The sequence below is a fragment of the Pistacia vera genome, unplaced genomic scaffold, assembly GCF_008641045.1.
Source record: "Pistacia vera cultivar Batoury unplaced genomic scaffold, PisVer_v2 Contig704, whole genome shotgun sequence".
In the NCBI taxonomy this organism is placed as follows: Eukaryota; Viridiplantae; Streptophyta; class Magnoliopsida; order Sapindales; family Anacardiaceae; genus Pistacia; species Pistacia vera.
In genome coordinates, this window is record NW_022196562.1 from 208566 (window position 1) to 269513 (window position 60948).

General features: G+C 37.1%; 5 protein-coding genes across 6 annotated transcripts; 2 read left to right on the forward strand and 3 right to left on the reverse strand.

Moving 5' to 3' along the window:
* The first annotated feature begins 16840 nt into the window (after positions 1-16840).
* LOC116114229 (protein SLOW GREEN 1, chloroplastic-like) lies at positions 16841-17918 on the forward strand. Its single transcript, XM_031400381.1, has one exon. It carries the CDS (start codon positions 16887-16889, stop codon positions 17655-17657), a length of 771 nt encoding a protein of 256 aa, XP_031256241.1. The 5' UTR covers positions 16841-16886; the 3' UTR covers positions 17658-17918.
* A 116-nt stretch (positions 17919-18034) lies between these two features.
* LOC116114227 lies at positions 18035-56066 on the reverse strand. Its single transcript, XM_031400380.1, has 4 exons — positions 56039-56066; positions 18990-21637; positions 18757-18899; positions 18035-18577 (listed from the first exon to the last, which is right to left on the reverse strand). The coding sequence occupies exons 2-4, from the start codon at positions 21330-21332 to the stop codon at positions 18202-18204; spliced, it is 2862 nt and encodes a 953-aa protein (XP_031256240.1). The 5' UTR covers positions 21333-21637; positions 56039-56066; the 3' UTR covers positions 18035-18201.
* LOC116114230 lies at positions 29991-31451 on the forward strand. Of its 2 annotated transcripts, none has more exons than XM_031400382.1 (3): positions 29991-30694; positions 30780-30871; positions 30950-31451. In XM_031400382.1, the coding sequence occupies exons 1-3, from the start codon at positions 30514-30516 to the stop codon at positions 31061-31063; spliced, it is 387 nt and encodes a 128-aa protein (XP_031256242.1). In that variant the 5' UTR covers positions 29991-30513; the 3' UTR covers positions 31064-31451. The 2 variants fall into 2 exon arrangements, with proteins under 2 accessions (XP_031256242.1, XP_031256243.1); XM_031400383.1 differs by having other exon boundaries at positions 29992-30694; positions 30780-30863.
* On the reverse strand, positions 31465-32135 carry LOC116114231. Its single transcript, XM_031400385.1, has 2 exons — positions 32071-32135; positions 31465-31886 (listed from the first exon to the last, which is right to left on the reverse strand). The coding sequence occupies exons 1-2, from the start codon at positions 32130-32132 to the stop codon at positions 31595-31597; spliced, it is 354 nt and encodes a 117-aa protein (XP_031256245.1). The 5' UTR covers positions 32133-32135; the 3' UTR covers positions 31465-31594.
* A 708-nt stretch (positions 56067-56774) lies between the features above and the next one.
* LOC116114221 (TPR and ankyrin repeat-containing protein 1-like) lies at positions 56775-59992 on the reverse strand. The gene is made up of 5 exons (XM_031400375.1): positions 59897-59992; positions 59445-59797; positions 58803-59339; positions 57508-58708; positions 56775-57032 (listed from the first exon to the last, which is right to left on the reverse strand). The coding sequence occupies exons 1-5, from the start codon at positions 59990-59992 to the stop codon at positions 56775-56777; spliced, it is 2445 nt and encodes an 814-aa protein (XP_031256235.1).
* Between the last annotated feature and the right edge of the window lie 956 nt (positions 59993-60948).

A 60948-nucleotide genomic window follows, 5' to 3' on the forward strand; every position in this document is an offset into this window, starting at 1 on the left:
ATGAATGTGAAATGCTCAGCTAGGAAAAAGGTACCGGAATGGAGAGATGAAGATGAAATAAATATTGTTAGCAGTAGTGCAAAAACCAAATGTATTCCAGAGTATACAGGTCAAATAAAAGGTTTCACATTTAAGCATGCAATAATGTAGACAACTTGATGATTGGAGGAAAAAAAAAAAAGACCTGATGCCCTGCGATTTCCACTCCTCTGGTGTACTCGCAACTTGCATTGATTTGCACAGGATCATCCACGTGTTTGACTTCAAGAAACTCTCTTCCAATATCAAACATAGGTTTGGAGACATCCTCTCTATCCTCCCAGATCCATAACCTTTGCTTGTACGAGTGATGGGCACATACAGTTGCTTCGTTCACACACAAGATGTTGTGTTTAGCTTCTTGAAGCTAGGGAAGGACCTAGAACGTGGAGTCAGCAAATTTTGCTCCTCCATATACTCGTAAATCACTCTCCATTGATTCTTAAGATGTGATGAACCAAAAAAGTGTATAACAGTACATCCTACAAAGAATAAATACAAGCATTAACGAAAAAAAAGTTAGATTACTAGAAATTACTGAAGAATAGAATGAGTAAGGCTTGGATAAATGAAGTGAAAACTTCAAACCAATCATTAGCAGTATTTGCAATCATCCCCTCCTCATAAATTTTGAGGGAGTTTGTATCTAGATAGAAGTTCAATCTTATATTTCACTAGGAATAGTTGCTAGAAGTCGCAATCTTATATTATACCTGCGTATGCCTATCTTACATTGACCACGCTGAAGATGAAATGAAATGACATTAAGGGAAATAGTCTGAAACTAACAGTTAAGTTTTAACTAGATCACAAATATGACCATTCAGTAATAATCAAAATGGATTAGAAGAGTACTTCAGGGCATAGCATGAAGAATGGTATTAAAAGCAAAACTCTTTGTTTATTACTCCAAATAAAGACTTTTCAAAAAAAAAAAAAAAAATGAATCACCTGAAATCAAGGCCCTTGCTCTCTCTTGGTCAAACAAGACTTGATTCCACAATGTCGAAATAACCTTCCGACACATACTCTCGTACTAATATCCACGCTCCGCTCCAAAACCACTACGTCACCACCAACATTTCACTCTTTCCAAATTTTTATGATTGCATTTCATTGTTCCCAGATTCAAGCAAAATTGGAGATTCCCCATATATCATAGTAGTCCAGGGTTTAAAACATCAACATAGGGCGGAAAGAAACGTAAAGAAGATCAATGATGCTGGACTAATTAGTACACCTGCATGGGTACGGTTTTGGCTCAATTAATAATTTTTGAGTTATTTGTCCTTTCGTTCTCTGCCATCATGTTCATTGCTTCTTGATTCCAGTACAAAACTTTTTGTAGAACAGAGATCGTATATCTTCAAACTTGAAGTCAATTCCCCTGGCATGTTTGTGCTGTATCACCAGAAAAACAAAACCCTCTTCCACATTTTTGCAATATATTTGACAAGCAATTTGACTCATTGTAAGATCCTGCACCTCGTCAACATAAACAAAATGAATTTGATCTCCCCATATTTTCCTTTTTTAAGTCGATGATGAAGATCAATTACTAGATCAGCAATATCAAAATCACCATTTCCATCTTCACTCTCTATAGTTTTGAAATATCTCATAATATCTGTCTTCTTTTGCCTACTTAAGTAGAAACTCACCCTCTATAATTGACTAGTCTTCTTGACTCAGTTTACCGTCACCAACCTCTATGGATCGCACCTCCTTTATGTGAATATAATCTCAGTGAAGACTCTTGAAGAATCAAGCTTCTTTGTCAGTTGTTCATTAAAATGTGCCAGTAAATCTACTAACCTGTCGTAACTAACTTCCTTTGTCCTCATAATTGTGATAAGGAATCTGTCTTAAACTCTGCACTTGGGACATCAGAATGTTTCCTTATGTCATGAATCTCTCAAAATATGAATTGCCCATTGTTCCATCCAGCACATCAAAAACTTATGAAATGTTAAAGAAGAGGTATGACTTAGGTGGAATGTCTACAAAAGAATTTGGGATACTTTTGAATTGCCTCATCATCAATATCATCAATATCAAAACTGTCTTCTGCTAGAAACTTCTCACCCAGGGCGGAGCTGCATGCATTACAATATTATCATTAGCTATTAAACTCAGCCACCAATAAATCCAAAGAACATATTTTATAATTAAGAAGCGATTTTGCAAATACATGAAAACCTAAAAATGACATAGCTCACTTTTATAGTATAAGCAACCGGAGATTAAACTCGGCTGCTTCAACAGCCCTATTTCAATTTAAGCTTATGAGCTAAATACAGCTCCTTCCCATTCATAAAACTCTGAATATAAAATCTCTCAGAGATGCACCAAGACAAAAGAAGATGAACAAAAACGTGTGCCAAATGTTAAATATTTTTTGTTTTCAATCAAATTGAGGAGATGACTTGCTTTGAAATGAAAATCAACATTAAATGAACAAGAAAAAAAAGACTGCAAGAGCTATTCTTATGGAAAACCCACAAACCTTTTCAAGTGGAAATGTGTTGCTTTACAGCAAAACACAGTTTAGGACGACTGTCACAAAAAGTGGGCGCAAGATATCTGGTTTACTCTCTCCAAGACCCTTCTCAACCACATTTTTCTGGTAGTATGCAGATGCTTTGATAATCAACTCCATAGAATCCTTCAGTTGCCAGTGATGTTGTTGTTCTTTCTGAATAAAATTTCATGGTCAACCAGTAGTTTTCCCTGTACCTGACGAAACAAGTAAAAGTGCTTCTAGAAAAAGAATCATCTCCAACTGTTCATCTTTGACTTCAAATGGAAGATCCAATCTCTCACATCACGATCGGAAAGCAGGGGATCACTACACCAGATGAAAAAAAGAGTAAATTTCATCAGCAACAAACTATCAACCTTCGAATTCTCAACATAACTCATACTCTCTGAAGCGCATCCCTTAATTCACTTCCACTCTTATGCGGTCAGCAGATTCTTGAAACGAACAATTTCTGAAGAAACTGCCCAAGTCTTAGGACTCCAAATTCCTAGTCAAACAAATAATTAATACAGCTAAAGAAATGTTTGTCAGTCAGTATAGAGGAATATATTTCTTCAACAGAATTGAAAAGGAGTAGACATACCCTTCAATATATTCCTTGCAAGCTGTGTGTAATCATCGGTGTAGTTAACAAATATCATCCAAACGTTTTACACAATTTTGGAACATCCTCCAAAGGCATATATCCCACACTTTCAGAACTTGTGTAATTCGATTCCTTTACTACGTCAATTGTGCAAATTGTATAGAGACCTCAACTTGAATTGCTTATAATATGAAGAGCTTTCACAAAAGAATCTATGTTCCTCTCTAGGCCGCCAGCCACTTGAAAGTTTCAGTAGAAGGTTGATAACTGACTTTTGTCGCGGTCTGATGTCATTTTTTTAAAAGATTCAAGAAATTACACTAAAAACAACCTGAGAAATAGTAGAAAAGATCACTGACAAATATCAGCACTAATCGTGGAGGAAATGATTGCAAAGCAAGTAAAGCTGTGGAACCTATACCTCACTTTTGATTTCTGAAAAGAATACTATCAGCATTCAACATTCATCCAATCATCAAGCTCTTTTTTGGCTCTAATATATAGCTTTAGCCATATCCTTATCTTCATCAGCTAAAGAAACCGCCGGTCTTAGCATCCAGATTAAGATTTCCCAAACAGATTCATCATGAGTTAGGTTCCTCATTCCCCAAAATCCATAAACAGTCCTATACCATGGATAGTAGTTATTCACCATCGTTAGTAAAACGAACAACACAATGAACAACATTTAATATATACCTGCCCTTGTAGGGCAAGTTGATTCTCTGTGGCTTGGACAGACAATGGATCCACTTCTGTTACTCTCTCTACAGTGAAATTTAATAATGTCCTCCTCTCCTCTTGAAACCCATCAATTGAATTCACTTTGACAGTAAAGCCGTCACTGCCTCATCACTTGCCTCCAAGTTTTTCTGAATTGCTACTACTTGAGCACTGTACGGTGAGACTATGCCAATGCTCAGCTTCTGTTTTGAGCCATTCCATTCTGCATATTATAGTTAATAAAAGGAGATTCAATAGAAACAGTTTTGGCATTTGGTCATTTGAAACACTTCATTTCATTGTGTTGATTCATATTTGAGTTTTCAAAACTCTTCCTCAATCATATTTAACAAGCAATAATATAACAAATTAGTACATGCAGTGAAATCAGGAATAGTTGAAAAAAGAAGAACAGTATTTACCACATTAGCCATTACAGGAATCATAACTTTTTGATTTCCATTGCAGAATTGAAATAAAAGGCCATATCATATAAACTTTAGTCACAAAATGACATGTTCCTAAAGAGCAATTTTGTACAGAACAATATTTATCAATTAGATGTCTTCCTTATCAATAAATTACATTATTAGAAGTTATATACGAACTTCCCATCAGACATCATGTGAGCTAGCAAACAAAAAAATGAATAAATAGGCTATTATAATATTACAGGAACAGTTCTAAGCACACCATCAAAGTCCATAAAATGTAGACAATATGAACCAGTATTGCTTCTCCAAATGGAAACATTGAAATTAATGAATCATGTGCTATGGAATAAGCTGTGAGATGACAAAAGATCAATTAATTTTTTAGATGGTAATATAAATATTGTAGACTCCAACACATATACACCTTGTACAGATGTCCGCAATATTTTCATACACCTGCTACCCTCAACCATATTTCTCCGGCTATGGCTGATGAACTCTTCTCTCCCATCAAATGTATGATGAAGAAATGGACCAAACATTGGTGATCCTGGCAAAAAGACTTTTCATAGCTTTCTTTTAACATCTGGGGAATCTAAAATCTGGTTGTCATAGAATTGAATTTTGGGAAGTTGCTGATTGAGGGGTGCATTCGATACTGTATATTGACAGTGTTTAGAGTAACCCAATGAGCTCACCTCTCAAATAAACTCTCCCAAACCAGCTTCATCAGAAACTGAACACAAAAACAAACAAATTCAGGAAACTAAAAGAGAAAGCAATATGCCAACAACATGAAAATCACTAGTATTGTGAGACAAACGTCACATACATTCCTTTCAACCATTGCTGGCAATTGGCACTCATCCCCAATGAGAATAGTTTTTAAGCCCGGATGTTCAGCGGTATTGTCAACTCACTTTCTTTAGGTTGTGCTGCTTCATCAACGACGCAGATGTTCAGTGGTTCCTTGGCCACTGAATGCAGCTTATATGAACAAGCTGGTGCAAAATATTACTGAAGCTGTTTTGAAACAGAAATCTTTAATGATCACGTTCATAGCAACTTGGAGCTCAAGTTTGCTAAAGGAATCCTGAAGAATTCTTAACACATTGGACTCACTCCTCCTCTTGTTGCAACAAGTCTATTTTTATGCCCAGAAAAGAAACAATCTTCATCCTGAAGGTGAAAAGATCTTGTAGCTCCTCAGAAACTATACTGTCTTGAAACAATAAAGTTTCAAAGAATCAGTAAAGTGATGCAGAGCTGACCATCTTTTGAAAAAATATAATTATCAAAATACTTTGTTGGTTATGAGTACAAGAGAATAAAATAGACATCCTAAGACGAGTGACGAGACTTAATCTTCTCAAAAAATCACCTAAATTCAAGGAAATATACTTGGTGCTATCAGTCTTATTCTCATTTTCATCCTCTGGGATTTTTATGACTGATAGAAAAGACCACATTCTACCCACCCTTTCCAAGTCAGAAATGGTTTCGGGTTTCGCATCAGCCAAAACCAAAATATCCCCCGGCAAAGTTTTATAAGGCTCTTTACCACTGTTACTGAATCTGTTCCTCCAGTAATCAACCTTAACGTTATATATCTCTGCTCCATGTGGCTTGGACTCATCAAAAGCGACCACTTCAGCATAAGGTGCTCCTGAAATAGTCTCCATTCTTGAAAACAGTTGTGCTCGTGTTTCTTCCAACAAAGGATAAACAAATGACCCAAAATACTGTTTGACTGACTCAAATGATTCAGGAATTTTTTTCACCTAAAAGAAATAAAACATTACTCAATTTAGCAATAGAATATCAAATAAACTATTTTCAGTCAGTATGGACTTGATTATAAGACGAAAGCACTTGAAGGTAAAGAGAAGCCTCATCTGAAATTTGTTATTCAGTCAGACCATCAATTGAAATAAGATGGAAAAGACCTAAAAATACTTCTATTGTAAACTTGCAGTGCCCTGCTAATTGAGGAATAACCCAAAAGATTAGACAGGGTTAAAACTAATAGCTTTGTCAATTAAGGTAAATAAATATAAGTGATGACTTATTAACCAACTATTATAGCTTCTGCTTTAAGCTAGGAAACACAAGCACAAGCCATAGTTACAAACCTTAATTAAACACATAAGACATGCTTACATATATAATTTTGTCATCTTCAATTCTATCCACTTGATCCCTTTTTTTTCCGTTTACAATAAAATGCTAATAAGAAAATAATTAGCTTCATTCGTTGATTTTTTTTCCTATAGAAACTTTGGTAACAGGTAATCTTCTTCAACCTCTTCCAAAATTGAAATAAGCAAACCAGTATTACCCTCTCTAGCTACTCCATTTGACGGCATGTTAAGTTGTCTCTTAACGCAAAAATCTAGGCAACAGGTAAGGAATTTTAACCGATGCTAGCAGTTAATAACTTCACTAACAATATATGTAGCTACACTCATTAATTACAAGTGTCACAAATGCTAGTCCATTTTCATAGACAACTGAACATTACAGATAATTACAAGGGAAACCCAGAAGCTGAACATAACAATTAAGATACCAAACAAATATAAACATTAAACAATAACTAGATACCCATTTTCCATTTTCATCAAACAAAAAGTTACGTACACATATTAGCATTTAAATAAATAAAATGACAAATTTTTAACTGGCTTACCCTTAGAATCTACGGGCAAATATAAAATATGACTTGTTTAAGAAAATGAAGAAGAAAAAGGAAAGCAAACCTTATGACTGAAAAGATTTTTATTAGAAATGTCATCAAGAGACCAAGAAAAGAGAGTATGAGTGAAACCATAGTCATAATTGGGAACTCCTCTCTTCTTGCTGCTGCTAAAACCTTCACCTTCCATCATCATATTCATTAATTCTTCTTCTGAGAATTCCACATGCAGTTAAATTTGAAGTAACCTTAATAAACGGAGGCAACTAGCTTACTTCAGTAGGAAGAAACTCCGATGCAAATGTAAATGCAATGAAGGAAACAAAGAATCTGTAGTATTTCCACTTCAAAAGAAACTAGCACATACAACTTTGCTTTTTCTTTGGGATACCTACTTTAAAATACTTTTTAAAGCAAATTAAAGAGACCAAAAGTCTCCTTGTTAGAATTCCAGAGAGAAAAGCAAAGAATGAAATTTGATGAAATATGGAATGTTGCTAGAATTATGGCTTGATTACAAACAATCTTCTTCACCAAATCAAGGCTACAATCCTGGAAATCAATTACCCATGATTTCTCTAATTACATTATTGTGTTATTATTTTTACAGTTACATTTCTTGTATAAATACAGCATTGTACAAACACTGTGAACACAATTGAATACAATATATAGATAAGTATTTCTGCATTTCTTTCTTTTTCTACTAGGATTCATATTTCTAATCCTAATAGGACTTCTCTAATTTAATTCATTATCGTATTTTAACTCTAAATGAAATCCTAAACCAATTCTTCTTTCCTAATAAAACTTAAGTAAAAGGAAAACAAATATTTTCAATTACAAATTCCTAAACTAAAAATTTTCCTGAAACTTAAATTCTTTTTTCTTCTTGTTTGCCTTTTTCTTCTTGCTTGTCTTTTCTTCATCAATTACCAAAAAGTGCTCACATTCGAACAATTCAATTAATCTGCTTCCACTTCTCAAGTCAATCTAGCCACTCCCTTTTTTTTGTCCCTGCAAACATACAGAATACTCGTTAGTATTGTTTTCTCTATACCCAATCTGGCCATCTTTTTTTTTTTTTTTTTTTTTTGTCCTAGCAGCACATGAATACTTGGTTAGCATTATATTATATTTTTTTCAAAATGGAAATCAACCCAATAAACATATCACAACCCAAGGTCGACACCCAAATTCACAAGCCCTCATGATTCAACTGTCAACCCAACAACCAGAAATGAAGCTCCAAAATACTAGAAGCTTTGTAATATGCTGGTCCGTTCATTGGATCAGCAACTGCTTATCAGCAGAAGTGGTAGCGGAGCTTCCACTGACTAAGATGGCTGCCAAAATCTGCGCAAATATAAAGGAGATGTACAGGAAGCTCAATCTGGCTAAAACTTTAACTCTTCGAAAAAAGCTTTCAAATCTCAAACAAGCTAACAACACTGTCACCACATCTTTCAATTGGCTCTCTGCCGTTTAGAACGAACTCGACACGGCTGAAGAAACCCTTGATGGGTCATCAAAGACTCTCCTTTAGTACTAGAGGATTCGCAATCGTGACCGCTTATCCCAAGTTTTGCTTAGCCTCAGTAAAGCTTTTTTGGCCTTTAGGACCCTGATTTTGGCCACGTCTTCACCACCCATCCTTCGTCGCACTTTTCAACTCGCCATTCAGGACGAGGGCCAACGGAAAAATCTCTACTTAAGATTCAAGGCCGACTGAAGCCGTGGCCTTTACTGGGTTGAGAAAGAATGGAATGGGCAAAGAAGAAAATGAGCGACTAGGGAATAAAAAAGGTGCAAATTTATATGAGAAATTGAATGGCTCAGATCTTTCGCTCCAATTTGACAACCAGAAGTTGATCGCCGTTCTCAACACATCTAACGGCCATCAAGATGCCACATCACGCACCTGGTCAAACAGGTCAAACAGGTGGTCAACCAAGTCAACCAGTGGGTCAAACTGGTCAACTAGGTCAGGAAATTCAAAATCAAGCAAAGGATGGTTATTTTGCGAGTATTGCAAACAGTAGAATCATAATCGGGATAATCGCTAGAAATTACTTGGGCATCCCAAAGAAAAATCTGAAAATCCAACAGTGTATCAAGTTGACACCCTTCCTTCTGGAAACCAGCAAACAACAACCATGATCAACACAGAACAATACAATCAACTTCTCCACATGTTGAACAACGTCCTAGCCGCCCCTACAACATTATATGTAGGTACATCTTTTTGCCTAAACTTTATCACAACTGATATATGGATTATTGATTCAGGGGTTAGTGATCACATTATTTACAACCCAAAATTCTTTTCCAAAATTTACACTAAATCATTCACTTATGTGTGTATGCCAAACGGAAAAATTGCCCCAGCCACTCATATAGGAATTGTCCAACTAAGTAAAACTTTAGTTCTTAAGAATGTTTTATACGTTCCTACGTTTCAATTCAACCTCATTTCTGTGTCCAAAATATGCACCAATAACATTGCATATTAAAATTCTTGTCTAATACATGTGAATTTCAATACCTTCGCTTGGGAAACCGATGGGCTTGGGTAAACTCAATAGAGTTATGTATTATTGGGCAGCTGATGAGTCCTCTAATAAATGTCATAGCTCATTTCCTTGTATTACAAATAATAAAATCTCTAGTTGTAATACAAACATTAATAAAACATTTTTTATTAATTCTTCATCAAATGTTAGGTCCTAATGCATCCATTCCCCAACCTAAATGCCCAATATGCCCTCTTGCTAAGCAATCCCACATCACTTTTCCAAATAGCACTTCCACTACATCTCATCCATTTGCCTTAATCCACCTTGATATCTGGGGTCCATACCACACTCCTAATCATGATGGGGCCAGATTTTTCCTCATTGTAGTCAATGATTTCTCTCATGGGAATGCTTTTTTCTTATGCACTCAAAAGACCAAACACTTACCCACATTAGGAACATTTTGTTCATGGTCAACACTCAATTTCACTCATCAGTCCGACGTGTTAGAACTGCTAATGCTAAAGATTTCTTTAACCATAACTGTTCTTCTCTTTTTATGTCCCTTGGCATTCTTCATGAAAGTTCATGCACATATACTCCACAACAAAATAGGGTTGTTGAATGCAAACATCAACACCTGCTAGAAGTAGCCCATGCCCTCAAACACTAAGTCCGCATCCTTGGTACCATTTGGGGCGAATGTATGATCATAGCCACTTACCTTATCAATCGCATGCCAACTCGAGTACTGCATGGTAAGACGCCTTATGAAGTTTTGTTTGGCAAGCCACTAGCAATTGATCATCTCCATGCTTTTGGGTGTCTTTGCTACTCTATAATTATTGGGCCGCATGACAAATTTAGGTCCTAGGCGACTCGTTGTATCTTTATGGGCTATCCCATGCTCCAGAAGGGTTATTGTTTATATGATCCTGCCGCAAAATGGTTTCTTATCTCCATAGATGTTGTCTTTCATGAAGACACTTTTCCATTCACCACCAATGATGAAGTCTCAAGTTCCTTTCCTATGCGCTTCTTAGAAGATAATCTATGCTGATCTATCCANCACCTTATCAATCGCATGCCAACTCGAGTACTGCATGGTAAGACGCCCTATGAAGTTTTGTTTGGCAAGCCACTAGCAATTGATCATCTCCATGCTTTTGGGTGTCTTTGCTACTCTATAATTATTGGGCCGCCTGACAAATTTAGGTCCTAGGCGACTCGTTGTATCTTTATGGGCTATCCCATGCTCCAGAAGGGTTATTGTTTATATGATCCTGCCGCAAAATGGTTTCTTATCTCCATAGATGTTGTCTTTCATGAAGACACTTTTCCATTCACCACCAATGATGAAGTCTCAAGTTCCTTTCCTATGCGCTTCTTAGAAGATAATCTATGCTGATCTATCCACTAGTCTTGACCCTAATGATTCTTCACCAGAGTCACTTGCTAGTGACACCTCCACGTCATCTCCTCCAAAATCTCTTACGCTTGCACCACCACAACGACGATCTAACCGATAAACTCGTCCTCTTATCTAGACAGTTGATTATGTCTATTCCACCATATCAAACTATTTGGGTACACCTTAGCCCACATTAAATTATGTTACTTATGACAATTTCTCTCCTGCCCACAGAATATGTGTCAATCAGATTTTTGTTGACTGAGAGCCTACATGTTATTCCGACATAGTCCAACATGCTCATTGGTGTCAGGCTATGACTAATGAGCTCACTGCCCTAACTCAAAATAGTACATGGGAACTAATGCAATGACATCCTCATCGGAAACCCATTGGATGCAAATGGGTGTACAAAATCAAACATCATTCAGACAAATCAATCAAACGATATAAAGCTCGATTGGTCGCCAAAAGGTTCACTCAACGCGAATGACTTGACTACCAAGAAACTTTTTCTCCTATTGCCAAGCATGTTATCGTACAAGCATTTCTAATAACTATTGTTCATGATTGGTCCTTATATTAAATGGACGTCTTTTTACATGGTGATCTCCACAAAGAAATTTATATGGATCTTTCTCCAAGACTTTGCCGACAGAAGGAGAACTCAGTATGTCATCTACCAAAGTCCCTTTCTAATCTAAAACAGGCATCTCTACAATGGAACAAGAAATTCACATAAGCACTCATAGGCATAGGCTTTTGCCAATCTAAACATGATTATGCACTATTTTCCTGGCGAAAAGGTAACACTTTTGTTGTACTCATCATTTATGTCGATAATATTCTAATCACAAGAAATGATGAAAAGGTTATCAGTAAGTTAAAGGAACACCTCAACAAGCACTTTTGCATAAAAGACTTGGGAATTGAAATTGCAAGATCTCCAACCGGAATATCTCTTAGCCAACAAAAGTATGTTCTTGAACTCATAATAGATTTTGGGTTGTTAGCATGCAGACCAAATGCCATCCTTGTCAAGCAAAACAATAAACTCACTACTCAGAAATATGATAGTGGAATGCCACCATCAAAGATAAATCCACCATTGGAAAATCCTTCACATTATCCAAGGCTAGTGGGTTGCCTTATCTTTCTCACCATGACACATCTTGACATTAGTTATGCAGTGCACATTCTTAGCCAATTCATACGCAGACCAAAGCAATAATCTCAGATGAATGCAGCAATGAAAGTGATTAAGTATTTGAAAGGTTGTCTTGGCCTAGGACTCCCCTTGCCTCGGGATGAGCATCCAAACATCACAACATACTATGACTCGGTTTGGGCTACATGTCCAATGACAAGGAAATCTCTTACTGGTTTTTGCATCAAACTTAGGGAGCCCTTATATCCTAGAAAACAAAGAAACAATGAATAGTGTCACTATCATCAACAAAAGCTTAGTATATAGCCATGGCCAAAACTACATGTGAAATCACCTGGATTATTGGGCTATTAGGAGATCTAGAGATATAAGTAAGAAAGTTGGTTCAATTATTTTGTGACAACAAAGCTACAAATGACATTGTGGCAAATCTAGTATTCCAGGAAAGAATGAAACACATAGAGATTGACTACCATTTCATTAGAGGAAAAATCCAAGAAGGGATAATCAAGACCATGCACATTCGCACTACAAAACAACCGGGAGACACCTTCACAAAACCATTATGCAGCAGACAACACACATATTTGCTTCACAAACTTGGGGTCTATGACATATACAAACCATAAGCTTGAATGGGAGTGATGAAATATGGAATGCTGCTAGAATTACAGCTTGATTACAAACAATCTTCTTCACAAAATCAAGGCTACAATCCTAGCAATCAATCACCCATGATTTCTATAATTACATTATTGTGTTACTATTTTTACAATTACATTTCTTGTATAAACATAGCATTGTACAAACATTGTAAACACAATTGAATACAATACACAGAAAAGTATTTCTGCATTTCTTTTTTCTCAGCATACTTTGGCAACATGATCTGCTTCTCTTGCCTTCCACTTCAAACTCTAACAGTATATTCAAGTGTGTATTTTCAATGTACAGAGCTCTCTATTATCACTTTTAATTTATGCTAGATCAATACTATGATAATGGTTGGAAAGAAGAAAAAGCTTGATTCAAGTAATGACTGAAATCAAGGTTTGCTTGATTCAAGCGATTTGAACAGCAACACACCCCCCCCCCCCCCCCCCCCCCCAAAAAAAAAAAAAAAACAAAGCTCAAACGTGGGTAATGTAGACTCCAGCTTGAGATTGGAAACTAACTTAGTGAATCGTCCTAGATGATGAGTTGATGTAAGTAGCTGGAATAAGACAAAATAGTTGATTTCGGCACAAATTCAGCGTTGATGAGAAAGTCAAATGATGATGTGGCAAGTCAACAATGACATGACAAAGGTTAGCAATGGTGTGGCAAGTCAACGATGACGTGGAAAAAGACAACAATGGCGTGGCCAGTCAATGTGATGACATGGCAAAACTAACAAGGCAAGTCGTGTACAGACGTGTGTGAGGTGTGGCAAAGACAAAGGACCGTAATGGCAAAGGCAGAGGTCCTAGATGGCGTAAAATAGTAACCCAAGATAGTAGTAAGCGTTATCCTGATATGATTTAATATGCACTAGGAAAATTCCTAGGATACTAGAGGGGTAACAAATGGTCTCACTTAAAATCCACACTCCTTAGACTATTATCACCTTGGTGATAGAATTTTCCTAGACATACATATAACCATAGAAATAACACTAATTGTCCTAAACCTAGGCTTTCATACCATGTTAGAATTCTAGAGAGAAAGGCAAAGAATTCTAGAAAGAAAGGCAAAGCATGAAATTGTATATTCAAGTATGTATTTTCAATGTACAAGAGCTCTCTATTTATACTTTTCAATTTATGTTAGAATCATGCTAAAGCATCATGATAGTAGTTGGAATCAAGCTTTGCTTGATTCAAGCCGTTTGAGCAATGGCCAAAATCAAGCAAAAAGCTTGATTTTGGCTAACATCCTAATGACATGTTCATTTAATCGATTTCCATTCACTCGTTTGGTCTCTCAAGGAAAAACAGTCTTTGCTTTATGCATGGCTCTTCATATAAAATATTATGTACTCCCCTTCTCAAACAAGCTGTCATTACAGTACGCGTACGACAAATATCTAAGGGTCTATTTGTTTTTTTAGCCTAGAAAAACGTGAAATTCACATTCGTATATGAATATGGCAAACTTTATTTTGAGAAACGTGGAAAAATGCTGGGAGAAATTATAATTAGAAAACAACTATTGAGTTATTTAAGACAAGATCAAAAAAATAAGTGATACTCTAACAAGATTTAATCTTATATTTTAGATAAAAATGTCACACGTATTTTTATTTTTCATGTTTTCAAATATTGTTTTCAGACAAATATGAAAACAAGTTTTGATTTATTAAAAAAGAAGAAGAAGAAGGAAAGAAAAGGGTTGTTCAGACTCGACCTACACTAAAAGTGTGGATAATCATCTTCTTGTTGACTTGATCCAAGTCTTCTTAGCCACTTTCCAAGTCTTTGTATTAGTTACTAAGAAAAATCAATTGACTCCCCTAATGTTTAATTTCAAAAATAAATTTTAAACCCAACTGAAATAATGTATTATAATTACAACATTACCCTCACACACACACACACACACACACACACACACACACACACACACACACACACATGCAGACATGCATACATATCCACTATATGTATATAACCTTCTTTCCTCGAGTACAGGATCACTACTAACCTAAAATAGAAGCAAATCTAATCAAGCCACAACGCGGTGACCATAAAATGAAGAGATGGTAAAGACTAGAGAGAGCAAAGCTAGATTTGATATTAGTTGTAGAATTGTAGGACTAATTAGTGCTATTATAAAACATTGTCCTGTTGCAGGCAGAGTAAAGCTAGATTCGATTGTCATTTTTGCATAGTTTACTCTGTTTCCTGTAATTTTTTTTTTTTTTTTTTTAGGTAACGAGGTATTTGGCCATAATTGCTAGTCAAGCCCACCTAATCCTCGAGGTTACAAAACACCCACATTACCCTTACCTATATGTAAGGGTAACGTTGGGGTATTTTTATGGACATATATATAAATTTATCATTTTTAAAAACTGTTAGAGCCGATGGAAAATAACTTTTAAGCGCAAGTTAGGAATTTTAAAAACTGTTATTAAAAACTTTTCAAAACTGTTACAGTAGTTTACCCTCAAAACCACTACGGTGGTTTACCCTCATAATTGCTACCATAAAACTCCCAAATAGACCCTAAAGATTTATATCTAACAGAAGATTAACAAGATTTTTCCTAAAAGAACAGATCTAAAAGTAAAATAATTACAAGACTAAAGAACCTATAAGATAATTCAGATATAACTCTTATATAAAACAAGATTTATATCATGTCATGGTCAATGGCAAAGTAAAGAGTAAATGCAATATATCATATCATAATGATTAACATTATCACCCTCAGCTCAACTTCATTCAATTTCAGTTGAAGGTTTGTTGAGATCCAAAGAGTAAATGACATGTTCCCACCCAAAGATTAGCGAAAATCCAAGATCCCACCCCTAGTTTCATCTATCCCATATTCTCATTCTTAAATTAATATTGTTAGTGATTTTAGGGTTCTAAAACAATATGGAGAGTGTTATTACCAAAATACCCTTACAAATAAATTAGTAAATTATTTTAATCCCAAATAGATTTGGATTTCTCCGATAGTCGCAAGGGAGGGGAAAATTGGGAGAAAATGCTCAGATCCAACCAAAATGGAAGCGGATGAGGCTGGGAGATGGATGGGTTTTGTTGGGCATGAGTGGGGGAAGGTAGTGGTGGTGACAGTGATGTCAAACAGCGTCGGAATCCAGTTAGATCTTGATTTTTTCGATAGCCACGAGGGAAGGAAAATCGCGAATAAAAGGCTCAGATCCGGCCAAAATGGAGGCGGACGAGGTTGGGCGATAGATAGATTTTGTTGCGGATGAGTGGGGGAAGCTAGTGGTGGTGATGATGATGTCAAACGTTGGGCGATAGATAGATTTTGTTGCGGATGAGTGGGGGAAGCTAGTGGTGGTGATGATGATGTCAAACGACGCCAGAATCTAGCTGGATCTAGGTTTTTTCAGTAGCCACGAGGAAGAGGAAAATCGTAGAGAAAAGGCTCAGATCCAGCCAAAATGGAGGCAGACAAGGTTGGGGGATGGTTCGGTTCTATCGAGGATGCATGGGGGAAGCTAGTAGTGGTGGCGATGATGTCAAACGACGTCGGGATCTGGCCAGATCTAGATTTTTCCGACACTAATGAGGAAGGACAAAATTGCGGAGAAAAGACTCAGATTTGGCCAAAATGGAGGCGAACGAGGCTAGGGGATGGATGGGTTTTTTCGAGGATGAGTGGGGGAAGCTAGTGGTGGTGGTGATGTCCAACAGCAACGAAATTCGACCAGATCTAATTTTTTATGACTGTGCAAGGGAGAGGTGCTTGTGAAAGAAATTTGAGATGTAAAGAGTTATGTTTCAATTTTTATTTTTATTTAAGATTTAATGCAGTTCAAATTATCATTTTACTCTTTGAACATTTGATCAAATGATTTTCCGTTAATTTAAGGGTGGGAATCTCAAATAAATGAAACTAGGGAGGGAAACTGGGAATTTTGCCAATCTTTGGGTGGAAACAGTTGTTTGCTCAATCCCAATTGGCTCCTCAAGCACCTAGTCTCGTAACAATTAAGATGTATAAAAAAGTTGTGATAAAATACTTGGCATAAACCTATCCATTTCATTTTGTTGTTGTACAAAACCCTAAACCTCTCTTCTCTATTTCAAACCATGTCTTCCTCACTTTTAACTTCATCTTCTTCAACATTCTCTGTTCCCAATCTCAACAACAACAACAAAACTCCCTCTTTAAACCCATCATCATCATCTGTATCACTTTCGCTCACTAACCACACCCCATTAACTCAAACCCTCAAGTCCTTCGCCAAAACCCTCATATTAGTGGGCACCACTCTCTCAATCACCTCCAATTTCCCGGCCAAAGCTCAATCTCCTCCCGTCACTCTCACTGAAAACTTTACATTAGAAGAAGAAGATACCTTTGAACAAGGCATTGAATCTCTCAAATCCCTTCTGCAACAAAAGCTTGAAAACGGCCAAGACCAAGAATCTCTCACCATACTTCAACGCTTAGTGGCGGCGCAGCCTGAAGTGAGTGATTGGAAATTCTTGATGGCAAGATTGTTAGGTGAAATGGGTCGGACTCAAGAAGCCCGCAATGTGTTCGAAGAAATTCTTGTGAGAAATCCCTTGTCGTTTGAGGCGTTGTTCGAGAACGCTTTGTTAATGGACCGATGTGGAGAAGGAGAAGCCGTTATTAAAAGATTGCAAGAGGCTTTGGATTTGGCTGAAGAGGAAAACAAAGTGAAAGAAGCTAGAGATGTGAGGTTGATAATGGCGCAAATTCAGTTCTTGCAAAAGAATGTAGAGGAGGCTTTGAAGAGCTATGAAGAATTGGAGAAAGAGGATCCTAGTGATTTCAGGCCTTACTTTTGTAAGGGAATGATATATAGTTTGCTTGATAGAAATGCCGAGGCTTAAGAGCAATTTGCAAAGTATAGACAACTTTCACCGAAGAAATTTGAGGTGGAGGGTTATTTGAGGACCCCTTTGTCGAGGATGAAGGTTTTTGGAGCTAATCAAGAAAATGATGGTAATTGATTTATTGTTTTGAGTTCTTTTTTAATAAAAAATTTGTTGTTAAGTTTTGTAGTTTTATTTGAAACTTGTCAAACATGATATAGCCCGAGCTCGAACAGCCCAAAGCTCCATTTGGCTCAGCTCTTTTACACCCCAAGATATAGGAGAAATAAAGAACAATAAAACTAAGTTATATTAGATGTTTCCTTGTCCTCATGAGACTAAACCTTATTGTTTTAATAATATTGCCATTTAGAATCGAAGGGTCTATGTGTATCATTTACCTAAATAAGCCGTTTGATGTAGAACTAAGGCTAGCATTATCATGAAATATTTAAAACACGAAATTATTTGTTCTTACAACCAGAAGACTCACAAACTTGGGCATTTCAATGACACTACAACTTGTAGTAGATGATAATCAATTTCGAAATAGATTTGGTCACTAACGTTTCCCCTTACCTTTTCCCTTGTTCTTTTTCTTAGGCTTTCTTTTTCCCTTGTTTTCAATTTTCTGATCCTGACAACTGGCTTGGGTTTGGTATTGGGATTGGGAACCAGAAGCTATAGGAATTGCCAAACCCTCCATCTTACCGTCAATGTTTTCCTCATCACATTTTCCTTCTGATGCCACACCCTTGCCCACGCCCACGCCCACGCCCACGCCCAGACCCATGCCCATCTCTATTGCCTTACCTTTAACATTCCTACTCTGCTGCAAGAATAGCTGATTCAAGTGAGGCTCCACTGTTTGCCTTGTTGACTGCAACCTCTTGCAAACTTCTCTAATTGTTGAAATGTTGTTCTTTACTTGCTGACCACTGAAATTAATTTTTTTTTTTTTTTTTAATTATTCAGTGTTTAAAAGGGTCTACAATAATCTAAGTAAATACAAATGCAAATTACCATGCAACAACTTTGAGTTATAACCAGCAATTTGAAAGCAGATGCCAAATTTAGGATGATATTGTAAAAACTAGAGCACCATTTATAAACTGACCTTTCATCTAATCCAGCATAAATTTGCTTCAATTCTTTAAGCATGCTGACTGCTTCATCCATTTGGCTTTTTAAAGGGTTCTTCTGAACGTTTCCACATTCCATTGCAGCAGTTAAAAGGCGAATACATTTGTCTACATCCAACTGTAAAATCACAAAATTATAAATCCAACGGTCATCTTATTACATACTTCACCCTGCATTCAACCCATGTGAAAAAAGAAATGGAATTACCTTGACCCTTGGGGCATTCAACAAAATGCTCTTTTGATCTCCTGCATTTTCTATCAAATCTAACGCTTCCAGTGTTCTTGAGAAAACTTGAGGGTCCATGAGCAGTTTATCCTCATTTATGGTCTGGGTAATTGAATCCTTATCTGGAAGGATAGCAGAATTTGAAGACGGAAGAGTTGAACTCTTTCCTTGGCCACGACAGTCTGACAAAGAGATATTCTTGTGCAAATTAGTAGCTTCCAGTTTAGCTCCAGAATGGCCTTGAGAAGCTTCAGACGTCGGAAACATGACACCTAATATGTCCTTACATTTGCTGGCTTTCATGTCAACAAAAACTGCATCTTGACACCTGAATCTTGAACAATTTCCCCCCAAACTCACAATTACAAGTGGATTCCTGATCCTTTTAAATGCTTCGGCAATCACATCAACATTCTGATAATTAGGCCTCCATCTTCTGCGAAGGGAATCACAAAATTCCCAAGGCAGTTTGTTGGAAATATAGTTCCTGCCAAGCAAGTCAAAGAGCAAATTTGCACAGCGCAAATTTACGTACTTCCCAAAATTCAAATGAAGCAAACACACTATTACAACCAATCTTAAAACAACGAATGAATGATAATGTTTCACACTTGTATGAGAGTTTCTGATCCATTCCATTGTGTCCTTCTCATGGTAAAGGAACTGCGAAACAATGTGGACAACAAAGTCAAGTACATGTCTCAGGAATTGTTGCCCATCAGGCTTTAAGCTTGAAGTTGGGTTGGTGTTCTCCTCGTCGTAGATAAGCCAATCCACAAAAGATGACTGTGTGGTTAAGATATACCCATGGCCCTGGATGCTAGACAACATAATCAAAAACCGCTCAATAAGATACAGAAAATTAGAAGGTGATATGTATCCTTTCCGCCAGTTGGCATCATAAGTATGTTTCAGAGCTCCAAAGAACTTCCAAACAAGTTCAATGTTATTGCATGATCCGATATTCCCAGAGGCGCTCTCTACAAATTCCTTCCATGGTGTTTTCTCAATAAAACTTTTTGCAACATTCTCAAATACCTCATTATTCGGCTTACCAGACCCAAGAATCATAACTACCACACTTCCAATCTGCCCATAAGATAACTGACTTCTCCAGTCAATAGTTTGAAAAATAACTTCTTCAATTATATTCCTACAAATCTCAGTTTGTCTCATAGAAATCAAGTTCCCTTTCAGTGATTCTCGCCAGTCTGGAGGAAATATGAAGTCAAAGAATTCCTTCTTTGATAGTTCAACAAAATTTTGTAGTGCCCTAGTATCATAATGCTGGTGATGCAGATATTTAGAATTCAAAAGAGATTTAGAAACTTCATACATGTAAGTAGAATTTCTGATTTTGCAGAACACAGATGATGAATTCTGAAATGACTGCTTACGGAAGGCACATAGATTTTCCAACACCTTCATACCAACAAAAAGTAACTCTGAACTCCAATAACTCCGAGCAGCAGAGACAAGTTTGCTGACATCAATTGAAACCAACTTCTCGCTCATTTGAGCACATCTTTTGTCCACCTTTCTAATCCAGTCTGCATCTGGGTTCAGCAAAAGATACTTGGTACCAAGATTGCTATATTGCTTCCATACACTAAGGTAGTTCAAGCAGAAGTCACCATAACTTCTGCAGTTGTTAACATCTTGTGTTTGCAAATGCTCAAGATACTCAAGTATCTTCACAATCATATTCTTCCAGTAATTCCAGTAGTAGACAAGGGTCTCAACAGAAACCTGGTTTCTATGAATTATGTCTTCTGAATATGCTACGAGATCAGAAACTAATTCGTCTTCCCAACCATATTTAGAGCTACTTAAATGAAGATGGAAATCCAAAATCTTTCGTACAGATAATATTTCACCTCTAATACTCTGATGTTTCTTTGAAGCATTTAATTGATGACTCAGCATAAATAGGTTGCACTGCTCATTTGATAAAATGTCAGCTTCATTTCGAACAAATTCAGAAAATTGGTTCGAGTCATTCTCCGCCCATGACTTGGCCTTTCCCAAAAGCTCCTCCTTTTGTCCAAACTGCTTCAAAGGCCAGCCATTGCTACCAGGTGACCATAAAGAGTTGGAAAACACGTAATCAAGTATAAATGCAGATGCTTCTTTGAAATTCCCAGCTTTCTGTAGCAAATCAGCTGCACGGAGAATATCTCCTCTCATTTTTGCAATATTTGCAGCATCCACGAAGTTTCCCGACTCTTCCTCCAGCAATAGAAGTTCATCATAGCAATTCAACGACTTCAAAAATTCACGTCTCAAATCCACTGAATGAAAAGCTTTCACAAATTTCATCATAGATTTGCTATCTTTGAGCTCATGATGATGAAAAGCACACCTCTCCAGAAAGTCTTGTTCAATTGTGTTTATTTCTTCACTTCTTTGGACAATACCAACATCTGTACTGGCATGTTGTTTCCAGTAGTGGATGTATTGCAATCCAACATCAAAAAGCTTTCCTTTGGAGCAAACAGTCAAACATTCTGGCAAAAAATTGCCCTTGGCATACACCTCTGCTGCAAGCTCATAGCGTCCTGCAAGACAAAAACATTCCCCAGCCCTTTCCAGCTCTGGTTCCTCACATTTTTCCAAATAAATCCTACCTGCAGGAACAAGAAATGGAAGTCTTAACGTCAAATTTAGTAATCTCAATCTGGAACAATATATAATATCCAGCACTTTTCGCCATTAACTACTATAACAAGGGCAAGAAGTTCCTGGAGAAAAAAAAAAAAGTTTAGTGAGGAAGAGTATTATTGCAATAGGTCACACGCTGAAAAACTGAAAATAGTTATCCAGTCACTTTTGGAGCTCTCATCTTGGTGCAGAAATGGAACTTGCGATAAAGAAAGCTGCTAAACTCAGTTTCACACTAAACCTTCTGATAAGACTGCAACAATACAGTAGATTGCATACCAAAACCTTCTTATAAAACAATAACTGCATCTGGAGAACATCTAAAAGAAATCTATGGTCTGTTCTCAACAGTAAGTTTGCTTAACATATCAATTCTGTAGTCAAAAAAATCAGCAACAAACATCAGATAGAAGAAACTTCTGAGATGATATCTAATTTTCACAGTAACATAAGTAAGTAAGAAGTATCCATAACACTGCAGCACATAAAGACAGCAAGTTATATTCCATCAAATATCAATATCAATTCATACCTGCTCTTTTACTCTCCCAGCTATAAAAACATTGGCAGCAGAATGGCCTTGTGTATGGTTTCAAATTTTATAGCAGCTTGCCTAGTTTATATTAGCCTTCTCAGGGTTCAAACTGCGGATGCGGTCACATCAGCCTTAAGGGCAGTAGCTTTACACCTTTCTTCCCAGTAAAAATCTTAGTCTTTCGAAGCATATAGTTGCCATTCATAGTTACGAAATGAAATAGCTGGAAGTAACAAATAATTGCCAAAAGAGAAAAGAATATTTAGTATCACCAAGAAAAGGTAAGTGGTTCCTAACTCGTACCACTCCTACCACAAACAAAATATGAATCAAATGGCTCTGACTGAGATTTTTCGAGCAGCGTATAGAGCAGTCTAAATATGAATGTGAAATGGCTCAGCTAGGAAAAGGGTACCGGAATTGGAGAGATGAAGATGAAAAAATAGGTAGTGCAAAACAAAATGTATTCCAGAATATACAGGTCAAATAAAAGGTTTCCAATTTAAAGCATGGCATAAAGTAGAACAACGATGATAGTTGGGAAAAAAAAAAAAAAGACCTTGATGCCCTGCGATTTCCACTCCTCTGGTGTACTCGCAACTTGCATTGCATGTGCCAAGAATCATCCAGCTGTTGACTTCAACAAGAACTTCTTCTTCCAATAGTCAAACATAGGTTTGGAGACATCCTCTCTATCCTCCCAGATCCTAACCTTTGCCTTGTACGAGTGATGGCGACATACAGTTGCTTCAGTTCAGCACACAGATGTGTTTAGCTTCATTGAAGCTGGGAAGGACCTAGGTGACGTGGAGTCAAGCAAATTTTGCTCCTCCATATACTCGTAAATCACTCTCCATTGATTCTTAAGATGTGATGAACCAAAAAAGTTGTATAACAGTACATCCTACAAAGAAATAATACAAGCCATTAACGAAAAAAAAGTAGATTCATAGAATTACTGAAGAATAGAATGAGTAAGGACTTGGATAAAAGTGAAACTTCCAACCAATCAATTTAGCAGTATTTAGCAATCAATCCTCCTCATAATTTGGAGGGGATTTGATTCTAGATAGAAGTTCAATCTTATTTACTAGGAATAGTTGCTAGAGTGCAATCTTATATTATTACCTGCATGATTCTACATTGCCACGCTGAAGATGAAATAAATGACAAATTAAGGAAATAGTCTGAAATTTAAGTTTTAACTAGATCACAAATATGACCATTTCAGTAATAAGATCAAAATTTAGAAGAGTACTTAGGGCATAGCATGAAGAATGGTATAAAAAGCAAAACTCTTTGTTTATTACTCCAATAATAAGACTTTTCAAAAAAAAGAATCACCTGAAATTCAAGGCCTTGCTCTCTACTATGGTCAAAACAAGAGCTTGATTCCCAACAAGTCAGAAATAACCTTCCGAGCACAATCATCTCGTACTAATATCACCTGCTCCGCTCCAAAACCAACTACGCCCCAACATTTCACTCTTTCCAAAAATTTTTGATTGCATTTTCATTGTTCCCAGATTCAAGCAAAATTGGAGATTCCCCATATATCATAGTAGCTCAGGGTTTAAAACATCACATAGGGAGAAGAAACGGTAAAGAAGATCAATGATGCTCTGAGCTAACTTAGTACACCTGCATGGGTACGGAAGTTTTGGCTCAAATTAAGAATTTTTGAGAGTTGCCTTTCGTTCTCTGCCATCATGTTCATTGCTTCTTGATTCCAGTACAAACTTTTGTAGAACAGAGATCGTTATCTTCAAATTGAAGTCAATCCCTGGCAATGTTTTGTGCTGTATCACCAGAAAAACAAACAAACCCTCTTCCACATTTTTGCAGATATATTTGAACAGAGCCAATTTGACTCATTGAAGATCCTGCACCTCGACATAAACAAAATGAATTTGCTCTCATTTTTCCTTTTTTAAGTCGATGATGAAGATCATTACTAATCAGCAATATCAAATCACCATTTTCCATCTAATCTCCTCATAGTTTTGAAATATCTCATATATCATCTCTCTTTTGCCTACTTAAAGTAAACTCACTCTGATAATGGACATACTCTTCGACTCAGTTTACCGTCACCAACCTCCATGGATCGCAGGCCTCCTTTTATGTGAGATATAATTCAGTGAAGACTCTTGAAGAATCAAGCTTCTTGTTCAGTTGTTCATTAAAATGTGGCCAGTAAAATACTAAACCTGTCATACTAACTTCCTTTGTCCTCATAATTGTGTATAAGGAATCTGATCTTAAACTCTGACTTTGGACCAGCAATTTTCCTTATGTCAGGAATCTCTCAAATATGAATTGCCCATTGTTCCATCCAGCATCATCAAGAACTATGAAATGTTAAAACAAGAGGTATGATTAGGTGGAATGTCTACAAAAGAATTTGGGATATCTTTGAATTGCGCTGCATCATCAATATCATCAATATCAAGAAACTGCTTCTGCTAGAAACTTCTCACCCAGGCGGAGCTGCATGCATTACAAGTATATCATTAGCAACACTAAAGAAATAAAAAAAAGCAGAGCTATTCTTATGAAACAAACGCCACAAACCTTTCAATGAGGAAATGTGTTGCTTACAGCAAAACACAGTTTAGGACTGACTGTCAACAAAACGTGCGCTAAGATATTCGTTTCTCTCCCAAGGCCCTTCTCACTCATTTTCTGGGTAGTATGCAGATGCATGATAATCAACTACATAGAATCCTTTAGTTGCCATGTGATGTAGTTTTCTTCTGAAATATTTCATGGTCAACACAGTAGTTTTCCTGTAACCTGACCGACCAAGTATAGTGCTTCTGTTTCTTTTTTGGAAAAGAATCATCTCAAACTGTTCTCTGTTACTTCAAAAGGAAGATCAATCTCTTCCATCACGGTCGAAAGAGGTGGTTCACTACACCGATGATAAAGAGTAGAATTTCATCAACAACAAACTATCAATCAACTTGAATTCTCAACATAACCATACTCTGAAGCAACTCCCCTTAAGTCACTTCCACTCTTACTTCAGCAAGATTCTTTGAACGAACAATTTCTAAAGAGCTGCCCAACTTGGAACTTCAAATTCCTAGTCGAAACAAAATAATAAACAACTAAATGAAATGTTTGCAGTCATATAAGAGGAACAATATATTTCTTCAACAGAATTGAAAAGAGTAGACATACCCTTCAATTTTTCTCTTTGCAACGGTTGATGTAATCATCAGTGTTAACAAATATATATCCAAACGTTTTACCAATTTTGAACATCCTCCAAAGGCAATATATCCCAACTTTCAGAACTTGTGTAATTCGATTCCTTTACTAGTCAATTGTGCAAATTGTATAGAGACCTTCAACTTTGAATTGCTTAATAATTTGAAGAGCTTTCACAAATAGAATCTATGTTCTCCTTGGCGCCAGCCACTTGAAAGTTTCAGTAGAAGGTTATAACTGATCTTTGTCGCGGTCTGAGTCTTTTTTTAAAGATTTCAGAAATTATCACTAAAAAAAACTGAGAATAAGTAGAAATGATCACTGACAAATATGCACTAACATGGAAGGAAAACTGTTGGCAAAGCAAGTAAAGCTTGGAAACCATATATACCTTCCACTTTTGATTTCTGAAAAGATACTACAGTCATCACAATTCATCCAACTCATCAAGCTCTTTTTGGCCTCTAATATAGCTTTAGCCATATCCTTATCTTCATCAGCATTAAAGAAACAACGCCGGTCTTAGCATCGATTAAGATTTTCAAACAAATTCACAGTTAGAGGTTCTTTCATTCCCCAAAATCCATAAACAGTGCCTAACACGGGAAGTAGTTATTCACCATCGTTAGTAAAACGAACCAAACACAATGACAACATTACATATATACCTAGCCCTTGTAAGGCGACGTTGATTCTCTGTGGCGGACAAGAATCCAATGGATCCACTCTGTTACTTCTCACAGTGGAAATTATAATAAGTCCCTCTCCTCCTTGAAACCCATCAATTGATTCACTTTGACAGTAAAGCCGTCACTGTCCATACTTGCCTCCAAGTTTTTCTTGAATTGCTCACTTGAGCACTGTAAGGTGAGACTATGCCAATGCTCAGCTTCTGTTTTGAGCCATTCCAATCTGCATATTAGATAATATATAAAGGAGATTCAATGAAAGTTTTGGCATTTGTCAATTTGAAACACTTCATTCATTATATAGATTCATTATAGTTTTCAAACTTTTCTTCATATATTTTACAAGCAAAATAATACAAATTAGTACATGCAGAGAAATAGGTAATAGTTGAAAAGATAGGACTATTTCCACATTAGCCATTGACAGGAAATCAGCACTTTTTGATTTCCATTTGCAAGGAATTAGAATGGTCTACCTTATCAATAAATTTCATTCTATACGTTTATAAGATACTTCCATCAGAATAAAATTAGGCTAATTAATATACAGGTAACGTTGCTAACAACACAATCATACGTCCATAAAAGAGACAATATGAAACAGTTGGTGTTTCTCAAATGGAAATATGGAAATTAAATGAATCATGTGCATATGAATAAGCTGTGAGATGACAAAGAAAATCAATTATTTGATGGTAATATAAAGTGAGAAACACATACATTTGTACAGGTTCGCAATATTTTCATCAAACTGCTACCTCAACCATATTTCTCCGCATGGCTGATGAACTCTCTCCCATCAAATATGATGAAAGATATGGACCAAACATTGGTGATCCTGGCAAAAAGACTTTTTCATAGCTTTTTCTTTAACATCTGGGAATCTAAAATCTGGTTGTCATAGAAATATGAATTTGGGAAGTGCTGAGGGGTGCATTCGATACTGATATTGAGCAGGTGTTTAGAGTACCCAATGAGCTACACTCTCAATAATCTCCCGAAACCAGCTTCATCAGAAACCTGAACAAACAAACAACAAATTAGGAAAACTAAAAAGAGAAGCAAATGCCAAACATGAAATCTAGATTTGTTGAAACAACATCAACATACATTGCTTCAACATTGCTGGCAATGGCACTCATCCCCAATGAGAATAGTATGTTTTAAGCCCGGGAGTTGCAGCGGTATGTCAACTCACTTTCTTTTAGTTGTGCGCTTCATCAAGACCAGAATGTTCAGTGGTTCCATGGCCACTGAATGCAGCTTAAAGAACTAGAAGCAGTGCAGAATATTACTGAAGCTGTTTTGAAACAGAAATCTTTTAATGATTAGTTCATCTACACTTGGAAGCTCAAGTTGCTAAAGGAATCCGAAGAATTCTTAAAACAGTGTGACATTCACTCCTCCTCTTGTGCAACAAGTATTTTTATGCCCAGAAAAGAAAAATCTTCAGCTACTGAATGTGAAAAAAGTCTTTAGTCCTCAGAAACTATACGTCTTGAAACAATAAAGTTTCAAAAGAATCAAGTAAGTGATCAGGCTACCATTTTTGAAATTATTTTCCAAAATGAAACTTTTGGGTATATGAGTACAGAGGATAAATAGTCCCTAGACGGAGTGACAGTATAGTAATCTTTTCTCTCACTATTCAAGAAATGACTTGAACTCCTTTCACTTCATCTTCATTACTTTTCTCTTTTCTTTATCAATTCATTTTCCAAGAAATGTGATATGAAACACAATCTTCAAGTAAATCGATCTGGAAGAAAGAATGCCTCCACCAGTTTGCTACCAAAACACTTGAAAGCCTTTTACACGAAATCCAATATATTTCTTGATTTCTTCACCAACTTTGAGTCTCTCTTACTCCCAAAACAAGAATATCTCCAAAGGAAAAACAGAGTGCCTTCCCATAGTTGTCTGTTTTTAAAGTTTCTTTCAGCAGCTTTAGAACACGGAGGCCACTTCTTAATTGCAACATTTGTTGGGGCACAAGTAGGTTCTGCATTTGTCCTTAACATGTAAAGAGAAGCATACTAACAGCCTTAGTTTTTCCTGTCCAGGGGGACCCCATATCAGTTGCACAGACGATCTGTGATCACAATGCACCTATCAAGCAGGCAAGAACTGCCTTCATTGAGAATCATTCATTATCGATCTGAGACCAAATTTCTCATTCCAGATGCCCCATTCTGCTCAGAACAGACTTGGCAAGTTTCCTCCACTGTCATTAACATGCAGTTCAATCAAAAACACCCAATTTATGTCAGCAAGCAAAAAAGTAAATCACCTTAGAAACTTACCACAGAATTAGTGCATAGAATTCTTGATAATCTTCAAATTTCGAGCATATGCAATGATTTCCATATTTTATGTTAGGAGTTATATTTACCAGAAAATTACAAAAATGATTCTCCCTCATCATCACTTGGATGTTCTTGACGCCTGACTTTAAAATAGGTAGAATGCTATCAGTCTATTCTCATTTCATTTCATCCTTGGTTGGTTTTAGGACTGATAGAAAAGACCACATTCTACCCACCCTTCCAAGTCGGAAATAGTTCAGTTCGCATCCGCCAAAATCAAAATATCCCACGACAAAGTTTTATAAGGCTCTTTACCAATGTTACTGAATCTGTTCCTCCAGTAATCAACCTTAACGTCATATATCTCTGCTCCATGTGGCTTGGACTCAACAGAACCGACCACTTGAGCATAAGGTGCTCTTGAAATAGTCTCCATCCCTGAAAACAGTTGTGCTCGTGTTTCTTCCAACAAAGGATAAACAAATGACCCAAAATATTGTTCAACTGACTCAAATGATTGAGGAATTTTTTTCACCTGAAAAAAATAAAACAATTACTCAATTTAGTAATAGAATATCAAATAAATTATTTTCAGTCAGTAAAATGAAAACACTTGAAGGTAAAGAGAAGCCCCATCTAAAATTTGATAGCATGTTCAGGTGTCTCTTTACACAAAAAATCTAGGCAAACAGGCAAGGGATTTTAACCAATGCTAGCAACTGATAACGTTATTAATATATATATACACCCGTTAATTACAAGTGTCACAAACACTACTCCATTTTCACAGACAACCGAACGTTACAGATAATTAGAAGGGAAACCCCGAAGCTGAGCATAACAATTAAAATACCAAACAAATATAAACATTAAACAATAGCTAGATACCCATTTGCCATTTTCATTAAACAAAAGGTACGTATATTAAGCATAAATAAATAAAAATGACAAAAATTTTAACTGGCTTACCCATAGAATCTACAGGTAAATATAAAATAAGACTGGTTTTAAAAAAATGAAGAAGAAAAAAAGAAAGCAAACCTTATGACTGAAAAGATTTTGATTAGAAATGTCATCAAGAGACCAAGAAAAGAGAGTTTGAGTGAAACCATAGTCATAATTTGGAACTCCTCTCTTCTTCCTGCTGCTATAACCTTCACCTTCCATCATCATATTCATTAATTCTTCTTCTGAAAATTCCACTGTTAAATTTGAAGTTCCCTTAATGAAGACAAGCAACTAGCTTACTTCAGTAGGAAGAAATGCAAAGGCATTGAAGGAAACAAGTTAAAAGCAACTGGCTTACTTCAGTAGGAAGAAATGCAAAGGCATTGAAGAAAACAAGGACATTTAACTTTGCTTTTTCATTGGGAGCACCTTTTTAAAAGTAGATTAGAGAGACCAAAAGTTAATTTGACATAATTAACTCGATTTTGACATGTTCATATTCCAACAATGAAAATATTAAAAGTTAAAAATTGTTTAAAATAATTGTTCATTTATTTATCTATTTATATTTTACTAAATTAACAATTTTCATTTTAAATCAAGGTTTTTTTACATGAATGGAATGAAACTATTGACATGTTTTAGACAATCTCGTCAAGATGAACAAAATAAGTGATACTTTAACAAGATTTTATCAATTGTATAGGTGATAATGTTTTCAAAAACAAATTTGAACCCAACTGATTTTAGTACTAGCAATGTCACCCTAATACTCTAATTTATAGTTTCCGTCCGATCGTCGGCCGTGAATTAGAGCTTTTTCGAGGCTTATTTTTTTGTAGTTTTGTATTGTTTGTTGCTATTGGAGTGTTGTGTTGTGTTTTTTGAACTGACTGTGGGTGTTCTTCTGGGTTTCCATCATCCCCGAGCCATTTGCAGCTCTCCTCCTCTCGGTCGCACGCCAGGTGCTCGAGGAAAAGGCCCATACAGCGCGCACTCACGCTGCCCCTGCGCGCACGCCTCAGCGCGCCCACCTGCAGCCGCCACTTTGCTATAATTTGTCTGTATTTCTTACCTCTATCTGAGAAACCCTTTAAAGAAAAGATGGCTGAGGTGCTTTTAGCAGGAGGAGGAAGTGATAAAAGGTGATGTTGGCGATTGATGAGAGTGAGCACAGTCACTATGCACTCATGTGGGTTCTTGACAATCTCAAGGATTCGATCAACAAGGGTCAGTTTATTATCTTCATGGCGCAGCAGCCACCCAATTATAACTACTCTTTCGCTTCATCTCTTGGTTCTGCTCGCATGTACTGCCCTACTGCAGCCAGTTAAGTCTTCCTACTTAATCACCTGTTTAGATCACTGTTTGTTCTTATAATTAGATGAGTGATTTTGTGCTGTGTATGTGACAGATTTGGATTTTGTGAACTCTACTCAAAAGAATCATAGGAAGCTGGCATTGGCTTACTTGGAGAAAGCTAGGGACATTTGTGCTAGTAAAGTGGTATGGCTATTTCTTCTGTTAATTCATTTGTTATTGTTGTTTTAGTGTGTGCAGAATTAAGTTTACATTAATTTGCAGGTAACAGCAGAGTTGGTCACAGAGGTAGGGGATACTAAAGCTGCTATATGTACTGCAGTTCAAAAACTCAATATCAATCTGCTAAAGAACGTAGAGGAGGGGCAAACAAAGTGAAAGAAGCTAGAGATGTGAGGTTGATAATGGCGCAAATTCAGTTCATGCAAAAGAATGTAGAGGAGGCCTTGAAGAGTTATGAAGAATTGGAGAAAGAGGATCCTAGTGATTTCAGGCCTTACTCTTGTAAGGGAATGATATATAGTTTGCTTGATGGAAATGTCAGAGGCTAAAGAGCAATAGATAACTTTCACCCAAGAAATTTGAGGTGGAGGGTTATTCACTTATTTGAGGACTAATCAAGAAGATGGTAATTGATTTGTTGTTTTGAGTTTTTGAAAATTACTCTTGAATCAGAGATCAAATCAGCCCTTAATTCAAATAGTAAATGTAAAACTAAGGCTAGCATTATCATGAGATATTAAAAACATGAAATTATTTGTTCTTACAACCAAAGACTCACAAACTTAGCCATTTCAATTTGACACTACAACATGTAGTAGATGGTAATCAATTTCAGAAATAGGAATTCTGAGATTTGGTTACTAATGTTTCCCCTTTCTTTTTCTTAGGCGTTCTTTTTCCCATCCCCTAGTTTTCAATTTCCTGATCCTGACAATTGGCTTGGGTTTGGGATTGGGAACCAGAAGCTATAGGAACTGCCAAACCCTCCATCTTACTGTCAATGTTTCCCTCATCACATTTTCCTTCTGATGCCACACCCTCGCCCATGCCCACGCCCGTCTCTGTTGCCTTGCCTTTAACACTCCTACTCTGCTGCAAGAATAGCTGATTCAAGTGAGGCTCCACTGTTTGCCTTGTTGACTGCAACCTCTTGCAAACTTCTCTAATTGTTGAAATGTTGTTCTTCACTTGCTGACCACTGAAATCAATTATTTTCAAAAAAAAATTATCAAGTGTTTAAATGGCACTACATTAATCTAACCACCAAGTAAATAAAAATGCAAATTACCATGCAACAACTTCGAGTCATAACCAGCAATTGGAAAACAGTTGACAAATTTAGGATGATATTGTAAAAATTAAGGCGCCATATTTAAACTGACCTTTCATCTAATCCAGCATAAAGTTGCTTCAATTCTTTAAGCATGCTGACTGCTTCATCCATCTGGCTTTTTCAAAGGGTTCTTCTGAACGTTTTCACATTCCATTGCCGCAGTTAAAAGACGAATACATTTGTCTACATCCAACTGTAAAATCACAAAATAATAAAACCAACGCTCATCTTATTACTTACTCCATCTGCATTCAACTGATGTGAAAAAAGAAATGGCACTACCTTAACTCTTGGGGCATTCAACAAAATGCTCTTTTGATCTTCTGCATTTCCTATCAAAACTAACGCTTCATGTGTTTCTGAGAAAACTCCAGGGTCCATGAACAGTTTATGCTCATTTATGGTCCGGGTGATTGAATCCTTATTTGGAAGGATAGCAGAATTTGAAGACGGAAGAATTGAACTCAATCCTTGGCCACGACAGTCTGACGAAGAGATAATCTTGTGCAAATTAGTAGCTTCCAGTTTAGCTCCAGAATGGCCTTGAGAAGCTTTAGACTCACCCATAGAATCTACAGGTAAATATAAAATAAGACTGGTTTTAGAAAATGAAGAAGAAAAAAAGGAAAGCAAACCTTATGACTGAAAAGATTTTGATTAGAAATTGTTGAACGGTGATACCATGCTGGAAATGATGAAGTCAACGCACGGTGGGAGTTGCAAGATTTTGGCGCCACGGTTTGAAATGCTACTGTGCATGAAGAAGTTGTTTTTGGTCACTGTTTAAGAAATATTTCAGTGATCTGTTTAGGTGAATTAGGTTGATAAAATGATGTATTTTGATATGTTTGTACGTGCATTAGTTGGAGTGTTTGGTTTAAATTTTAAATTTGCAGCTTTAGGTGGAACAGTTGCGGTGCTTTGTATAAATCTACCCCTGTTTTTTGATGAAAACAGAGCAAATTTCAGTTCAGATTTTTCTCTCTCACAACAGCTCTCTCTCACGTCAGTTTTTGGTCCTCTTTTCTTAGTATACTCTAGCTCTAAAAACCAACAAGTGGTATCAGAGCTGTTGTGATCTTTCAGGACCTGGAAAAACAAAAACCTCTTTAACAAACTCAACACCATATGTAATCATCTTCATGGCACAACTCAAGCTTCACTTTCTCCACCCATCTTCATGGAGATCATTCCATGTATGGGCTGTCAAGAAGACTTATTTAAGAGGCCATGGGTTGTGGCAATACGTGGAGAGGAGAAGCAAGTTCCTCATTTGGGAGCAACCCCACACTGAACCAAATCAGGATTCATGAAGAGGAGATGTCTAAGCACCAAGGCCCTATCTTACGTACACTCAGCAGTGACAGACCAAGTCTTCCACCAGGATTTGGCGTGTGAAACTCCTAAAGAGGCTTGGGATAAGCTTAATGAGGAGTTTGGGGGCAGCAATACAAGGCAACATGTAGATTCAAACCTGAGAAGAGATTTGAGATGCTTAAGATCGAGAGGCTGAGTCTGTGAAGGAGTATTGGATAGGCTGATGAATGTGGTTAACAAGATTAAGCTACTTGGTGAAGAGTTGACTACAAGAGGATAATAGAAGGTTTGGTCAGTTTACCTAGAGATTTTGAGGCAAAATCTCTTCACTTGAAGACTCCAAAGACATGTCCCAGATCAGCTCAGCAGAACTTTGCATGCTCTTCAAGCACAAGAGTATAGGGATGGTTGCTGAGGCAGGAAGACTCAAGTGAAGGAGCCATGATAGCAAGCCAAAACAAGGTTGTTGGAGAGTAGGAAAAGAGTGAAGTTAACACGAAAGAAAAAAATGCGGTACTGAGAACCTTTCCTCCTTGTCCTCACTGCAAGAAAGAACCACCCTGAAAATAGATGTTGGTTCAGGCCTGGCATACAATGCAGTTCTTTGTAAGCAGTTTGGACATGTAAAAGGGTGTGCAAGAACAAAGGAGGGCAGCAGGAGCATCAATCCCAGGCAGTAGAGAATCACACACAACTCAAGAATTTGAGCAGTTTTTTATGGCTTCAGGATGCGTGGCTGATTTTTGATCAAGAGGTGTGGTCAATTGACAGTGATTGCAGCAACCATATGTCACCAAACATGTCCATTTTTCATGAGCTTAGATCAAAGCTACAAGTATAAAGTTAAAGTGAAATGGAGAGCTGCTGGAGGTCAAAGGCAAGGGAAATGTTTCTGTCCAAACCAAGTCAGGTATCAAGATTATATCTGTGTTTTATTTGTTCCTAAAATCAGTCAAAGCCTACTTAGTGTAGGACAAATGCTTGAGGAATACTCTCTCTTCATTTTAAAACTCAGCATGTGTCATTATGGAACGTGATGGGAATGAGTTAAGAGAGTTAAGATGCAAAAAAAAAAAAAAAAAAAAACTTCCCGGTAGAGTGGGAAAGTTTGTTTTTTCAAAACCATTCAGCTAACATAGTTAGCAGAGATGTTAAGGTGGACGAATGTGCTGTTTGGAACTGTAAAAAAAATCAGGTTAAAGTCAGGCCAAGCTTCAGCAAGATAGAATGCCCAAAAGTCAGATTGAAGAAGTGAATTCAGATGAAGTTGATGAAGTTCCAGTCAAGTACAAAGCCATATCTAAAATTTATGAGAGGTGCAATGTGGTTGGTTGAATCAACAAGCTACAATGAGGCAGTCAAATCTGATGATGGAAAGCTACAATGAAGAGGATTCTTTAATATAGAAGAGACAGGTTGCTGATATAATGACTAAGCCATTGTCCAAAGCCAAGTTTGAATATCTTCAGTTTCAGAGTTGGTGTTTCCAGCAATGATATCAAGGAGAGATGTTGAACGGTGATACCATGCTGGAAATGATGACGTCAACGCACGGTGGGAGTTGCAAGATTTTGGCACCACGTTTGAAATGCTACTGTGCATGAAGAAGTTGTTTTTGGTCACTGTTTAAGAAATATTTCAGTGATGTGTTTTAGGTGAATTAGTTGATAAAATGATGTATTTTGATATGTTTGTACGTGCATTAGTTGGAGTGTTTTGGTTTAAATTTTAAATTTGCAGCTTTAGGTGGAACAGTGGCGTGTGCTTTGTATAAATCTACCCCTGTTTTTTGAATGTAAAACAGAGCAAATTTCAGTTCAGATTTTCTCTCTCTACAGCTCTCTCTCACGTCAGTTTTTGGTCCTCTTTTCTTAGTATACTCCAGCTCTAAAAACAAACAGAAATGTCATCAAGAGACCAGAAAAGAGAGTTTGAGTGAAACCATAGTCATAATTTGGAACTCTCTCTTCTCTCCTGCTGCTATAACCTTCACCTTCACCTACCATCATCATATTCATTAATTCTTCTTCTGAGAATTCCACAGTTCAATTTGAAGTTTCCTTATGAGACAAGCTACTAGCTTACTTCAGTAGGAAGAAATGCAGGCATGAAAAAACAAGGACATTTAACTTTGCTTTTTCTTTGGGAACACCTTTTTAAAGCAATTAAAGAGACCAAAAGCTAATTTGACATAATAATTCGATTTTGACATGTTCATATTCCAACAATGAAATATTAAAAGTTAAAAATTGTTTAAAATATTGTTCATTATTTATCTTTTTAAATCAAGATTTTTTTACATGAATGGAATCAAAACTATTCACTATTCACATGTTTTAGACAATCTCGTCAAGATGAACAAAATAAGTGATACTTTAACAAGATTTTTCAACTGTATAGATGATAAATTTCGTATTTTTTTTACTTTGTTTACTATTTTTTCAGACAAACCTGTGAAAATTTAACTTCCCCGGCCATCCCAAGTTTCCATTTAACAAAATGGCCTTGAAAATTTTTTTCATTTTTTTTTTTTTTTTAATTTAGAAGAAGCTAACGTGGCACAGTTAGGATTCTTAAACATGTAAAATGGGTTAAAATGAAAGATTAAAACATATGTGAGCAAAATCATAATTAATGAAAGTTTTTTAAAATTTAAAATTCAAAAGTTCGCCCCACCCATTCAAATCGCTTAATCGAAATTGATTAGGGCAAAAATCGATTTCTTGAACCCTAACGGAGATTGTGCGATTTTCGATCGAAACTCCAAATTTCACACCAAATTCAATCCTAAAATCGATTTCTTAAACCCTAAATAGATCTATTGCGATTTTCAGCGATGCGTCCAGATTTCTGATCGAAACTGCAATTTTCACACCAAATTCATCCTAAAATCGATTTCTTGAACCATAAATGGAATCTCTGTGATTTTTGGCGACCGTCCAGATTTTCGATCGAAATTGCAAATTTTCACACCAAATTCAATCTAAAACCATGGCTAACATTCACAATCAGGAGGAAACCCAATGCCATTTCAATCATAGAGTTCGGTGGCGCAAGCAGTTTAATGGCTGCTCCGGTGGATCATCCATAGAAAGTGAAAAAAAGACGAACAGAAACAGAAAAAAAACGACAAAAAGAGTTCAAGGCGAGGAGAACGCAAGGTTAGCAGAGTGTAGTGAGCCAGCGGAATCAGGTTAGGAGGAGAGTCCAGCGAGAATTTAGGTGAAGAGGATGAGGCCCGGCGAGAATGCAAGCAACGAGGAGGCCGTGAAGAAAGGGTACGTATTGTTTTAGGAGTGTTGCTCTGTACAGTCGCTTAAGCAATCATTGTATCACTTAAGTGATTCATCTTTTTTACTCATGGTCGCTTAAGCATTTCAATCACTTAAGCAATCTGGCCTAGGCAGAATTACATCTGCCCAGATCTAAGATCGCTAAGCGATCATTAGTATCACTTAAGCGATTCATCTCTTTTACTCATGGTCGCTTAAGCAATTCCAGATCGCTTAATGATCTTGTTCAGGCAAATCATCTGCCCAGATCTAAGATCGCTTAAGCGATCGATTCTCTTTCCTTTGGTCACTTATGATTCTAGATTGCTTAGTGATCTTGTCCGAGCAGAATCATCTGCCCAGATCAAGATCGCTTAATGATCTTCATTCAATTTACTCTTGGTCGCTTAAGCGATTTCAGAGATCTTGCACAAGGCAGAATCAAGATCTCTTAACGATCCGAAATCGCTTAAGTGACCACAGAAGTATTTTTTTGTTGCCGATATTTGTTTATTATTGTTTTGGTTTATTTTTGTTGTTGATATTTTGTTTATATCGATTATGCAATTGTGCGGACCGTAAACTATAAAGACGATGGTTGGACATTGTAGCGATAATGTACCATACTTCCCTGTAAGGGTGACGGTCAGGTCGAGTTGGGATGTTTTTGAGAGAATAAAGGGGATTTTAGGTGGATTGACGAATGTAAACACGATTCAAAGAGACTTGTTTCGGTCATTTTTTAAATCGGAAATAATTGGAAAAAGGTGTTCTGGGGGCAAGAAGTGCTTATATGTTGCTACACTCAGTAAAATGCAAAAAAAAAAAAAAAAAAAAAAAAAAAAAAAAAAAAAAAAGCAAGAAATGTGGTTCGTGGTGGATGGAAAGCCACTATGTTTTGGGATGATGAAATATGCCTTGGTGACCGGCTTGGATGTGGGAAAATGACAGAGGATGGGCAAGGCAATAAGAGAGTACGGCAGCCAAAAGGTTGGCTACAAGGTTTTGCAGGGGAAAACGTCAATTACAAGACACGATTTAGAGCAGAGGATAGGAAAGAGTTCGGTTTAGGATTCAGAGAAGTTCAAACTATGCTTGGTATTGTTCTTACATTCGATCCTAAGGGCTGGTGACTCAACAAAAGCCGTTTGATATGGATTGGGTAAGGTTTGCAAGCAACTTGGACTTCTTTAATTCTTATTCGTGGGGACGAGTATCATTTAAGCAACTATGGACTCCCTGCAAGGGAAAGACATGGCGTTAAGCAGTCCAATGGTCGGGAAGGATAACCGAGCACGTACAATTTGTTTTGGCTTCCCATGGCAATGCAGGTAAATATTAATAGCTTTTTGTTTATATTTTTTGTAATATATGTGTTTGAATTATAATATGGACTGTTTTTTTACAATGTAAGCTTGGATGTATGGGTCGTCCCTATCTTGGCTAAGGCAGGGGGGGGAGAAGAGTTCGGATGTGCTGCAGCAATTTCCTAGGATGTTGGGTGGCATGTCGAGAAGTGTACTCATTGGGATTACGCCAATAAACATTGAAATTGAAGCGCTCGGGTAAGATTAAGGATTAAGCTTTCAATATGCAGTTGCTTTAAAATGTCGCTTCAATCTGATTGATTTTGTTTCTTATTGCAAGGAGTCATCCGTCCCTTTCTCACCGCTACTAGGGATGAAGCAGAAAAGGAGTATGTCACATCTTTTGAACCACTGGAGGATGAAAGGGATGAATGGATAGATCGCCTGATGCGGACCTAGCAAGGCTCACCACATGTGACGACAGTTACAGGGCCACTGCTTGAGAACGTGATTGACACCGAGGAGATGAAGCTCCAATCGGCGAGAGGGAGGAGGAGGAGGAGGAGAGGGAGGAAGAGGTTCGTATACCTCAGTAAACCAGTAACAATAAGTACCACCGCTTTAACTGAGATGTTGACGTTAGAGAATGAGGTGGTTACCTCATAAACGCCTATTTGAGAGTTTTACAACACCGTTTATGAGAGGTTTGACAATGGAAGAGTGGATGAAAAGGGTGGAAAAAGTGGATAAGGTGACAGAGAAGTTGTAACGGTGAGGAGAAGTTTGGTGGAGTATAAGTGTTTGAAGTGCACCTGGGCTGAAAAGAGAGAGCCGAAGAGCAAGTTTGTCAAATCGCCTTACCGTAGTAACACATGGAAAGAAGAAGAAAATTAAGAACAAATGGAGGAAGAAGCAAAATGGAGGGGTTAAGGAGGTTGGTGGAAAGTGGGGCAGTGATAATGGAGGAGGGTGAGTGGAGGTGAGGAAGCGAGGATGTACAATGGAGGAAGGGGAGGAAGTGGGCAAGCGCAAATGGACTCAAAGGTCGATTTGTATAGGCCAATAGAGGAGGAAAGAAAAAACTCTTTTATGCCTATTCAATGAATCAAGAAGTGATGCCCATGTAAGATGTAAGACAAATTTTCCTTTTTTTTTTCTTATGTTTTTCATACTTATTATGTTGTTTTTAATTGAATGCAGCACATCGATGAGTATTGGCACTGATAAGGCAATGACAGACCAGTAATGGTGATCTATTGTATCCCGACTGTGTCATCCAATGTGGCGTTTGGCCAAACACTTGTTTCGACTTATCGCAATTTAATTAAAAGGTCGTTGGTAGAGTGCAGCAAAAGGACAAGTGAAAAAGATGTGGCCCTAGAAGACTTGGACTGCATCCCTAATGATTTTAAGTTCGATGACAGGATTATGCATATGTACGAGGGAAATTGCCCAAATATAGCCACGTTGGAAAAGGTTAAAAGAGTTTATTGCATCATCAACGTCAGAGATATGCACTGGATAGTAGTCTCTCGCGCTATAGAATGGGTTTGCTGAAGATCCTTGACTGCAACCTAACTATTTGTCGAGACAGCAGTTAGAGATCGAGTTGGAGCCACTGTCATTATTGTTCCTATGGCTGTTGCGTGACAGCGGATGTTTGAGCCACTTCGATGATCAAGTACTGATCAGAAAGTGGCCACTTAAGCGCTCTACCCGTCCCAAAAATGAGTCAAGTAACTTTTGTATTAAACTTACTTACATAATACAATTGTTCTATAGTTAATTCTAATGCTAATGTCTTCTTCCTATGTGATGCTGATTGTGGGGCATATGCCCTGAAATTTATTCAGTTCGACATGACCAACACCCTGATGGACAGCTTGAATGATGAAACAACGAGCAACTGTCGGGAACGCTGGGCTTTTTGAGTGCTTCCAAGGCATATGGATCCGTTTTGAGTGACCAAATCCAATCAAAAGGTATGGAAGTTGGACTTTGAATATTGTGTTTTATGGATGTTGATGTTAATACTTGGGTTGTTGTGCTGATGCTACAGGTGGTCATGCTTATATAGAGGCTTTACTGAAAGAGACGGACTAAGTGAACTTCTCAATCTTGCACTCCATAACTTTTTGGATTTTTTTTTAAATTTACAAAAGCTGACATGGCTGCAGTGTGTGTGCTGGATATTTTGCAGGTTCCTGCAACAATGAGAGGAAACTTCTCAAAGGCTGGTTGGCAGGAGGAGCATCTACATCAAGCTACTGCAAGGCATGGTACCAAACAATGATCTTAGACAAGTCCTGGCAACAAATTTGAAAACTTTTCAAAGGCTGGTTGACAGGAAGAGGCATCTCTGCATCAGGCTGATGGCAAGCATGGGTACCAAACAATGATCTCAGATAATGATTATCAGAATTCGAAAACTTCTCAGAGGCTGGTTGGCAGAGGAGGCATCTGCAATCAGGCTGCTGGCAGGCACGGTACCAAACAATGATCTCATATAGTGTATTATACAGATCCGAAAACTTTCTCAAAGGTAGGTTGGCAGGTCCACAAGAGGGAAATGAGAATTGTATGGAAGGGAAATGAGACGAAAATGATACTTGGAATTGGGTTCTTCTTTGCAATTGTTTGGGTAAAAGAAATTTTATTACAATTAGAACCAGAGTTAAATGTCTTAGAAATTATTGTGTTTCGGCACTATTATGGATGATTTATAGTTTAAACTTTCAATTACATTGAGGTCTCTAAACTTTCAATTACTGATGTCTCTTATATTTTGATTTGTGATGAATTAGTTTGATATAAAATTACTTAATTTTGTGATACAAATTCTTTTCGATTTGGGAGGGAATGAGTAAGGTAGAAATGTATCCCAATCACAGTCATTTCAAATTAATTAACTTAAAGACAAGCATGGTACCAACCAATTACGTATATGAGCGACCACATATATCTCTTAAACGCCCAGATTTTCCACAAATGATCGCTTAAGCAATCTAAAATCGCTTAAGCGACCAGAGTTCTTTTACGAAGAATCGCTTAAGTTCATAGATGCTTAAGCGATCGTACATTTGGGAAAATGTTTGATTCTGCCTCTGTCAAGATCGCTTAAGCGATCTGAAATCACTTAAGTGACCAGAGTCTTTTACAAAGAATCGCTTAAGCGTTACAAAGGGATCGCTTAAGCAATCATAGATCTGGTCAGAAGATTCGCTTGGAACAAGATCGCTTAAGCCCAAGAGTAAAAGTCAGGAATCGCTTAAGCGATAGGTAGGATCACTTAAGTGATCATAGACAAGATCGCTTAAGCACATCTAAATCGCTTAAGCGACTAAGAGTAAAAGCAAAGAATCGTTTAAAACGATCATAAATCTGGGCAGATGTTGATTCTGCCTTGGACAAATCTCTTAATCATCGAAAATTGCTTAAGTGATCAGAGTAAAAGCAAAGATCACTTAAGCGATACAAACGATTGCTTAAGCGAGTATAGATCTGGGCAGATGATTCTACCTCAGTTAATGATCGCTTAAGCGACGTCATCCTGTGGGCACTTTGTATTATTTGCTCATGATCGCTTAAGCGATCGTAAATCGCTTAAGCTACCAAGTGTAAAAGGTTAGGATCGGTTAAGCGATATCATAAATACCACCGATCTCTTAAGCGACTAAGTCGAAATACACAGGATCGCTTAAGCGATATAGTAAATCGCTTAAGCATCCTGTGTATTCTGATTTTATTTATTGTATTTCAGAAGATCGTTTAAGCGATTAATGCTATCTAAACATATAAGGTGTACGATTCGTTCTCAGTAGAACATGACCGTTATATATTTTAATTAAACATATAGTTCTTTGTACGTCATATGAAACTAGAAGGTGTAGAATGTTACGTCTATGCTAAACATATAGGGTTTACGATTCGTTCAGTGGACCATGATCTTATTATATTTATTTAAACATATAGTTCTTTTTGTTTTGCATAAACAAAGAAAGAGCAAGAAGTACCTCATGAAGTTTGAAGGGTTTGAGAGAACTAGGTACCATGCAAGCTTAGTGAACATATATTCTTCTTCTTTTCTCTGGAACATAAAGATTTTAAGAGTTCGAGCAAGAAAATGACTTGAGAGTTGAGATATGGACGAGAAGAAAACATAATTTTTCAGGGCATTTAATAATATTATACTCTTTTGAAATTCTTCTCGTCTGATTGTAAAGAAAGGATAAACTAAGTTTAAAATTTATGAGTTGCTTGTGCAGATGGCTTTGTAGAGTTACAGTTGTCTTCCATGTATATTTTTTATTTTGATTTTGCTATTTGGTACAGTCAAAAAGTGAATTATTACACTTTTCTTTTGGTTTGAAATTTCAATAGTCCAATAGAATGTGAAAATAACACTTGGTCTATGATATCGCTTAATCGATCATGGTCCACTGAACGAATCGTAAACCCTATATGTAAACCTTAATAAAAAAAACAGCTATTTACTTAACACTTTCAAACTACATGGCCTTTTAATTAATTTGAACTTCATATGGCCTTTTAATAAAATGCCCCATTAATGGGGTTAGGATATTGAAATGAAAAAAATATTAATAATCCTAATTTAATAAATGGATCATGAAAAAATGAAGGGAACTACCAGAAATATAGATTAATAGATAACCTTAGCCTACTTACAACTCTATCATCCTTGATTCAGATTGTTGAATTGCTCCTCGAACGCATCAACCTGATAACTTTTGTTGCCATGTGTATGTCTGAAGGAGGCTAGCACACTTAAACTTTTGTTTTAGGTTCTTCACCAAGGTGCCTCATACAGAACTGTGATGTGCTTGACGGAAATAGTGGCATCCCCTCTTTATAGATTTGTGCCTATCAGATATTATGCACAACTCGTCACTGTCAGGCACTATCGTATGTAATTGTTGAAAAAACCAAGTCACGACTTGTCATTCTCAGAGTCAACCACACACCATGCAACAGGATATGTGTGATTCTCGTTGTCCTGTGCAGTGGCCACCAAAATGTACCTCTATACTTTCCCGTTAAAAACCAACATCAACGGCCAACACTTTCTCATGTTTACAAAACCCCTTATAGCAAACTGTAGCAACAAAAAAAACATTTAAACATCATATTCTTGTCCCACTTCAAAATTATCTTGCTACCTTGGTTTTGTCACTCAGCATATAAACGCTTAAATATGGCTACCCATGCTCTGGCGTGCCCCTCCAAAAATCTTGTGCATAGTTTCTCCCTTTCCAGCATTTCCAGTAACTAACAGTACATCCCAACTCTGTGCACACATTCTTTGAATCTCTTAGAAATGGAACTTTCCCTTCAACGAACTGACTTTTGACAAATTGTCTAATACATCAGCGGAGGCTTGTCGATGCTCACCTAAAATATGTCTCAACCACATGTTCTCACAGGGTATATATGCTAAGATAAATTTTTTCGACTCCGCCAACCTTCTACATAAACCCGTCCTTGCACTTTCGGTCACAACATGCAACCGTCATAGCCAATGAATTTGACGTTTTTGGTGATGAACTCAAAATTAAGTCTCACGACAACAAGTTTTAGCTTCCTCACCACTCTCATTTGTCGTAAATAAATACCCTATTTGCAACTCCGATCCATCCGTAAAAAATGAGCTGATTCACTACTACCTGCAATCGCCCCCCTCTAACCTACATAAACGGCCAATGCTTCTCTTCCTCACAAACTACACCTCTGCATAATCTGTATTTAAAGAATCTCTACATCGCAGGAACATGTACGGGGTCCTCCTCCTCAACATTTCACTCTGCCCCCCGTGACTACCTCTTCTACAGTGTCGTCCTCAAACCACCCAATTCACCGTCTACTCTTGATTTTTTCAACTAACAAATCATTGCTGCCCTCGTAGTTCAAATTAAACCACAGGCAAATCTCCGCCAACTTCCTCGTTATCCCCTTCCTTTGAACCAAATTTTCAATGGTTTTTCTACAAAAAACCCTTAAAATCAACCTCGAACCATTATCGGCCACATCAATCATATATAACTTCACACTTTCATTCGACTTTAATATAGTAGAGTACCTTATAATGTTGAGGACTCTCGTAAAACATACTTTACAACTATATCACTACGTGAGCACATCATTTCACCTCTTCTAATTATTTAATCAATCAACTCATCAACTAACCTTTGTGCTCACAACATTGGTATAATTTTTTTTGCTCTTCCCAATTCACTTCCTGCTACTTTCTTCCCCACCCACTCACCAAATATTCACATCCAAACAACTTGTCCCATGTCCTCATAATAGCCAACTACCTATAATGCAAGAAAAACACACTATCTTACTGATGTACTAAGGGTTGAAATCTTTTAAAAAGCAGCTCACAGATTGCTTGACAGATCTGGTGTATCGCTTAAGCCATCTGCTACTATACACCACTTTTAGCAAATTCGCTTAAAGCGATCTTATGCCACATACCTGATCGCTTAAGCGATCTATCTGCTGTATTACCAGCGTACCCGGATCGCTTAGTGCACACTAGGTCGCTTAAGCGATCTATCATATCCAGAGCACATTTTCAGTCTCTCTCCCTACAATCGCTGCTACCACCCCCAGCTACCCACAATGCAAGACATTTTTTCAACAAATTTCACTCCTTTCAATTTCCATTACATAACACAACCTAAACACTAAATCTAAATATACCCAAACCCATCCATCATTAAATCTTTGTAAATCAAAATATAAATCTAAGGGGAATACACATACCTGGACGAAATGTCACGAGAGAGGAAGAGGACTACGACGATCTTGTTGAGAAGATGTCAATGGCGGAGGAATGCATTATGTTCGCGGGAGGAAGAGAAAGTCTTTGGGTTTGTTTGCAAGAATTTGACCTCTTTGGGGACATATCATAATTTTTAAAAGATTACAGAATTTTTCATTATTCGTAATTACCTCTAATTAAGTTTAATTAAGCTTAATAAAAAACATGGCTATTTAGTTAGATTTTACAAACTGGAATAAGCCTTTTAATTAAATTTAACTCTAAATGGTCTTTTAATAATCCCCCCAACATGTTGCATGCGTTTTAATTTTTTGTGTTTTAAATATCATTTTCAGATAGACACTAACATATTTTCATTTTTTATGTTTTCTTCTGATATTTTTCATATTTTCAACCAAACAGAAAATAAAACACAAAATTGATAAAAAAAAAAAAAAAAAACACAATCTAATATTTCTTTTTTTTAGTTTGAATCACCTTTTTATCTAGAAAGAGAGGAAAGTTTGAATTTGATCAAAAAAAAAAAGAAGATAGACAAAGGTAGTGACGTAGGTGGATATCTTCTTCTTCTTGGCCCAAGTCTTCTCAGTTGTTTCCAATTCTTCGGTGGTTAGTTGACTAAGAAATGTCAACGACCTCCTACATGTTTTCAAAACAAATTGATCCCAACTGATTTTAGTAGCCAGCAATGTCACCCTAATACTCAATTATATTTAGTAATACTACACATACATATTTTTATACAACATTTTTCATACAATCTATGGACAAAGTATGATTGAATGACAAGTTTATTTTTAATTTAAAATAACGTATCCATATTGTTAAACCGACAGTATGTGTAGTGAGAAATGTGTATAAAAATTTATAATGTATAATATTATGCTCTATAATTTAATGTCATATTATAACTAGAGTGGAAAACCACCCGCCCGGCCCGACCCGACTCGGCCTGCGAGACGGGTGCTGGAAATGCGGGTCGGTGTCCTGACCCACCGGTGACATTGGCGGGCCACGGTTGTGCCCCACAATATTGCGAATTGGCTGCCTAACCCGGCGGACCGCCAACCCTAACCGCCCCAGGTTATGTTGCGGGTTTGCGCTGGGTTAACCCCGTTTTTTATTATATTTTTTTTTAAATTTTGTTTGGTTTTATTTTGTTTTTAAATTTAAATGTTGTAATTAACTTTCAATGAATCATTAACATTTATAAATAATACACTGTAATTGGTTTTATGTTATTGTTAATTTCTTTTTTAATATCAATAATTAAATTAATTACATTTTTTTTTTTTGTTAACAATCCAAATATAATTCAATTTAATACATGTAAATTGTAATATAAGAATAATTAAATTTATTTATTTCTATAAAAATAAATTATAGAAATTACATAATTATTGCCCTCGTTAAAACCTCACTAAGAAAACCCAACTAGGACAAAAACTTGGTAAGTAAACAAAAGTACAATAATTGACAGTTCATATTTACAATTACAATTTACAAAACAACTATTTGGGGGTTCACTCGACCTCCCTCATTCGTATCATCTATATTACAAATTGAAATATTCTATTAAGTATCGTTGACAACCTCGTATTGCACTTGAATGGCGCGCCAACGTTCCCAACTCTCGAGCATGTGAGGACATTCATCATTGTGGTGAAAGTTTATCATCCTTTCATTTAAAATTCTCTTCCACTTGCACTAACATGTTTATTCGTGATGAACGGTTGAGATTGGGAACAACAAAACCTCCAGGCCAGTCGTGATATCCGGAAAAATAACATTTTCTGGTTTTCCCTATTTCAAGACATCAAAGTTGTGCTCGTTTGTTGTGGATCTATTATCAACATTCAGGAGTTCCTAAATATTGTTTGAAGCTCGTTACTCTGTGACTGGCATAGAAGACGTACATTAGTTTTTGTGGTGTGGGGTGTAGCCTCTGAGAGAGGAGGTGTTCTGGATTTGGTGTCCTCTTCGGCCTTTCAGTGCCCCCCAAGAATAGATCTTCATTTGTTCTCTGATGCAGCTCCCTGGATTTTCACCTCTTTGGCGGTTCTCATACCTGGTTTTCAATATAGAATATACGTTCGAAAAGTGTATTTTTTACCTCTCCTATTATTGGCATATCTTCTGTTTGTCAAATTTTCACATAAATTGTCAAACCAGTTTCTAAACCTGCTAATTTAATTCTAGGAGCAAAATAGCTATAAACATAAAGAAAATGAATGGTTCCCATATTTTAAAAACAAAATTCTATTGCATTCCTTTATTGGGCAGTTTGGTAAATATATATTGTCTTTTGTTTTTTATAAATAACTCAACGAAATTTGTTATAATGTATGTACTTACCATGACTAGTATGAAATACACACCAAAAGTGTAAAGTTGGATTGTTAGAACAGTTTTAAAGAAAAATAAATACTTTACTATTTGCCAATCATTTTCTACCGACCAATATAGAACCCTATTTTTGTTACAAAAAACTAATTATATTAGTAAGGTAACATGAATCAAGCATAATAAGTAACTATTCCATCTAACAGCATTTCTAACTGCACAAAGTTCTAGAGACATATTTGATTTATACAAGCCTTAAATTTAGCATTTCTTTTATTACTATTATATACCAGCTAACTAACTCTATTCTATTAACATTTCTTTAATTGTTTTTTTCATACCCACTTTTCACAATTAAATTAATAACATGGCTGCACACACTGTGGTGAAAAAACTTCAAATTTGTTATTAAAGGATAATTTACTTTGAAAATAATCTATAGCTTTATTATTAGAACTTGCATTATCTAAGTTAAACTTATCACTTTATTAACAAACAATCATTCTTCTAAAACTTCAACATTTTTTAAATTTGTTCACCACTATGATCACAGCCAATAATCTAATCTAATAAAGATTAGTTATAATTACAGTCATTATCAAAATTAATGACTATCACACAAATAAATATGTTTTAGCTCTACCACTCCAAATATCGTAGTTAAGCCACACTAACATGATGAAGTGATGTATTTTATTTTTTATTCTATTTCATTATTAAGTCAATTTTATTAATCTTTCTACGGTTGCAGGTTTAGAATACACTTTATATCCTGGAAAAAATGAATTTGAACAACATCTTTCAAATATTATCTTCAGCCTAATAGTTTGAGCAGTTGTGAGCAATATATAAGCTACAATTCCCTAGTATACATCATAACTATAACGTCATTAGTCCCCCCTATTAGTTATTTGAGTTGGTGCTTTCTCTATTTCCATGTTGATTAATATGTTATTGCACTGCCTTTTTAACAGTACTAGTACCATTACCTGAATCACTGTTATAATATTTTCCACAGTATTTGCATCTCGCTTTCTTGACTGAACGCCATTTTCCTGTCTCATAAAAAAATGTCAAAACCGCTCAAATGTCTGATGTGTGGTCGTCTTCACTTTGACGGCAATTGATATCCCGCCTTAGTTTTTGAGATGAAGTTGGACGACACACGACGATTTTTTCAAAGACACCTTCTAGAACCACCCGGAGCTTTTGGAATCGAGGCAAGTTTTGAGGTGTATCGAGTTCTAGATGGGTAAAAAGCGGGACTTTTAATACCTCTCACTCTGCACTTAAATATTGAGATAGAACGACGGGACTAGACTAGGATAGATGTTTCCGTCATCATTGTAATTGATGGGAGAGAAATATCTACTATCCATTGTATTTAAACAAAAAAAAATTGATGTAGGAAAAAAATACAAATTAAGAAATAGATTGGAATATGGAATTGGAATTGGAATTTGAAAATTGAATATGAATTAAAAATTGCAAAAACTAATAAAAATAAAAACGAGCAAATTGCAAAAACTAATAAATGATCATTGAGAGATTGAGAGATTAGAGAATATGAAGAATGATGAGAATTTGGTTGTGAGAAATTGGAGTTCTAGAGCCACATTTATAGAAAAACTGGGAAAGAAACATATGAAAAGACTCTTCACGGCTATAAAACGGCTATATTTCAAGGTAAAGGTAATTTGAAATAAAATATAAAATTTTTATTTTTTAATTTTTTTCGGCTAACCCGACGGGTTTTTGGTGGGTCTCTTCTTGCAAAAGAGACCAAAAGCACTGTCTGTTTGCGGGTTGCCATTGTGGGGGGGGGGGGGGGGGGGGGGCAACCCAACTTGCTCGAGTGTTACTGTCGGGTTTATACCCAGCATTTTTACAGGCCGGTGTATAGCTTGACCGCCTAACCCAGCCGCAAATTTCCCCCTCTAATTATAACTTATAAGTAAACGACATTACCGATGGGTTATAATTTAATCCATATTAAACTAATAGACGTAACACTTTAAACCGATGGTTATCACAATTGTTAAGGTGGGAGGATCCTATTAGCCCTTGACAAATAAATTAATAATTATTTTTACCCCAATTAGTAAAAATGAGAAAAATAACCATGTTAGTTCAAATTTAATTCAATCCCAACCTCTTCTTCAACCTTCCCTCTTCCACCTCGGATTGCCGTTTTCAGGCCGAATTGACCTATTCAACGGTTTATGGAATGCATCGACACCACCAAACTATCTCCTAAGCTCTTTCCACTCAAAAACCCCTATCATACAACCCCTCTACACCGCCAACCGGTCGGCGCCGCTTCGCTGTGGAATCGCGCGCTGCTTGCCGATTTCCGGCGATCCGGGTGACGAAAATCAGTCAACATCTACCCTCTTAACCGCCGATGCCTCCTCTCTAAACCCCCCTCAACCTGTTAACTAGTTTGCCCTCCAATCTCGCGCTGAAAGGCTGCCTCTCGCCGGCTGGTTTTTTGCTGTTTTACCACCTCCCTAGTTTTGGAGCTTTTTCGAGGCTGATTTTTTGTAGTTTTTGTTGGTTTGTTGCTATTGAGTGTTGTGTTGTTTTTTGAACTGACTTGGGTTTCTTCTGGGTTTCCCATCATCCCCCAACCATTCCCAGGGCTCTCCTCCTCGCGGTCGCACGCCAGTGGCTCGAGAAAAAGACCCATACAGCGCGCACGTCCTCAGTGTGCCCACTTGCAGTACCACCCTCCCCAGGCGGCATCACGCTGGCTTGGGTGTGGGAGTTTTAGAGAGGGACCCCGCTATATTTTGCTATATTTGTCTGTATTTCTTAGCCTCTATCTGAGAAACCCTTTAAAGAAATGATGTGAGGTGCTTTTTAGCAGAGGAGAAGTGATAAAAGGTGATGTTGGCGATTGATGAGTAGTGACCAGTCACTATGCACTCATGTGGGTTCTTGACAATCTCAAGGATTCTATCAACAAGGGTCTTTATTATCTCATGGCGCAGCAGCACACCACAATTATACTACCCTTCGCTGCAATCTCTTGGTTCTGCTCGCATGTACTGCCCTACTGCGCCAGTTTAAGTCTTCCTACTTACATCACCTGTTTTAGATCACTGTTTGTTCTTATAATTGATGAGTGATTTTGTGCTGTGTAGTGACAGATTTGGATTTTGTGACCTACTCAAAGAACATAGGAAGCTTGGATTGGCTTACTTGGAGAAAGCTAGGGACATTTGTGCAGTAGGGGTATGGCTCTTTTCTTCTGTTAATTCATTTGTTTATTGTTGTTTTAGTGTGTGCAAATAAGTTTACTTAATTTGCAGGTAAACAGCAGAGTTGGTCAAGTAGGGATACTAAAGCTCTATCTTATGCAGTTCAAAACTCATATCAATCGCTAAGAACTGAGGAGGGGCAAACAAAGTGAAAGAAGCTAGAGAGTTGAGGTTGATAATGGCACAATTCAGTTCTTGCAAAAGAATGTAGAGGAGCCTTGAAGAGTTTGATAGTGAGAAAGAGTCCAGTGATTTCAGGCCTTACTCTTGTAAGGAATGATATATAGTTTTGCTTGATAAATGCAGAGCTAAAGAGCATAGAAACTTTCACCCAAGAAATTTGAGGTGGAGGTTATTCACTTTATGTTGAGGACTATCAGAAGATGGTAATTGATTTGTTGTTTTGAGTTTTTGAAAATTATCTTGAATCAGAGATCAAATCAGCCCTTAGTTCAAATAGTAATGTAAAACTAAGGCTACATTATCATGAATATATTAAAAACATGAAATTATTGTTCTACAACCAAAGACTCACAACCTAGCCATTTTCAATTTTGACACTACAACATGTAGTAGATGGTAATCAATTCAGAAATAGGAATTCTGAGATTTGGTTACTAATGTTTCCCCTTTCTTTCTTTTCTTAGGGCGTTCTTTTTTCCCATCCCTAGTTTTCAATTTCCTGATCCTGACATTGGCTTGGGTTTGGGATTGGGAACCAGAAGCTATAGAACTGCCAAACCCTCCATCTTACTGTCATGTTCCCTCATCACATTTTCCTTCTGATGCCATACCCCTCACGCAGCCCACGCCCGTCTCTGTTGCTTGCCTTTAACACCCACTCTGCTCAAGAATAGCTTGATTCAAGTGAGGCTCCCTGTTTGCCTTGGTTGACTGCAACCTCTTGCAAATTCTCTAATTGTTGAAACTGTTGTTCTCCACTTGCTGACCACTGAAATTAATTATTTTCTAAAAAATATTACAAGTGTTTAATGGCATACATTAATCTAACCACCAGTAATCAAAAATGCAATTACCATGCAACAACTTCGAGTCATAACCAGCAATTGGAAACAGATACAAATTAGGATGATATTGTAAAAATATAAGCACCATATTTAAACTGACCTTTCATCTAATCCAGCCTAAAGTTGCTTCAATTCTTTAAGCATGCTGACTGCTTCATCCATCGGCTTTTCAAAGGTGCTTCTGACCGTTTCCACATTCCATTGCAGCCAGTTTAAAAGCGAGTACATTTGTCTACATTCAACTGTAAAATCACACAAAATAATAATCCAACGCTCATCTTATTACTACTCCCCTGCATTCACTGATGTGAAAAAAGAATGGCACTATCCTTAACTCTTGGGGCATTCCAAATGCTCTTTTGATCTTCTGCATTTCCTATCAAATCTAGCTTCAGTGTTTCCGAGAAAACTCCAGGGTCCATGAGCATTTATTCTCATTTATGGTCCGGGTGATTGAATCCTTATTTGAAGGATAGCAGATTTGAAGACGAAGAATTGAACTCATCCTTGGCCCGACAGTCTGACGAAGAGATAATCTTTGCAATATGTAGCTTCCATTTAGCTCCAGAATGGCCTTGAGAAGCTTTCAAGAACTTCGGAAACATAATACCTAATATCCCTTACATCTGTCTGCTTTCATTCAACAAAAACTGCATCTTGACACCCTAAATCTGAACAATTTCCCCCCAACAACTCCACAATTAACAGTGATTCCTGATCACTTTTAAAGGCTTTCGGCCATCACATTACACTCAGAGAATTAGAGCCGCCCATCTTCTGCGAAGGATCAAAAATTCCCAGCAGTTTGTGTTGTAAATATTGTCCCTGCCGACAAGCCAAGAGCAAATGTTCATAGTTCCCAAAATTCAATATGAGCAAACACCTATTACAACCATCTCAAAACCACAAATGATGAATGTTTTTTCGCACCTGTGATAGAGCTTTTGATCCATTCCATTGTTCCTCTCATGTAAGGAACTGCGGAACAATGTGGACAACAATCAGAAGTACATGTCTCAAGCTTGTTGCACTCATCTATGCGTTGAAGCGTGGTTGGTGTCCCCTCTGGTAGATACAGCCAATCCACAAAAGATGATGTGTGAGTCTACAGATATACCCTTGCTCTTGGATCGCTAGACAACATAATCAAAAAAAAAACCGCTCAATAACATACCAGAAAATTACGAAGGTGATATATCTATCCGTATGCCTCCAGTGGCACATAATATCTTTCAAGCTCCAAGAACTTTCTGGAACAATTCTGTTATTGCATAATCCCATATTCCCAGAGAGGCTCTCTCACAAATTCCTTCCCATGGTGTATTTCATTAAACTTTTGCAACCTTCTCCAATCACCTTCATTAATTCGGCTTACCACCCCACGAATTCTAACTACCACACTATCCAATCTTCCCATTAAGAATAACTGACTTCTCAAGCCAAATTTTGAAAAATACACTTCTATTATATTCCTACAAGTACTCAGTTCCTCTCAAAGAAATCAAGTTCCCTTCAACTGCTTCTCGCCAGTCGAGGGAATATAAGTCAAAGAATTGCTTCGTTGATAGTTCAATCAAAATTTTGTAGTGCCTAGTATCATAATCTGGTGTGAGCAAACATTTGGAATCAAAAGAGCTATTTGAAACTTCATAGATGTAAGTAGAATTTCTAACTTGCAGAACACGGATGAGATGAATCTCACATGAACTGCTTCGAATAAGCATCTAGCAGTTTTCAACACCGTATCATGAACCAACAAAAAGTAACTCCTGAACTCCAATAATCCGAGCACGAGACAAAGCTTGCTGACATCAGTTGCAACCAACTTCATCGCTCGTTGGAGCACATCTTTGGTCTCCACCTCCTAATCCACATCTGCATCGTGGTTTCAAGCAGAAAGAGACTTGTACCAAGATTGCTGATATTGCTTCCTACACTAAGGTAGTTCAAGCAGAAGTCACCCACCATAACGTCTGCAGTTTCTAACATCTCGTGGTTTGCTAGAGGCTCAACGCATACTTCATATCGGTGTCCGCAATCTATTCTTTCCATATTCCAAAGTAGGACAAGGGTCGCAAACCGAAACCATTGTTTCTCATGTAATGGATGCTGAGTCTGTCTTCACTACTGCCTTGGATCAGAAAACTATTCGTCTTGCCACCAACTCGTCAGAGGTACTTAAATGAAGAGAAATCCAAATGGTCGGAATAGAAGTTTACCTCTGATACCTCTGTGGGTCCCTCTTGAAGCATTAATTGATGACTCACATGTAATAGTTGCACTGCTCATACTGATAAATGTCAGCTTCATTTGAACAAATTCAGAAAAAAGGGTCGAGTCATTCTGGCCGCTACAGTGACGTTGCGTTTCCCAAAAGCTCCTCTTTCCTCTAAACGTGCCTTCAAAGAGCCAGACCTTTGCTCCCCGAGTGACCATAAGGTGATGTAAAACACGTATGAAGTATATAGTGCAGATGTCTTCTTATAACTTCCCACCTTCTGTACACATCAGCTGACAGGGAATCGCTCTACTCATTTTTTGCATATTTGCTAGCATCCCAGTTTCCCACTCATCTTCCACCATAGAAGTTCAATCAAGCAATCAACGACTTCAAAAATTACGTTGTCAAATCCCTGAATGAAACTTTCACAATATTCATCATAGATTTTGCTATCTTGAGCTCATTTATGAAAGCGCACCCTCTCCAAAAGTCCCCCCTTGTTACATTTTTTCATTTTTTCACTCATTCTTTGACAGTGACCGACATCGGTACTGCATGTTGTTTCCATAAATGGATGTATTGCGCTCCAACACAAAAAGCTTTCCTTTGGATCAAACATTCAAGCTCCGTTGCAAATCCATGATGAAAAATCTTTCACAAATTCATCAATGGAAATTGCTTATCTTTGAGCCATGAAGATGAAAAGCGCACCTCTCTATAAAGTCTTGTTCAATTCTGTTCATTTCTTCACTTCTTTGGACAACACCACCCTCTGTCCTGACATGTTGTTTCCAGGACTGGCATGTATTGCCATCCCACCTCAAAAAATCTTCCTTTGAGCAACATTCAAAAAGCTCCGGTTCAAATCCAATGAATGAAAAGCTGTCACCAATTTCATCCTGGATTTTGCGATCATTTGAGCTCATGAAGATGAAAAGCGCACCTCTCTAGAAGGTCCGTGTTCAATTTCGTTCATTTCTTCCACTTCTTTGTACCACACAACATCTGGTACTGACATGTTGTTCCTTCCGGATGGATGTATTGCAATCCAAACACAAAAAGCTTCCCTTTGGAGCCAACATTCAAAAGCTCGTTCAAATCCCTGAATGAAAAGCTTTCCAACTTTCATACATAGATTTGCTATCTTTAAGCTCACCGATGATGAAAAGCACTCCTCTCCAGAAATTCTTGTTCAATTTTATTCATTTCTTCACTTCTTTGTGACAGCACCAACATCTGTCTGGCATGTTGTTTCCATATAGGATGTATTCCAATTCCAACATCAAAAGCTTTACTTTTGGAGAGGCAAACATTCAAACAGTTACGGTTCAATCCACTAATGAAAGCCTTTCACAATTTCATCCATGGATTTGCTATCTTTGATCTCATGATGATGAAAGCCGCATCTCTCCAAAGTCTTGTCCATTGTTCCGTTCGTTCTTCACTTCTTTCGGAAAGTACCAACCATCTGTACTGGCATGTTTTTCCAGTATGGATGTATGTCAATTCCAAACAGAAAAAGCTTTACTTTGGAGCAAACATTCAAAAAGTTACGTTTCAAATCCCAGCTGAATGAAGCTTTCACACATTTCATCATGGATTTGCTATCTTTAGCTTATGATGGAATTGAAAAAGCGCATCTCTCCAGAAAGTCTTGTTCATTTTGGTCTTTCCTCACCTCTTTGGAAAGTTACCAACATCTTAACTGCTGTTGTTTCCAGTAATGGATGACTGCAATCCACAGTCTGAAAAGCTTTCCTTCAAAAGCAAACAGTCAAACAAAAAATCTAGAACAATTGCCGTTGGCATACACCTCTATCGCCAGCTCATAGCATCCTGCAAGCACGAACATTCCCCCGCCCTTTTCAGCTCTGGTTCCTCACATTTTTCCCAAATAAATCCTACCTTCAGCGAACAAAATTGAGTCTTACATCAATTTAGTGAACCTGCAAAGTGAACAATATCATATCTAGCACTTTTCTTCGCCATTGACTACTATAACAAGGCAAACAAGTTCCTGAGAAAAAAAAAAACAATTAGTATGGAAAATTTATTGCAATAGTCCCACACTCTGAAAAACTGAAATAGATATCCAGTCACTTTTGAGCGTTCATCTTGGTGCAGAAATGGACCTAGCGCAAAGAAAGCTTTCTAAACTCATTCAACAACCTTCTGATAAACTGCAACAATTTTACAGTAGATGCATACCAAAACTTCTTATAAAACAACAACTGCATCGGAGAACGTCTTGAACAAGAACTCTATGTCTAATATCAACATAATATGCGTACATATCAATTCCTGAAGTCACAAAATATCATCAACAAAAAATAAGATCGGAGAAACTTCTGAGATGATATCCAAATTCACAGTAACGTAATAAATACAGAAGTATATCCATAAACTGCAGCCATAAGACAGCAATTATATTCCTCAAAATTAATCAATATCCTATTCATACCTGCTCTTTCATACTCTCCCAGCTCATAAAAACATTTTGGCAGCAGAATTGGCCTTGTGTATAGGCTTCAAATTTAATAGCAGCTTGGCCTTAGTTTATTATTGCCTCTTCAAGGGTTCAAACTGCGGATACGTTCAGCATCAGCTTTAAGGGCCGTAAGCTTTACACCTTTCTTCCCAGTAAAAAATCCTTTAGCTTCTTTTTCGAGCATTTAGCTTGCCATTTCAATAGTTACCTCATGAAACACCAGCCTTTTGGGTTGGAAAAGGTTTAAAAAAACCAATAATTTGTCAAAAGAGAAAAAAGAATATTATATCCACCAGAAAAGTAAGTGGCTTCCTAACTTGTACACACTCCTACCATCCAACAAAATATTATGTCAAATGGCTCAAGAGCTGAGATTTTTGAAGCAGCGTATTGACGCAGATCTAAATTGAATGTGAAATGGCTCAGCTAGGAAAAGGGTACCATAATTGGAGACATGAAATGAAAATAAATACTGTTAGCAGTAGTGCAATAGCACAACGTATTCCAGAATATGTCATGTCAAATAAAAAAGGTTTCAACAATTTTAAAGCATGGCATTAACAGTATAAACAACGATGACATAACAGCTTGGGAAAACTAAAAAGAGCCTTGATGCCCGCGATTTCCCCTCTTCGGGGGTACTCGCAACTTGCATGCATGTGCAAATGATCTCCAGCTTTTTACTTCACAAGACTTCTTCTTCCAATAGTCAAACATAGGTTTGTTGGAGACTTCCTCCCCTATCCTCCCTATCCTCCCAGATCCATAACCTTTGCCTTGTACGAGTGATGGCGACATACAGTTGCTTCAGTTCAGCACACAAGATGTTATGTTTAGCTTCATTGAAGCTCGGGAAGGACCTAGGTGACGTGGAGTCAAGCAAATTTTGTTCCTTCATATATTCATAAATCACTCTCCATTGATTCTTAAGATGTGGTGAACCAAAAAAATTGTATAACAGTACATCCTACGAAAGAAATAATACAAGTCATTAATGAAAAAAATTTAAGACTCATAGAAGTTACTGAAGAATAGAATAAGGACTTGGATAAATCAATTGAAATCTTTCCAGACCAATCAATTTAGGGGGTTTTAGCAACCAAATCCCATCCTCATAAACTTTGAGGAGGGGATTTGATTCTAGATAGAAGTTCAATCTTATGTTTAACTAGGAATAGTTGCCAGGAGTTGAAATCTTATATTATTACCTGCATATGACTTCTTACACTGTCCACGCGAAGATGAAATTAAATGACAATTAAAGGAAATAGTCTGAAACTTTCAAGTTTTAACTAGATCACAAATGACCATTTCAGTAATAAGATCAAAATTTATTGTAAGAGTACTTAAGGGCATAGCATGAAGAATGGTATATTAAAAGCAAAACTCTTTGTTTATTACTCCAATAATGACAAAAGACTTTTCAATAAAAAAAGAATCACCTGAAATTCAAGGCCTTTGCTCTCTACTACGGTCAAAACAAGAGCTTGATTCCCAACATAGTCAGAAATAACCTTCCGAGCACAATCATCTCGTACTAATATCACCTGCTCCGCTCCAAAACCAACTACATTGCCGCCAACATTTCCACTCTTTCCAAAAATTTTTATGATTGCATTTTCATTGTTCCCAGATTCAAGCAAAATTGGAGATTCCCCATATATCATAGTAGTCTCAGGGTTTAAAACATCGACATAGGGATGAAAGAAACGGTAAAGAAGATCAATGATGCTCTGAGCTAACTTCAATACACCTGCATGGGTACGGAAGTTCTGGCTCAAATTAAAAATTTTTGAGAGTTGCCCTTTCTGTTCTCTGCCATCATATTCATTGCTTCTTGATTCCAGTACAAACTTCTTGTAGAACAGATGTCGTATGTCTTCAAATTTGAAGTCAATTCCCCTGGCAATTGTTTGTGCTGTATCACCAGAAAAAGCAAAACCCTCTTCCACATTTTTGCAGATATATTTGAACAGAGCAATTTGGCTCATTGTAAGATCCTGCACCTCATCGACATAAACAAAATGAATTTGATCTCTGACGTGTTTTCCTTTTTTAAGTCGATGATGAAGATCAATTACTAAATCAGCCAAATCAAAATCACCATTTTTCATCTTCATTCTCTCATAGTTTTGAAATATCTCATATATCATCTCTCTTTGTTGCCTGCTCAAAATGGAAACTCTACCCTCTGATAATTGGACATAAACTTCTCGACTCAGTTTACCGTCACCAAACTCCATGGATCGCAGGCCTCCTTTTATGTGAGATATAATCTCAGTGAAGACCCTTGAAGAATCAAACTTCTTTGTTAGTTCTCCATTAAAACGTGGCCAGTAAAATGAACTAAACCTGTCATAACTAACTTCCTTTGTCCTCATAATTGTGTATAAGGAATCTGATCTTAAACTCTGACTTTGGGCACCAGAATGTTTCCATTTGTCTCGGAATCTCTCAAAATATGAATTGCCCATTGTTCCATCCAGCATCATCAAGAACTTATGAAATGTTAAAACAAGAGGGTATGATTTAGGCGGAATGTCTACAAAAGAATTTGGGATATCTTTGAACTGCGCTGCATCATCAATATCATCCATGTCAAGGAAACTGCCTTCTGCAAGAAACTTCTCACCCAGGGCGGAGCTGCACGCATTACAAGTACTATCATTAGCCACAAACCTTAAATGAAATAAGAAAAGCAGACTGCAAGAGCTATTCTTATGGAAAACCCACAAACCTTTTCAAGTGAGAAATGTGTTGCTTTACAGCAAAACACAGTTTAGGACTGACTGTCACAAAAAGTTGGCGCAAGATATCCAGTTTCTCCTCTCCAAGGCCCTTCTCGGGCTCATTTGTCTGGGTAGTATGCAGATGCTCATGATAATCAACTCCATAGAATCCTTTAGTTGCCATGTGATGTAGTTTTGCTTTCTGAAATAATTTCATGGTCAACACAGTAGTTTTCCCTGTACCTGACCGACCAAGTATGAAGGTGCTTCTGGGAAAAAGAATCATCTCCAACTGTTCGTCTGTTACTTCAAATGGAAGATCCAATTCTCTTCCATCACGGTCGGAAAGTAGGTGGTTCACTACACCTGATGATAAAGAGTAGAATTTCATCAACAACAAACTATCAATCACCTTCGAATTCTCAACATAACTCATACTGTCTGAAGCAACTCCCCTTAAGTCACTTCCACTCTTACTATCAGCAAGATTCTTGAAACGAACAATTTCTAAAGAGGCTGCCCAAGTCTTGGGAACTTCCAAATTCCTAGTCGGAAACAAAATAATAAACAAAACCAAATGAAATGTTTGCCAGTCAATATAAGAGGAAACAAATATATTTCTTCAACAGAATTGAAAAGAGTAGACATACCCTTCAATTTTTTTCTCTTTGCAACGATTGATGTAATCATCAGTGTACCTAACAAATATATCATCCAAACGTTTTACCAATTTTGAAACATCCTCCAAAGGCAATATATCCCAGACTTTCAGAACTTGCTTGTAATTTGATTCCTTTACTATGTCAATTGTGCAAATTGTATAGAGACCTTCAACTTTGAATTGCTTAATAATGTGCGAAGAGCATTCACAAATAGAATCTATGTTCCTCCTTTTAGGTCGCCAGCCACTTGAAAGTTTCAGTAGAAGGTTAATAACTGATTTCTTTTCGCGGTTTGACGTCATTTTTTTAAAGGATTTCAAGAAGTTATCACTAAAAATAACCTGAGATATAAGTTAGAAAATGATCACTCACAAATATTGCACTAACCATGGTAGGAAAAGTTGCTTGGCAAAGCAAGTAAAGCTATGGAAAATATATACCTTCCAAATTTGGTTTCTGAAAAGTATACTACCAGCATCCAGCAATTTATCCAACTCATCAAGCTCTTTTTTGGCCTCTAATATAGCTTTGGCCATATCCTTATCTTCATCAGCATTAAAGAAACAACGCCGGTTCTTAGCATCGTGGATTAAGATTTTCCAAACAAATTCACCATGAGTTAAGGTTCTTTCATTCCCCAAAATCCATAAACAGTGCCTAGAGCAGGGGACAGTAGTTATTCACCATAGTTAGTAAAATGAACCAAACACAATGAACAACATTTACATATATACCTAGCCCTTGTAAGCGCGACGTTGATTCTCTGTGGCTTGGACAAGAATCCAATGGATCCACTCCTGTTACTTCTCACAGTGGAAATTATAATAACGTCCTCCTCTCCTCCTTGAAACCCATCAATTGACTTCACTTTTACAGTAAAGCCGTCACTGTTCTCATACTTGCCTCCAAGTTTTTCTTGAATTGCTCCCACTTGAGCACTGTAAGGTGAGACTATGCCAATGCTCAGCTTCTGTTTTGAGCCCTTCCAATCTGCATATTATGAATTACCATGGATATAAAAAGGAGATTCAATAGTACACCCAGCATATCAACCAAAAGGACAAAATCAAAATAAGAAAGAAAAACAATGCTGGACTTCAAGGACCAGTCCTCCTAATTGCTAACCGAGGGTCAGCTCCTCCCAAATTTCTTATATTCTTCCCCCCTCTAATCTGGTCTCCCCTTCTTTTATCCCCCAGCTCTTCTGTGTCCCTAACTGAATTCCTTTGCTGTCCCAACCCCAAAGCCACCTATCCCAGCCTAAACCCATGGAGTTTCTGCCAACAACCCCTCAATCCACTACTTGCTACTTGTTTCACTTTTCCTACACTCATTACCAGGTTCATCAATCAATAAATTACATTATTAGAAGTTATATAAGATACTTCCCATCATGTATATTCTGTAGCTAACAAAAAAATAATGAATAAAAGGCTAATTAATTAATTACAAGGTAACAGTTGCTGAAAAACACAATCATAAGTCCATAAAC

Excerpts from the sequence above, each read along its gene's own strand:
- LOC116114229 (XM_031400381.1), top strand. The coding sequence starts at position 16,887 with ATGTCTTCCTCACTTTTAACTTCATCTTCTTCAACATTCTCTGTTCCC.
- LOC116114227 (XM_031400380.1), bottom strand. The coding sequence starts at position 21,332 with ATGATGAAATTTGTGAAAGCTTTTCATTCAGTGGATTTGAGACGTGAA. Across the intron at positions 18,900-18,989 it reads TGAATGCCCCAAGGGTCAAG|TTGGATGTAGACAAATGTAT; the intron begins GTAATTCCATTT and ends GTGATTTTACAG. Across the intron at positions 18,578-18,756 it reads TATGCTGGATTAGATGAAAG|TGGTCAGCAAGTAAAGAACA; the intron begins GTCAGTTTATAA and ends AATTAATTTCAG.
- LOC116114230 (XM_031400382.1), top strand. The coding sequence starts at position 30,514 with ATGTTGGCGATTGATGAGAGTGAGCACAGTCACTATGCACTCATGTGG. Across the intron at positions 30,695-30,779 it reads GTACTGCCCTACTGCAGCCA|ATTTGGATTTTGTGAACTCT; the intron begins GTTAAGTCTTCC and ends TGTATGTGACAG. Across the intron at positions 30,872-30,949 it reads ACATTTGTGCTAGTAAAGTG|GTAACAGCAGAGTTGGTCAC; the intron begins GTATGGCTATTT and ends ATTAATTTGCAG.
- LOC116114231 (XM_031400385.1), bottom strand. The coding sequence starts at position 32,132 with ATGGATGAAGCAGTCAGCATGCTTAAAGAATTGAAGCAACTTTATGCT. Across the intron at positions 31,887-32,070 it reads TATGCTGGATTAGATGAAAG|TGGTCAGCAAGTGAAGAACA; the intron begins GTCAGTTTAAAT and ends AATTGATTTCAG.
- LOC116114221 (XM_031400375.1), bottom strand. The coding sequence starts at position 59,992 with ATGGCCAAAGCTATATTAGAGGCCAAAAAAGAGCTTGATGAGTTGGAT. Across the intron at positions 59,798-59,896 it reads TCAGAAACCAAATTTGGAAG|GTTATTTTTAGTGATAACTT; the intron begins GTATATATTTTC and ends CTTATATCTCAG. Across the intron at positions 58,709-58,802 it reads CACATTTCTCACTTGAAAAG|CTCCGCCCTGGGTGAGAAGT; the intron begins GTTTGTGGGTTT and ends TAATGCGTGCAG.